At 44.3% G+C, this 72,089-nt stretch overlaps 1 protein-coding gene across 1 annotated transcript; it reads right to left on the bottom strand.

Annotated features, from left to right (window-relative positions):
* Positions 1-16,486: 16,486 nt before the first annotated feature.
* SMS (spermine synthase) lies at positions 16,487-68,147 on the bottom strand. Its single transcript, XM_029241142.1, has 11 exons — positions 67,766-68,147; positions 51,011-51,131; positions 47,182-47,272; positions 46,563-46,627; positions 41,299-41,474; positions 39,733-39,887; positions 38,986-39,075; positions 25,957-26,071; positions 25,024-25,103; positions 18,445-18,560; positions 16,487-17,000 (listed from the first exon to the last, which is right to left on the bottom strand). Exons 1-11 carry the CDS (start codon positions 68,145-68,147, stop codon positions 16,961-16,963), a joined length of 1,431 nt encoding a protein of 476 aa, XP_029096975.1. The 3' UTR covers positions 16,487-16,960.
* Between the last annotated feature and the right edge of the window lie 3,942 nt (positions 68,148-72,089).

The raw sequence follows: 72,089 nt of genomic DNA, 5'->3' as shown, positions 1-72,089 counted from the left end.
GCTATGCTTTGAGAAACTGTACAACACTGCATTTAATTCCAAGGTTATTTTTCAGAGGCAAAATTGAAAAGACACCAGATCCTGGAAATGCTTAGGAGGGAATCATTCTGAATGGCATTGCTATAAGTGGTCAACACAATATGGCAGCTGATGCCTTTCATCTCCTCTTTTAAATGTGTTTCAACACTGTGAGCGGCCTCCGATCACTTTTGGGAATAGACGGGTTATAAAGTATGAATAAAGACAGATAAGGACTTCCCCGGTGGTGCAGTGGTTAAGAATCCGCCTGCCATTGCAGGGGACATGGGTTAGAGCCCTGGTCCAGGAAGATCCCACATGCCGCGGAGCAACTAAGCCCGTGCACCACAACTACTGAGCCTGTGCTCTAGAGCCCGTGAGCCACAACTACTGAAGCCTGTGTGCTTAGAGGCTGTGCTCCACAACAAGAGAAGCCACCGCAGTGAGAAGCCCGCGCACTACAATGAAGAGTAGCCCCCGCTCGCCGCAACTTGAGAAAGCCCGAGTGCAGGAACGAAGACCAAAGGCAGCCATAAATAAATAAAATTAAAAAAAAAAAAAGACAGATAACCACGTGGATTTTGTTGCTTAGCTAAGCACAATTTCGTGATCATCACCAACCAAGTCATGTTTCTTTTTTAAGGTGGTGCATGGGGCCTGGCTTAACACGTTTACTAGCATTTGAATTGTTCCCAAGATACAGCTTCTTTTTGGTAGATTTCATATGCTGAAGTGTTCTGTCCACCAACTTAATAATCTCAGGCATAACTATGACATTTGATCAAATGTTTTATTCAGAGCATCTTCGGTAATCTGTTATAATGCAATTATTTAGCCTATAACCGATCCCACGTAACTTAGCTGTTCATTTAAATGTTTAATGTTTAAAAATAAATTGTATAGTGGGCCATGATAAAAAAGTTTCATCTAGACTGTGCTCAACATATTTTTCTTTTCTGTAATATTCTAGAAAGAAATACAATCCATTGGCATTCTGTGGCCATCTGCATATCTTTCAAAAGTACATTTCTGGCATAGCCCCACCAACTATCACTTTCTCAGAAGTGTTGGACACAGAAACAGGACCATGAATAAATGAGTAACTTAATGTAGGACAACAAACGCACTTCAAATCACTGGGGAATGAATGGACAATTTAATCAAGGGTATTGGGATAAGTAGTGATCACAATGGAAAAAAATACCCTCACAATTCATAGCACACCAAAACCACAAAACAAAAACAAAAAACCTTCCTCACATGCTACCAAAAAATGGGGTGGGGAATGCCAGCTAAATGAAAGACCTAATTATGAAAAGCAAAAGTTTAAAATACTGGGGAAAAAAAGAAATATATATATATATATATATATATATATATATGATAAAATCAGACTAGGTAGGGAAAGGTTTCTTAAAAAAACACAATAAACAGAAACCATAAAGGAAACAGACTGACAAATTTTGACCACATTCAAATAAAAACTCATGTGCATCAGAAAATACCATTAAGAAACGAAAAGACCAAGCATAGCCAAAGCTAGTCTCCTGATGATTATAAAATGTAATTAAAACAAAGGGCATCTTAAAAAGATTTGACAAGGGAAGATTGGGAGTAGATACTTGTAACAATATAAGCAACACAGGATTATCATCCTGAAGATGTAAACACAATAGATCAATAAGAAAGTGAAAACCCAATAGCCAATGGGCAGAAGATAGGCATTTTTCCAAAGAAGAATATTGGCTGGCCAATTAACTTATAAAAATGTGCCCAACCTCACTCAAAATCAGGTGATGAAAATTTAAACCACAATAAGTTACCATTTCACACCTCCAGACTGGCAAAAACTTAAAGTCTAACAATGCCAAGTGTTGGCAATGGAGCAACTTCAATTCTCATGCCCTGATCATAAGTGTGTAAATTGTTACCCCAGTTTGGAAAGCAATTTGGCAACATCTAATAAAGTTGAAGCCTGGAGAAGCAAACGTGGGAACGTTCCATCACCTGATTTCTTTTAAAAGCAGCAGTAGCTTAACATAGCAGGCAGTTTGGTTGCATTGGTATAAACTCTGATTTTGAATTTACAAATGAAATTTTCAAAAATTTCATTTTTGAAAGCTGATACTTGCTGGTAAATAATAAAAACTAACATTTGAGCACTTAGTCTGTGCCAGGCACCACTCTAAGCATGGATTCTTTCATTTGATCCTCATAATGATCCAGAAGAAGGTTGCTATAGATTGAGTATTTACGTGTCCCCCAAGTTCGTATGTCGGAATCCTAACCCCCAATGAGATGGTATTAGGAGGCGAGGCCCTTGGGAGGTGACTAGGTCACGAGGGTAAAGCCCTCATGAATAGGATTAGTGCCCTTATAAAAGAGACTCCAGACAACTCCCTTGCCCCATCTGCCATGTGAGGGCACAGAACAAAGACAGCCATCAATAAGGAAGAGGGTCTTCATGACATGCCAAATCTGCTAGCACAACATCTTGGATTTCCCACATTCTAGAAGTGTGAGAAATAAATTTCTGTTATTTATAAGCCACCCAGTCTATGGTATTATTATAGCAGCACAAACGGAATAAGACAAAGGGGCCATTATTATCCCTATTTTACAGATGCACAGAGGGCCAAGGCCCCAGAGCCAGGATATGGGAGAGCCAGGATATGAATCCAGTGGTCTGGGCCCACTTTCACATCCTGCATCCCATGAGTAAATAGTATTGTCAGGAGTCGACATGGCTTGTCCTGAATGTGATGAGTAAATTGTAACATCACTAAGTATGTGTAAAGCACTACTGACTTTACGTCTGGAAAATTAGGATGATTTCTCAAGTCAGTCTTGATACTACTACAAAAGCAAGGAGTGGAGAGAAGGAAGAATGCTTGTAACTCTTGACTTCCATGTCCAAGAAGCAAATACAATTCAGTCTTCTGTTTCAGGCTTCCGGATTACCAGGAGAATATGTTCTCCAAATGGCACCCTTCCTAAGTTTCCAGAACAACGTTCCTTCCAGGAAGGCACAGACTTTGACATCTCATACCAGTGTAGGATGTCTGTGAAATTCACAGTATTATTTTATTTATGAGGTACCTGTTAGTGCTTTTGGTTATTTGCTTCAAAGGCTTTAGTATCTCTTTGCTAATAGGGGGTCTTCTCTTGACTGCTTCACTCAAAGTGCCATACAGGGCTATAAGATTCAGTCTCCACACATTTGTCAGGGTCAAGGTGGATAATCTGTGCTATCTCTCAATAAGACATTTTCTTCTTTCCTTAAACACCATGAATTCTGAACAGGAGACATAAAGCACTCCTTGGGTTTTACATTAAATTCCGAAGTCAAATGTGGTAGATTAAATTATTGTTCTCAATTCCTCACTCTCCTGTCATCTATATCCTGGCCACAGCTTCTTGGTTGACAGAGCATACTTCCTTGCCTCTCAGTCTTGGGCTTGGCCATGCAATGTGCTTTGACCAATGGGACAGTGACAGACACGGCACAGAGAGAGGCTGAAAATATGCCTGCATCATGGTGCTTGCCCTCCTGCACTCCCATCTTTCACCAGAAGAACATGTCCCAGGTAGCCACTGGTCCAAGGAGGAGAGACATGTGGAGCAGACCTCAACCCAACTTAACAGCTTAGAGCAGAGCCCAACAGAGCCCAGCCTGGATCAGCTGAACCCCAGCCAACCACAGATGGGTGAGAGAGAAATCAACACTTGCTGCTATAAGCTGTTGAAATCTCAAGTTTGCTTGTTATGCAGTATTACTGCAATAATAGCTGACTAGTACATAAACCCTCCTCCTTCCACCATCTATTTTGAAGACCATCTGTATTACTTTCCCGGGGGCTAATGTAACAAAGTACCACGAACTGGGTGACATAAACAACAGAAATGTATTGCCTCACAGTTCTAGAGGCCAGAAGTCAGAAATCAAGGTGTCGCATTGGTGCAGCCACTACGGAAAATGGTATGGAGGTTCCTCAAAAAACTAAAAATAGAGCTGCCATATGATCCAGCATTCCCACTCCTGGGCATATACCCAGACAAAACTATAATTCGAAAAGACACATGCACCCCTATGTTCATAGCAGCACTATTTATAATAGCTAAGACATGGAATCAACCTAAATGTCCATCGACAGATGAACAGATAAAAGGATGTGGAATATATACATACGGAATACTACTCATCCATAAAAAATGCCATTTGCAGCAACGTAGATGGACCTAGACATTATCATACTAAGTGAAGTAAGTCAGAAAGAGAAAAATACCATATGATATCACTTATATGTGGAATCTAAAATATGACACAAATCAACATATCTACAAAACAGAAACAGACTCACAGACATAAAGATCAGATTTGTGGTTGCCAAGGGGGAGGAGGATGGAGGAGGGAAGGAACGGGAATTTTGGGTTAGCAAATGCAAACTGTTATATATAGGATGGATAAACAACAAGGTCCTACTATATAGCAAAGACGATCTTTGGTACCCTATGGTAAACCATAATGGAAAGAATATTAAAAAAAAGAATATATTTATGTATAACTGAGTCACTGCTGTACAGCAGAAATTAGCACAACATTGTAAATCAACTATACTTCAATGAAATTTACAAAAATAGAAATCAAGGTGTCGGAAATAACAAATGTTGGTGAGGATGTGGAGAAAAGGGAACCCTTGTACAGTGTTGGTGGGAATGTAAATTTGTGCAGCCACTGTGGAAAACAGTATACAGGTTCCTCAAAAAACTGAAAATAGAATTACCATATGACCCAGCAATTCCACTCCTGGGTATATATCCGAAAAAAATAAAAACACTAATTCAAAAAGATACATGTACCCCAATATTCATAGCAGCATTATTTACAATTGCCAAGATATGGAAGCAACCTGTGTCCATAAACAGATAAATCAAAAAGAAGATGTGGTGTATATATGTACACAATGGAATATTACTGAGCCATAAGAAAGAAGGAAATTTTGCCATTTGCAGCAACATGGATGGACTTGGGAGGGCTTTATGTTAAGTGAAATAAGTCAGAGAGACAAATACTGTATGATATCACTTATATCTGGAATCTAAAAAATAAAACAAACTAGTGGATATAATAAAAAAGAAACAAACAACAAATGAATGTATATAACAAGACAGAAACTGAGTCATAGATATGGAGAACAAACTAGTGGTTACCAGTGGGCAGAGGGAAGAGGGAGGGGCAAGATAGGGGGAGGGGAGTAAGAGGTACAAACTGTTAGGTATAAAATAAGATATAAGGATATATTGTACAACATGGTGAATATAGCCAATATATTATAATAACTATAAATGGAGTACAACCTTTAAAAATTATGAATCACTATATTGTACACCTGTAACATATAAGATTGTACAGCAACCATACTTCAATAAAAAAAAGAAGAAAGAAAAGAAATCAAGGTGTTGGCAGCCCTCAGAAGGAATCGGTTCCATGCTTTTCTCCTTAGGCATTCCTTGGCTTGTAGAATGGTATTCTGCCTGTGTTTTCACATCATACGTGTTTCCTGGTCCAAATTTCCCCTTTTTATAAGGATACCAGTCATTGGATAAGGGCCCACCCTAATGATCTCATCTTAACTCGATCATCTTCAAAGACCCTATTTATTTCCAAATAAGGTCACATTCACAGGTACTGGAGGTTAGGACTTCAACATCTTTTGGGGGGACACAACTCTGCCCATAACACCATCCCAGATAACTTTCTGGTGGGGGAGAAATAAGACTGGAAGGGCCTGATGGCCTTTTGGTTAATGGAAAATCTAAGAGTTTATCTTTTTATAGAGCTGTAGAAGAGAAAAAGAGTACAGCTGACCCTTGAACAATACCTTTCAACTGCACGGGCCCACTTGTATTTAGAGTTTTTCAGTGGTAAATACTACAATACTACACCGGAGTTGGTTGAATCTGAGGATGCAGAACTGCAGATACCGAGGGCTGACTGTAAGTCATACTTGGATTTTCAACTGTGTGCGGGGTCAGCGCCCCTAGCCCCCGCTTTATCAAGGGTCAAGTGTATTAGGTTTTGCCGTCTTCTTGTAAATGGTTGGTGCTTTATAAAGCACTTGCAGTAAATCACCTCCATCCGTACTCATCCCTTACCTGAAACACGTGTGCTTTCCTTATAGCCTTCACCTTAGTCTACACTTCCTCCTTCATGCTTCTATTTCCAGCAGCCCTCACAGCGCCCTGTTGCTTTTGGGCTGGTGTTTTCTGCTCATTTTTCTTTGCTGCTTAAGAGGGTGCCCACATGTTCTTTCCTCTACACATTGCCCTGAATATATCCCAAACATTGTGTTCTAGGACTCCCTCCACGGAGGCTGCGGCAAAAGTGGCCAAGAAGTGCTCCTGAAAGCTGTTCTAGTACAACGTCAGGACTGAATCGCGTAACCTCCAATCCTTCCCCTTATTCTTCGTTGTATTTTGAATAAACTTGGAAAAGACCCAAGAACGAATTAAAATTTGTTCTGGTTTTACCCTCCACAGAAATAAACAAATTTACCTAAACCCATGAAATCAAAGCATAATCCAGGCTTCAGTAACTTGTATGTTTAGCTGAATAAAAAGTATAATCCCTCATCCTTGTGTTTAGAAACTTCTAGCTGTCAGGGCAATGTCTGCACACTGAACAGGGTCTCCACATCCTTTCAAACTGCAGGGAGAACTTGAAAATCTGCACTGATCATTGCTTCAAAGTCTCCACTAATTGGCCTCCATCCACCACCAGTTTTGTAATTTTTCAAATGCTGAGGGTGTAGATGCCCTTTGGTGAGTACTGGGAGGTTAAACTTGAGCCCCAGATTAATGGTTTATCCAATTGCCTTTTTAACACTGTCCATGAGAACATTCCTAACCCTTGGAAGTCAAACAGGAACTCATTTTAGCAATTACCGTGGCAACATCTATTGCTTTGGAGGCCACCTGTAACTGCTGGTATTTAAAATATTTTGTTTCAGCAGTGGTAACAATGCTGGTATTTAAAATATTTTGATTCAGCAGTGATTCATGCAACAGCTTTCTGAGTTTTTCTGCAAGGCCACCTACCTGATTTTCCACTTACCGGTGCACCAGGTCAGTACCACTCAGCTGATGACTGTGAGAAATGCAGGCTCCCAGGCCCTGCCCCAGACCTCCAGAACCAGACTGTGTTTTAAGGAGATCTCGGGTATCCATTTGCAGTCAAGTTTGTGAAGTACTGCCCTCATTTTTCTATTCCTGTTTCTAAATAGCAGGGCAACTACAGTTCCAGCTGAAACTTTTTAAGTCCTCAATCAGTTTTCTCGTAAAACTAATTGAATAGTTTTTGTTTTTGTTTTTTGGCCATGCAGCTTGCGGGATCTTAGTTCCCTGACCAGGGATCAAACCCGTGCCCCCTGTAATGGAAGCACGGAGTCCTAACCACAGGACCTCCAGGGATTTCCCTGAATAGCTTTCTTAAAAAAAAAATAAATTTATTTATTTTTGGCTGCGTTGGGTCTTTGTTGCTGCGCACGGGCTTTCTCTAGTTGCGTTGAGCGGGGGCCACTCTTCGCTGCGGTGCGCGGGCTTCTCAACACGGTGGCTTCTCTTGTTGTGGAGCATGGGCTCTAGGTACGTGGGCTTCAGCAGTTGTGGCACTCAGGCTCAGTAGTTGTGGCTCACGGGCTCTAGAGCGCAGGCTCTGTAGTTGTGATGCACGGGTTTAGCTGCTCCACGGCACGTGGGATCTTCCCGGACCAGGGCTCAAACCCATGTCCCCTGCGTTGGCAGGCGGATTCTTAACCACTGGGCCACCAGGGAAGTCCCTGAATAGCTTTTTAATGTGACCCTATTTTCAAATTTAAAATTTTAAAAAACGGGCTTTTTGCCTTAAGTAAAAAGAAGAGTTCAGTCCTACTCTCGCTCTCCATTCTTCTCTTCTGCCACATACGTAGGGAAAGAAAAAAAAAATCAAAGCCCTCACGCCCTGCAGTTTATTAGCAGAAGCTCAGGAAGAAACATCTAACGGCAAAGAAACAGTGGGGTATTTGAAGCAAGATCTTTGCCGGGGGCCTTCTGTCTCTAAGCCAAGTGGGAGCCCCAAGAACCCGAGTGCGGACCCAGAGCCCAGTGGTGCGCCCTCCTCTGAGTCTTGCTGGTATCTGCATTTAGCTCCACCGCAGCAGACATCCCGGGCAGAGAACTGCTCCCCTCGGTCTTCGTGATCTCCTGCGGGAGCCCTCACAGGTACATATTCTTCTTTGTGTAGCAGTCAGAAAGGCTGAAAAGACATAATTTAGCCACTAGAACTTCTGCTGCCTCACGAACATCACATTTTACCGTCTCCTGTGCTAGATCTTAAAAGCAGCACATGCTTATTTGGGTGCTAGACAGGCCCCTTAAGCCTGGTTCCTCTTAGGTTTCTGATTCTGCGTCCAAAAATTTGCTGTCACATCCCTCAGGCAGACAGGAGACCAACTGTGTCAACAGAATTCCTTCTTTTTTTTCTTAATGTTTAACGTTTTACTTGGAAATAATTTCAAACTTAGAGGAAAGTTACAATTAGAACTCATCGAGTTAATACAGATACAATACTTTATCAAAACTACCATTCGTATACCAATTTGTCAATTGATGCAATTTTACAGGATTTTTCCTCCAATACGGGATCCAGTGTCGGGTCAAATAATGCATTTATTTGCCTTGTCTCTTTAGCCTCCTTTAATCTGGAAACCTTTTCTCTTTTTTTTTTTTTTTTTTGCGGTACGCGGGCCTCTCAGTTTTGGCCTCTCCCGTTGCAGAGGACAGGCTCCGGACGCGCAGGCTCAGCGGCCATGGCTCACGGGCCCAGCCGCTCCACGGCACGTGGGATCTTCCCGGACTGGGGCACGAACCTGTGTCCCCTGCATCGGCAGGCGGACTCTCAACCACTGTGCCACCAGGGAAGCCCCCTTTTCTCTTTTTTGACAGTGATACTTTTAAAGAATACAGGCCTTTTGAAAATAGAACATTTCTCATTTGGGATCTAACGTTTCCTAGAGATTAGACTCAGGTACCTGTTGCCAGACCAGAGACCGATGCTTGTGCTGATGAAGCCTCCTTGTGGACTCTCCTTGGGTTGGTTCGTTACCCTCTTTTCCCTAATTTGACTAACCTGTGTTGTGTGCTAATTGTGTACAATAAACCAAGTGATTCGTGAATTGAAAAAAAAAAGATCAGCTTCAGGTAATGCATTCTTAGCCTAATGCTGCATAGGTGATGACAGACCCTTCTCACAACACTGGAAGCATAGGATGTCCACCTGCCCCTTGTTGATTTTGATCACCCAGCCAAAGTGTTCGGTTTCTCCACGAGAAAGTTATTTTCTCTAGCAATGCGTGGTAAGCTGAATAATCACCCCCTGTGGATGTCAACATCCTAAACCAAGAAACTTATATGTTACCTTATATCGCAAAAGGGACTTTGCAGCTGTAGTTGAGCTTCAACTGGGGAAGAGTATCGTGGATCATGCGGATGGGCCCAATGTAATCCCAGTAGGGCCTTACGACAGGGATGAAGCAGGAGTCGGAAAGAGGAGGTAATGTGACAACGGAAGCAGAGATTTGAAGGTGCTGTGCTGCTGACTTTGAGACTGAAGGACCCAGAAGCCAGAGAACGCAGGTGGCCTCTAGAAACTAGAAAAGGCAGGAAACAGATTCTCCCCTAGAGCCTCCAGAGGGAACCAGCCCTGCCAGTGCCCGGATCTGAGCCCTGTAAGACTCATTTCAGACTTCTGACCTGAAACATTTGTGTTATTTCAAGGAACTAAGTTCTCAGTAGTTTGTTCAAGTGGTGATAGGAAACTGATACACAACGCATAAGCAATCTGTGGGAGACACCTTAAAGCCACATAAATATGCTCCTTGTCAAAATTTTCCCGCAGATTTGACATCAGGGGATGATTCTTGCCTAATTCAGTCTTCATTATGATTACACAATGCTGTTTCAGCTCCAGCACTCCCTCCCCCTTCACTAGCTGACACCCAGCTTTCTATAGTGTCTCATCTGTATTTGTGTCCTCCACTTACTTGTATATTTTCCATATACCCTCATGACTTCCAGTTTTCTTCTGATGGTTTATAATTTATCATTCTGCTTAATTATTATAAGGCACAAACACTTCTGGATTTATCCAGTGGGAGCCAAGGGTCAGGCTCAAACTAAGCGCAAGTGGCCAGGATCAGGGTCTCGTGGCCTTGCTGCCTGGTTTCCACCGAAACCCGAGCAACAGTCCACTGTAGGCTGACCCAGACCAAAGTGGAGGCCTGGAGTAAGAATTTCATCCAATGGGTAGGGAGCCACCAAGGGCAGAGACATTCAAGGGTGATAAACGGTGGAGCTCAAACAAACAGGAAAGGAAGACTCACAGCAATGGCTGACACCCAAACGGCCACAGATCCTACACGCCGTTCCGGTTTTCTGGTCTGAGTGCTTGCTCTACACCTTTCTGAGTTTCTACTCCTCTTCAGTCTTTGGGGGCACCAAGAAGGAACCCAAAATACACAAGCCCTGGTGAAAGGACCCTTCACCAACACAGCGCTTTCACCCGCACTGAGACTGCACCTTTATCATCACGGGCTGCTTTTCTTCTTGAACATGCCCAACCCTGTGTCAACTTCTTCACACCAGCCTTTTCTTGTACATTCCACTTGGAAAAAGCAATTCTAAGAGTTCCCTTTTACTCTGCACCTTAACTTCATGCACAAAACATTAGACAAGCTGAGCAAGAGATAGCCGGTGACGGCATTGGAGTTTATATTCTAGCCGTCTGTCAACTGCCCCCACCATGCTTCAGTTAAATGCCTCCAGCCCTTACCTGGCAGAGTCAGAAACCACACTCAGGCGTGTTCTTTCCCACCAGGACTCACCTCCTGTTCAGACATTAAACATTTAAATGTATGCAGACAATAGATAAGGGATGAAGACTGTTGAATAAGACTGAGGAGAAAAAACGGAATCACTGAGCATGAAGGGACCACGCAATGAATGCAAAGGATATGTTGACAGAAGCTCCCCCTTAGCCCTGGGAGGAAGAACAGAGGGGTAATTTCATGCATCAAATTTAACTCAGACAACTGAAAGCAGGCAAAGGCAGAGTTGTCTAGAAAGTAGAGGACACGGAATGTCGTCCAAGGAGCATTTCCATCTCTCTGAAACGAACTTAGAGCTGTCAGAATCACTTACTGAGAACCTAAGTCACCAACATAATCATCAACTGATATGTAAGACTATTTTAGCCCTAAAACAAGAAAAAAGGATTGCCTAATAGGCAGAACCAGGAATGATCTCTAACAAGTCAACTCCAGTGTCAAAGCCCGTATTTACAGAGAACTGCCCCTTGCCCATCTTTAAAATCTTGGGCTTCCATCTCTAGGCCCCATGGGGTGGGGAAACCCCCCCAGTCCTCTCTCTGGATATTGGAGGGCTATCAAAACAGATCTGGCTTGTTAAGCTTACTTTACCCGGGAGAACCCCTGACTCATTTATTCTGTTACGTTCCCTGCAAAGTTGCCCAAAGAGGGACCCATTCATCTGAAAAGAATCACTCATTGAAATGACCACCATTTGACTGGTCATTGCCCCGAGATGTGGTCTGAGTTAATGAACCGTCACTGGGACCCCTAGATACAGGAGATAAGCATACCTGTCCAGTCACATTTATCACCTGATTTCCGAGGGAAATCACATCCAAGAGTATTCAAATAGCCTTCCAAAAGCACTGGGCTGTTTCTTCCCATGTTCTTCTTCTCATTTTTGAAATAATGAGTAAAGCAGAAATCAGTGGAATGACTGCACTAGGTAATTGAGATTTTAAATGGTTCTGGCCGAGGAGAACTGATCTGCCGGTATTGATTTGACGTTGTGACAGCAGGGTGAAGGGACCCAGCTACCCTTCCCCACCACCTAAATACAATGAAACAGTGGAAGCAAAAACTGTGGGTCAGGGGTTCTTAACCTGGCATCTATGGACGGAATTCTTTGTGGCTCTGAACTTGGATGGGAAAACCTTTCTATCTTTATTTTCACTAACGTCTAACTGAAATCTAGCATGTCCTTTAAGCACGAGCATAGGTCACAATCCATGTTAGCATGGACAGTACCTATGACTTTGTCAACAACAGAAGTCAGATGCGTTCTTAGCACCTTTCAGTTGCTGCAGATTTTCTACTTATGCTCATTATGCTTCAAAATTACAATATTTGACCCACAACTAGATCCAGCTATGTAACAAGTTATTAAAGCACAAATATTAAATCAGACGTCTTTGAAAAACATTGTAACCTGTCTCCTTGTAATCATATCTACTTTATGTATTAGAAAACATGCTTCTGAGGAGGGGCTCACAGGTTTCACCAGGTACCCAGAGTTCACGGTACCAAAAAGGTTGAGAAAGAACCCCTGGTGTGAGCTTTCCGACAGCAAATTCAGAAGGCTGGAACCTAAATTCAGACTGCTACTAGCCACAGGACCCTTGGGCATATTTCAAATTTTGACTGTTGGCCTACTCAGTGATAATCATAATTCACAAAGCTATTTTTTTTTGTCGTTTTTGCGGTACGCGGGCCTCTCACTGCTGTGGCCTCTCCCGCTGCAGAGCACAGGCTCCGGACGCGCAGGCTCAGCGGCCATGGCTCACGGACCCAGCCGCTCCGTGGCACGTGGGATCTTCCCGGACCAGGGCACGAACCCGTGTCCCCTGCATTGGCAGGCAGACTCTCAACCACTGCGCCACCAGGGAAGCCCCCACAAAGGTATTTTAAAAGCAAGCGAGGGCTTCCCTGGTGGCGCAGTGGTTGAGAATCTGCCTGCCGATGCAGGGGACACGGGTTTGAGCCCTGGTCTGGAAAGATCCCACATGCCACAGGGCAACTGGGCCCATGAGCCACACTACTGAGCCTGCACATCTGGAGCCTGTGCTCCGCAACAGGAGAGGCCGCGACGGTGAGAGGCCCGCGCACCGCAATGAAGAGTGGCCCCGGCTTGCCGCAACCAGAGAAAGCCCTCGCGCAGAAACGAAGACCCAACGCAGCCAAATAAATAAATAAATAAATAAAGCAAGAGAATGTAAAGGAAAGTTGTGTATTAACCCAAAGCACAGCACCGTAAAAGATTATGTGGTACAAAGACACTCAGCAACAGGGTGATACAGAAGGTTGTTAAGTGTTATTTCAAGGCCACGTAGCAGTTCAAATCAAATAATGCTGCCAAGCTGGCCTCGAGAATAGTGCTACTCACAGTGCTGTTCCAAGACTGGGTAAGGAGCGTGCCCTGCGGTGGAGACCAACATAATGCTTCGTTCACTGACGAAGTCTTGCTGGGAACAAAACACTTCAGCTGAAGCAAACAAAACAATGTGCTTAGAACACAAAGAGCTGGTTGAAGCACCACACTTTGAATAATACTGCTCTAGAGTCTTGGGTACAGGCCAACGATACATCACACACACACAAAACCTTCACTCTCACCCTCACCCACACACACCCACACCCACCCACACCCACACCCTTCACCCTCCACCCTATCCCAGAAGTCATGGGAACAGAATAAAACTGATCAATCTACTGAGACAAATGTAAACTCTTACGTCAGCAGTAGTTAAGCAAGAAGGTGTCTAGTCAATTGCACAGGAAGGAGCGGCACATTTTCCCTTTGCTTAGTAGCAACACTGTCAACCCAGCCTTCCTCCAGCCCAGGTGGATCACCATTAATCAAATCTTGAAAATATCCAATCACATTTTCAGGAGAGGGCAGCATTACTTTTTTAATAAACAAGTTCTTGACATCTGTTGATGTGTTGACTAGAATTTAAACTACAGCCACATTTGTCTTGTCTTTAATTCAAAAGCAACTATGTATTACAGTATATTCTACTTTAGAATATAAAGGAGACTACAACAGTAAATAACACTACACCCATTTTAAAGTAATGTAACAGTGCTTGGATCTTACAACATTTCCTTAAAATGCAGCAAAAGTAGAGGTTGTTTTTAGCTATCGAGTTCAGTTTGCACGCTTTTCTTTTAACAGTTACAAAGATGTTCAAAGAAACCAGGCATCCTTTCTCTACTAGAAACGAATGATTGTGCTCGGAGTTCACCATTATCACCCAGAATAAAAAATTTCTTTCCATTCCCTTCTTCCTCCCATACCACATCCCTTAGTCTCTCCTGAATGTGTCTTCTGTGGCCTGGCCCAACCCGATCCACCTCATTGCTAACTCTCAGCTCTTGGCAGGACCCACCTGTGTGTCATGAAATTCATCAGCAGATGTAGCCTCAGCCTCAAGCTAGTCTTCAAGTACAAAGTGATGCCACATATTAACAATACCATAGTTAGACAGCAGATACACTTGCTTTCTTTTCTAAAATGGAAAAAAAAAGAAAACCCTGGGACTTCCCTCGTGGTGCAGTGGTAAAGAATCCGCCTTCCAATGCAGGCGACACATGTTCGATCCCTGGTCCGGGAAGATTCCACATGCCTCGGAGCAACTAAGCCCGTGCGCCACAACTACTGAGCCTGTCCTCTAGAGACCGCGAGCCACGACTACTGAAGCCTGTGCGCCTAGAGCCCGTGCTCTACGACAGAAGCCACCGCAATGAGAAGCCCGTGCACCGCAACGAAGAGTAGCCCCCGCTCGCCGCAACTCGAGAAAGCCCATGCGCAGCAACAAAGACCCAACGTAGCCATAAATAAAAATTAATTTAAAAAAGAAAACCCTCTAATTCTATTTACCCCAAACTGTGTTCTAAAAATAGTAGTATCATCATTTTTAATCTTACACAGTACACAGAGACTTTGAAAGCATAGAGCCGGAGGGCGGGGCTTGAGTAGGATTCTTAGTGTCTATCTACCAATGCTGTTTTTAACCTCTATCACAAGAAAAATATTTGCTGAAAGCCAATCTAGTTCCCACGTGAGTCTAACTCCTTTATTATTTTTCCCCCATGCCAATCAAACAAAAAAGAAAAAGTGGACATATATTCATTTTTAAACAATATCTGTTTCATACCATGAACCTATCTCAGGAGGAAGAATGTTCTCGGTTGACACTTATTCTGTCTCAAAACACACACTGGATGTTTCATTTTTAATGCTTTGCCTACTGCAAATTCATTGCAAATGAACTCCACTGATAAAGCATAAAACCTTTTAAAAAAACAACGGGGGGGGCTTCCCTGGTGGCACAGTGGTTGAGAGTCCACCTGCCGATGCAGGGGACACGGGTTCGTGCCCCGGTCCGGGAAGATCCCACATGCCACGGAGCGGCTGGGCCCGTGAACCATGGCCACTGGGCCTGCGCGTCCGGAGCCTGTGCTCTGCAACGGGAGAGGCCACAACAGTGAGAGGCTCGCGTACCGCAAAAAAAAAAAAAGAAAACAGGGGGACTTCCCTGGTGGTGCAGTGGTTAAGAATCCGCCTGCCAATGCATGCGACACGGGTTCGATCCCTGGTCCAGGAAGATCCCACATGCCGCGGAGTAACTAAGGCCTTGCACCACAACTTCTGAGCCTGTGCTCTAGAGCCCGTGAGCCACAACTTCTGAGCCTGTGCTCTAGAGCCCGCGAGCCACAACTACTGAAGCCCATGTGCCCTAGAGCCCACACACCGCACTACTGAAGCCCACGTGCTCTAGGGCCCGCGTGCCACAACTACTGAGCCCGTGTGCCCCAACTACTGAAGCCCGCACGCCTAGAGGCCGTGCTCTGCAACAACAGAAGCCACTGCAATGAGAAGCCCGTGTGCCGCAACGAAGAGTACCCCCGCTTGCCGCAACTAGAGAAAGCCCGTAGGCAGCAACAGAGAGCCAACACAGCCAAAAATAAATTTTAAAAATAAAAAAATTAAAAAATAAAAGTTTGAAAAAAAAAAGCAAAACAGGATAACCCAGTGATGTCCAACAGTCCAGGTCAATATAACCTCACCTTTGATGTGGATTGTGACCCACAAGTACACTACCAAGCTGTTACACGTACTTCCTTAGGTGAGTTTAAGCTGCTCTTGCGGCTGTGGGCCTCTCCACAACTGTCATCTATCTATGCATCAAAAAACTCAGAAAACTTCACAGCAGCATTCCAAAATGGTCTTTATTTTCACATCTAATACACCAATAAGAGTTGGAATAGAAAGAAGCTTCTGACTTTCAACTTTACAGTAAGGCCAAATCTTTTCCTATCCTTAGGTCAATTTTATAACGAAGAACTGGTGAATGTAATAGGTTGTGTGTCATTTACCACGGTGGTAAATGAAGTCATTACTGCTGTTCAAAAAAGGCCCTAAGGCCATCCTATTAGAAAGAGATAAATGGCACCGAGTGATATAACAGAACTAAAAAAAGACCAAGGAGACATCTTTGTTCTGTGAGATCAGAAGCGAGAAAGAGAAGACCTGGCTGAAATAAAACAACAGACACATGAAATTTCTCATTTGTAATTTTAATCGAAAGCATTGCTATTCATTTTTTAAAGTCTTTCCTTATAAGCACCAAATTTTAATACCTATGTCAATTTGGGGGGAAAAGAAACTCCCGTCAAGAGCTTCCCTCCAGAATAAAACAATGATGTTCATTCTTCCAAACAATCAAATTCGAAGTCTACCAAAACAGAAACAAAAGAAGCCCACACAGAAAAACAAAAACAAAAACAAAAATCACATTCTAGAGGTTCAGTGCATTTAGCAGCCTTCACTGTGCTGTCTAATCATCCTTCAAAAAAATAACACCCTAGTTCACCAAAATATACATTTTCCATTTGATTTTTAAATTAAAAAATAATTAAAAAAAGGAAACTTGAAGGAATTCACAACTAATTGCCTGACTCCTTTCGATGTCATGTACAGCATATGAAGGTCAGGAAGGCTATTTGCAGCACACATGATTAGGGGAAACTGATTTTCAAGGTTTAGCTTTCTTCCAAACAGTGTAAAATACCCACCTGCACAAGGAGTCAAGGAATAAGAACAGGTAATTCAAGGAAAAACAGGCATCACTTCAAATTTGTTTACTGGCCTACAAACTGGAAGACGGATGAAAGCTTCAGAGCTTACAGCACTGTGGTAATCAGAATGAAGGCCTCTTAAACAAGGGCACTTTGCAGCCAGGATGCCCACCACCTGTGACGTCGCGGGGTGGGGAGGGAGGGCAGCAGGTGAGCAAAGAAAAGATTAAAGGGACACAAATATCCTCTCAGGTAACACTTCTGCTTCCAAGGACTCTAAAATGTTTTGGGGAATTAACAAGAGAGGAGAGACAAAGACAAGAGGGAGGTGAGAAGTGGGGTGGGGGGGATGGGAGGAAGAGAGAAAGGAGGGAGGTGGGAGAAGAGGGAGCTAGGAAGAGAAGGGGGAGAAAGGTGGAAGGATGGAGAGGAAAGAGGAACCAGAGGGGAGCCAGAGGGCGAAAGCCTTTCCTCCAGGTGTCATCAACTGCTTTCTAAAGTCTTTCAATGTATAAAGAAGAGCTGGAAAAAAAAAGAGAAGAGCTGGCTATAACGAATGCTCTGGCTATAACGAATGCTCTGGAGAGGAACCCTGATGAACATGCTCACCTGTTCGCCAGGGAGAGGTGTCAAAGCTCTCCACGGGCCAGAAGGAACCTGGCAGCCGCTCCTCCCTGGGAGACTGTCATGGTCACAGAGCTCAGGCTAGCAGGCAGCCATGAAACCTGCTCTCACAGGAAGCTAGACCCTGCCACCTCCGGTATGGTAGCTTTGGTCTACAGACCACAGTCCGGTTTTTAGGAGGAAGAAATGCACTATAAATTTCCAATGACAATGCTTTCATTTGGCATTTCTCTGGGTTCTTTTCTTATTTCCCTGGACTAACTTTACTAAGTGGAACTAATGGAGAACATCAACATTAACTTTATGATGCCCACTATTATTTTTAGCTCTATCTCTACTGCAAATCAGAATCAAGTGAAGTGTAGAAACTAATATTAAAGTCGGGTAATTTTAACATAAAAGGACAATGAGCTTCTTCAGTCAGCCTGCTCCAGCTGGGACGGTGTCTAGACTGGGGCTTCTGAAGCTTTAAAGTGCACATCAATCTCCTGGCAGGCTGGTCAAGACAGGTCACCGGGCCCCACCCTCCAGTGTTTCTGACTGGGCAGCAGGCTGGGGCAGGGCTCGAGAAACTAGTTCCCAGGGGATGCCACAGGTCTGGGGACTGCCTGTGAGAACCAGTGGTGCCAGACCATTAAAACCACCTGAGAAGCTGTGTCAGGCCACACCCCAGCATCTGAGGGGCTGGGGGTGGGGGTGGGGGAGAACCAGGGCCTTACATGTACTATACAACTAATTCTGTTTCTTTAAAATGTTAAGCAGGCATGATATTTACATAGAGGTTCTGATTTGGCAACACAATGTGGTCAAAGGATACAATTCCAAGTATGAAGGGACACAGACAATCTCCTTCGAGAATTCCACAGGACAATACAGGTGCCCCAGCTGTTCTTCATAGAGTGACAGGGCTTCAGTCAAATTGACACAGTTTCCCTAAATCAAAGAGAGAAAAGCAAACAATAGGATTCTTAAGTCCTACTGAACGTCCCACTCATTTGAAGGTCTCTAATAAATGAGCAATTCTAGCTTTAGATAAAAGTTCAGCTCTGAAAATAAGGTTTCTGTACTTTCACAAATTGCACTGAGTTCTATTTATAGATCCATTAGCTCATTATCCTTCTACCTCATTTACCAAGCCATTTCAAATTATTCGAGTATGAAGCAACAGAAACCAGTGAGACCAATTTCTCATTAGTGACACAGTCATTGTATCAACACCATGCAATTAGCAAAGATTCATACACATAACCCATTCAAAATAGTCACCACTGTGTTGAGAATGAAGTATCAAAAAGATAATGTTCTTGGCTTCCAGAAACTACAACCCTCTTAAGAGTCTAAGATGTCGACACAGAACTATATTCACACCTCTGTGCTTTCCCCCAAAATCTGTGATTTATTTTATTTATTTCAATAAGAGAACAAAAGTCTATTCAGGATGTATACACTAAGGATATTCCCCAGTTCTACTCTTTATCAAACATTTTCTCTTGACTTCATTGTTCTAATTTTTCTCCCTTTTTTGCCACCCCTTTTCTGTCTCCCGAGCAGGTAGGAGGGCTCAATGAAATATAGTGGAAGTCTGCTGGGAAAGATTTATTTTTTGAAATGTGTTCTTTTTTTAAACTCTTGAAGTATAGCTGATTTACAATATTGTGTTAGTTTCAGCTGTACAGCAAAGTGATTCAGTTATATATACTATATATATTATTATATATTATATATATAGATATAGATATCTATATATATATATCTTTTCAGGTTATTTTCCATTATAGGTTATTACAAGATATTGCATATAGTTCCCTCTGCTATACAGTAGGTCCTTGTTTATCTATTTTATATATAGTAGTTTGTATCTATTAATCCCAAACTCCTAATTTATCCCTCCTCCTCCCTTTTCCCCTTTGGTAACTATAAGTTTGTTTTCTATGTCTGTGAGTCTGTTTCTGTTTTGTATATAGATTCATTTGTATGTTTCTTTTGTGGTACGCAGGCCTCTCACTGTTGTGGCCTCTCCCATTGCGGAGCACAGGCTTCAGACGCGCAGGCTCAGTGGCCATGGCTCATGGGCCCAGCCGCTCCGTGGCATGTGGGATCCTCCCAGATGGGGGCACGAACTTGTGTCCCCTGCATTGGCAGGCGGACTCTCAACCACTGCGCCACCAGGGAAGCCCTGTATTAATTTTTAGATTCCACATATAACTGATATTTGATTCTGGACAATCAAGGATAAATACAGTGACCCAGCTCCTTCAACTTTCTTCCAGCCTCCAACTTAGATAGGATATGTGGAGCTGCAGCAGCCACTCTAGGACCATTAAAAAAAAAAAAAGGTGAAGAGAATCAGAAATGCTGGCCAAGACACAGGAGAGCTGCTGAATGCATACAGTATCTGCATAATTCTACAGCAGTGATTCTCAATCTTTAATGTATGTATGAATCATAGGGGGCCTTATTAAAATGAAGATTTTCATTCAGTAGATCTGGGGTAGGGTTTATCATTTGAGCACAATTTTCCCCCAAGGGCTTTTCATAATGGATTTAGAAAACAAGATGGATATTTAATACCAACTTTTTCCTCTTAACCTCTAAAATTCTTATATATTTATTTATTTATTTTATTTGGTTGCGCAGGTCTTGGTTGCGGCAGGCGTGCTCCTTAGTTGTGGCACATGTACTCCTTAGTTGTGGCCAGCAGGCTCCTTATTTGCAGGTCACCAGCACCTTAGTTGCAGCACATGTACTCCTCAGTTGTGGCTGGTGGGCTCCTTAGTTGTGGCTTGAGGGCTCCTTAGTTGCAGTTTGCTGGCTCCTTAGTTGCAGCTCACAGGCTCCTTAGTTGCAGCATGCGAACTCTTAGTTGCGGCATGCATGTGCGATCTAGTTCCCTGACCAGGGATCAAACCTGGGCCCCCTGCATTGGGAGCGTGGAGTTTTAACCACTGTGCCACCAGGGAAGTCCCAACCTCTGAAGTTCTTAACATTTGGAAGACAACTGAATATATGTGCTGATCACATTCCTTCATAAGAACTTTGCTATCAATTTGCCTCAAAATAGCCAAGTATAATGTAAGATGAAAATTATTCACATATAATAAAGCAGCCTGCGATATAAGCGTTCCTGAGGATGGCTTTCAAAACCAAAGAACTAGTCAGTCACGGGCAAGTGGGTAGACAGAACTATTCCAAGGGCTGGCCTGGGCGGTTTTAACGTAGCACATTCGCTCAGCACATCGTCATCCTTCAGTGCCAGCCTGTTTAGTAACCCATCATCTAGGGTCCTGCAGTGGGAACTGGCCAAAGTGCCCTTGGCCAGCATATAATTTGGTTTCAACATCAAGTTCACCATGAGAGTACATAAACACCACATGTGTAATTTAAGATTCACAAATAGAAAACACTGCCCGGTTGTTTTTAGAACACCTCACTACCGGGGAAGCTATAGAATGGAAATGCCACCAAGGTTCACAGTTCAAGGTTTTCCTTGCCATCTTAAAAATGACACCACACTCTCTCTTTACAGAGGGTATATGGGAAGTCCTCCTTACAAAGAATGTGGTAAAGAAATAGGATAGTTTCAATTTATGCTTCCCCAAAATTGTCAAAAAGCAGTTTAAAAAAGAAAAAAAAAACCCAGATACCTACCCAAAAAAAGTAATGTGATACATTTCACTTTTCTATGTATTTAAATGGAACTACACTGTTCTTTTCTTACGACACATGGAGGATGCATAATAACAATCTAATAGCAAAGAATTAAGAAGTTTCTCCTTGCCTCATGTTAGCTGTGGGTGACACTTGCTTTATTACTTTATAGATTTTAGTTCTGTTTGTATCTTTTACACAGCTTGTGTGATTTCTATAATATAAAAAAGTCTGGACTTCCCTGGTGGTCCCGTGGCTAAGACTCTGCGCTCCCAAAGCAGGGTGCCCGGGTTCGATCCCTGGTCAGGGAACTTGATCCCACATGCGTGCTGCAACTAAGAGTTCGCATGCCGCAACTGAAAAGATCCCACATGCCGCAACTAAAAAAAAAAGTCTGGAAGAATACCTCCTTAAGGACACCATTTTTATCTAGTTCAAAAGCAAGCAAAAACAATATGATGATTTAGCAGATCACACATGTGTAAAACATCTATAAAGAAAGCACAAGAGTAACTGAAACAAAAAAATCACACTAAATAAAAATGGGTTACTTCCAGAAGGCGGGAGGGGATTAGGGAGGAATGCAGACGAGTCAAGCGTACTGGTAACATCCATGACTGCGGGGGGACGGGGAAGTTAATATCTTTGTATCATAACTAATATGAATATCACACACATATTTTTGTACTTTGAAATAACCTACAGTTTTTTTTATAATGGGGGGTGGGGGGAACCTGCCTCCTAGTCCCACAAAAGCAATTCTTCCCTGGATTCAAATTCCCCTAGCCTGCCAGCGGTGGATCGATGAATCCTCACACATTCCAGGACGCCTTCTCCAGTTCTGTGGCCCACAGACAAGGCTGTCTTCAACCAGCCACAGTGACACTAGTGACATCATGAACTTGCCATTGTGATGCAAGCAGTTTTAGGCAGGAACATTTAGCTTTTGTCAGTCACCAAGTTAACAAGCCAAACAACATTTTTGTCCCATCTTTAACCATACTCCATTTCTAAGCTACAGGCTCAGGGAAGGGGGATGGGTGTGAATTAAAGGTATCTCCTGAGCATACCACGTGGTAGTTTTTGAAAGTATTACACTGTGGGAATGACACCAGTACATACTGAGTCAAACCACACTGCAGCTCTTGACTCCTGCTTCTTCAAAGGCCTACGCCCCCTTGTTTCATATGACACATTCAACCACCCAACATACTGTGGGATTCCTGGGTATCATAAAAAGAGATCGCCTTGAGTTTCCAACTATAATGAATGCGGGGGTGGGAAGGATGTCCTAATACATCTTTTGGACGATGCTTAGAAACCAGCACAGCCTTAAGTATTTAAGGTGATTTTTAGTAAAAGTTGGCTGGCGAAGGCCAGGTTAATCAAAGCCTGAATCATTAGTATTTAGGAATGGGTGGGGATGATCTGTCAAGTAAGCCTTTCTATTAGTTGTCCATACTGAGAAAGCGGTTCCCCAAGGAAGCAGTGTACCAGGTAAATACAACAAAAGAAAACACTCGTGCTTTCTTCCTAACGGTACCTATTCTCTACTATAAACTGACTGGTTTGCAGTAGATCCAAATTGTTTTCAGTCACTTTTGATTAAAGATGTCAGAGCCTCACATTCTCCCCAACTTAAGCTCCATGAGACTTCTATTTGCAGAAACATAAAAAGAACCAAATTCTATCAATATATGCTCTGCTTAAGAAATATCCACTTATGAAAAGCCCAACTCACTGAATTCGGGTTGTTTTTATAAGAATAAGACCACTTGGTTTGAGCAGGTTTCATTGTAGAGTTCCTGTAAAGCAGGGGTCAGAACCCTTTACAGGGTTCCTGTAAAGGGCCAGACAGAAAATATTTTAGGCTTTGCAGATCATATAGTTTTCACCAAAAGTGCTCCAAGCTGCCGCTGTAGCAAAAGCAGCCATGGACGCTCTGTAATGAATGGGCATGACTGTGTGCCAAGAAAACTGCAAAAACTAGCAGTAGATGAGATCTGGCCCGTGGTTTACAGACCCCTGGACTCATGGCTTTTAAAAAGTCAATTCTACAATGTGTTTTAAAAATCATTCTTAAGGATCAGGGTAAAAAAAAGTCCATTCGTCGACAGTTGTCTGTTCCCTTGAAGCTTGCCAACACTTTCACCAAGTGCAAGGTCCAGGATTAATTGCCCATGCAGGGGGAGGAGGAAGAAAACAGGATGGGATGGAAACTAATTCAAGGTGTCTCTTAAGTTGCCAAGCTGTTTTCGGCACTATGAATCTCAGATCCCGTAAACTGTCTGGGGTCTGCTTAAAAATGCCTCCTTGGGAGAATAAAGTTAAGACCTTTCTAGTAGTTCTTGACATTTAACTATAACAATGCTTTAAAAAAGTTGGGGGGGAGGTGGAATTCTCCTGAAAATGCTGAAGAATTAATTACAGGGACCCGAGTACAATACTGTTTATCTTCTGCTTGTGAATCAAGGGATTTCTGTACCAAGTAAAAAGACGGATCATCAATTAGCTGCTTTTGCTGTCATTTTCGAAAAGTTAAGGACTTTAGTAGGTTATATATATATGTATTTTTTACATATCAAGAAATACTAACTTCAAACCTTTTAAAATTAAGAATCCCCTAGAAAATGAGGAAAATACAATTTGCTTCCACCTGGTGGCAGCAGCTCATACTACAGCCAGAGCAGTTTATGAAATTATGTAGATGGCTTTTCCACTAAGAATCTCCTAGAGGATGAGGGGAAAAAACCACGGTCTGTGTCTCCATCTAGTGGCAGTAACTCATACTACAGCCAAAGCAGTTTATGAAATTATGCTGATGGCTTTTCCACTAAGAATTTCCTAGAGCAGCGGTCCCCAACCTTTTTGGCACCAGGGACCAGTTTTGTGGAAGACAGTTTTTCCACGGAAGGTGGGGGGATGGTTCAGGTGGTAATGCGAGCCATGGGGAGCGGCAGATGAAGCTTCGCTGGCTCACTCGCCGCTCCCCTCCTGCTGTGCGGCCCGATTCCTAACAGGCCACAGGCCGGTACTGGCCCATGGCCCGGGAGTTGGGGACCCCTGCCCTAGAGTTTGGGGGTGGGGGGTGGAATCACAGTCTGTGTCTCCATCTGGTGACAACAGCTTATACTACATCCAAAGCCCAAGTTTAATAAATCAGAAGGTTGTGGTAACAGGACACAACAGAACTCATTAATTCCCTAAAAATGACAGGTCAGATATTTACAAACTTAACTGCTTGAGAACATAATCCAATTATACTGGTCTGTCCTTGAAATTTTTTTCAGTACAATACGGTTTTATTTATCCACTTCTCTATTACATCTTCAACTACTTCCTTCCATATTGACAATGTTGGGGATGATAGAATTAAAATATTGCATAATTGCTCAATTGCTTTATGCCACATTACAAATATAACAACCTCAATAACAATACTAACACCATCACCACCAACATGATTACTGAAAATATACAAAAGATTTTTGCATATACTTGTCCCAGTCTCCCCCACTCACCACTATTTTTAATAGTTGTACTATCCCTACATTGTCAGAGCATACAGCCATTACATACTATACGCACTCCCTTTTAACCTTCATTTAGTCTTAATTTTACAAGTAACTAAATAGTTAGTGCTACCATTAGTCTTTATGTTAATGTCTCCTTAAGTATTTTGGCTGTGTGAAGCACAAAACATAAAATTTGAGAGTTTTGGGAAAAAAACACTTAAGTAAGTCTATACCTGTGTAAAATATTTCCCATCCTGTTTCAATACTTTCATTGAGAGGTCAAGAATCAGTCTGAGAAACTCCCATGTGGAATCTGGATGTAAAAAAAAAAATTAAGTTTTATAAATATGAGTTTACGTGCATCAGAAACAACATCTAAAGTCAAACATTCACATTAATATTCAACAATACAAAAAATAAGAAATAGCCATGATCTTCTTAAGACGCAATATTCGAGGGCTTATTCGTGAATGACAGCATACTGTCACATATTTTGTGTCTTGGACACACGTGCACATACACGCATACACAAGCAAGATCAAAAGCAAATGTGCATGTACGTAGCAGTGTTCTCACCATACCCATAAAGATTTGACACAAAGGCAGTGGTTGAAATCTGAAAGACAACAGCTTTAAGTAACGGGGAAAGCAGCAACATCTCAAGAGAGAAACTGCAAGGGTGAGGGTCAGCGAGGGTCATCAGGTGGTGACCCGAGTCTGGAAACTCAGCAGGAAGACAAGGTAATAGAAGAAACATGAACACTGAAATCCTAAGCTAGCAGTAATTTCGAGTGGTGGTCTGAGAAGGGGAACTGTCTCTGGTGTGGCTTAGAAAGGTCACCATATTGTCCCAGTACAGGTTAAAAAAATCACAGTATGTAAAAATAAGTTATCCAACAAGCTAGTGTCTCAATGGTATAACTATGAGTCATTTTATTTCATGCTTATTTCAAACAACTGAATTAATTTTTCTCATTTAATGGCAAAACAGGATTTGACCAAAGCCAAATCTAGCCATCCTTCCACCTCTGGCCTCAGTTTAACTACCTTTAATAAATGAAGGAACTTTTCTAGACAATCTCTTAAGATCCTTTCATTCTCACATGGTGCCAAGAAAAACGTTTCCATGAACATTATCTTGGTTAAAAAGAAAAAACAGAATCTACCTTCTTCCGGAGATGTGGAGATTGGAACAGCTGTCAAATCATTAATCACATAATCAAACTCTCTCCCTTCTTTGGCGTACCTCTTCAGTACTGGAATACAGTCTTCTATTAGAACCTTCCAGAGAGAACAGGAACAGATGCGGGTGAGCCAACACATATGGAAGTAGTTAAACACTTGTAAAAGGAAAGGGGAGACGGCATGCGGGGGCTGAGGGCCACAGCACCCTGCCGCACAAGCAAAAATGACTTCCACCCATACCTGCTAAGAGCTAAAATTCAGGACCTACTGCATGCTCTACAACTCCTTGCAGGTACTATTATCATCCCCATTTTACAAATAGAGACACGAGACACAAACGAGAGAGGTCACAAAGCCTGCTCAAAGGCACCCAATAAGAAACGGAGCCAAGAAGCACACCTAGATCTGAAAACCAAGTTCACACTTTTAACTCTAATCTATACTGCCTCTCCTACTACATGTATTTTCTTCTACTTTTAGTTTTTCTTTTATACTAAGCACTGAATGACTTTGTTGTCTATTGATTTATTTTTTGCATCTTACCTCTAATACCTCAAGTACTGATGGTAATAAAGCCATGTGATAAATGCCAGCTCTCACAATCACAGAGTTATTAACAAGCAGAGTATAGCAGGTAGAAGCTGGAATTCTCATACAGGCCCTTTACAGTAAATACAGGAAATAAGTTTGGGGTTTGCCGTATCTTTGGAGTACTGAAGCTATGAGCTAGGGACCCACCTAGCTGTAGGCAAATTCCTGAACAAGAAAGGAGTTATTCTCCTTGTCTTTTCATTTTTCTACTTAACAAAAAATATGTTCGTGTATAAAAAAAAAAATCATATGTAACAAGTCAGAAATCGAGCTTGCCACAATTCCCTAAGATAAACTATTCCAGATCTTTTCCTATAAATGTTCTTACACATATCCTCAAAACCACAATTCTTGAAGAAACTGGATCTTCCTGTCCGGTTGTTACAGAACTCGTTTCATTTAATGCATCAAGTGCAACCATGCAAAGATCTAGAAGGCACTAACACCTCAGCCACCTCCAACTACATACCAGTCTTGTTTGATATGTTCAGTTTTCCCTTGTGCACAAAGTCTTGTGCACATTCACCCGCACATAAACACAAATGCTTGTTCTCATTTGTATAACTAGGATCACACACATCGTTCTGAACTTGGCAACTTTCACCTAACACCATTCCAGGTGATGATTTTTTTAAAAAATATTAACATACCACTAAAAATGCTATATATTCTTACCATCGTCAAGTCTTGGTCTCTACAAACACAGCCATAACAAACCTCCTTGTATAGATGACGGTTGCCTGGATGCCCAAACATTGGGTTGCCAGAACAAAAGGCATGTGTACTTTACTTTTTAATTCTGAAGGCAATTCTTGTTCCATAAAGCACCTGTGTCCTTGCAGCCTTCCCAGTACTGGATGTTGTCCCCGTTGTTTTATTTTGTCGAGTCCCTTGCTAACTTTTCACAAGAACTTCACGCCACCAATAGGGGTAAGCAGCTTGTCATAAGTTTGCAGGCTATTTGACTTTCGTCTTCTGAAAAGTACCAATGAAAGCGAGTCCCCCTAAAGCCGAATTCCTCTGCCAACTTTATGATTAACCTCTCTATCCAAAACTTTATTCCCTTTCTTGTCCCACACTTGTTCCCCTCAAGCCTGAGGAGTATCAAAGAAGTTGGGGGCGGGGGTGTTGAAACTGATCAGGGCCCAGCGGGCCCTCCCAGGTACAAAACCTTTCTGTATCCCTACACCTAACAATCTGATACATAACTCTGGGATCTTCGACAGGAACTAAGGCCCCCACCCACGTGGAGGCTGGTAACTTCAGGCTGAGCACAAGTACTTACAACCAGAAGACTGATGACTGAGAATCCAGTTAACACCACCGAGGTACCTCACCACCAACCAATCAGAAGAAAACTACACACCCTGCAGCTCTCCCCTCAAATTTGCCTTAAAAAACTCTTCCCTGAAAACCCATTAGAGCTTGACCTGCCTGTTCCTGCTTGGCCCTTGCAATAAACCTTTCTTTGCTCCAAACGCTGAAGTTTCAGTTTGTTCGGCCTCACTGTGTATCAGGCACACGAATTAGGTTTCACCAGTTTTGATGAGCCAACCAAGAGACTGTGCCCGAGACAGGTCGACCCTGTCCGAGGGCAGCCTTCTTCCCTGAGTCCCCAACAGCCACCAGAGCTCATTTCACTCAGAGGAACTTGGAGGGACGCTCCCTGGCGATGCCGGATGCCAGCCCTTTCGGCACAGGACTGGTTAGAACCAAGAAACATTCTGACCTACGGCCCACCTTAGGTATCGGTTTGGGCTGAGTCTCTCCAGCATGCGTGAGCTAGGAATTCTACCGGCTCCGTCTAGGTTCATTCCCTTTCAGGAAGTGAGCCACTCTGGGTTCATTGTGAGTCAATCTGATTCTCTTTTGGGAGTCAGACGAATCTGTTTGGAGGCCTCCATCTGGGAGTGGGAAAGCAATTTTGAAATATACCTTATCTGATCTCTTGTCTATGCGACCGTATTTGTTTTTTGTATCTGTGTATCAGTCAGTACTTGCGTTGGCTGGTTGAGATATCTCTGGTAATGGAGCTCATACTGACACCATGGTTATTCTTCCCTATTGCACTGGCTTCGCCTACAGCAAAGAAATCTTCCCTTCTAGTTACAAAAAACATGTTCATGTAAAAAAAAAAATCACATGTAACAAGTCAGAAATCGAGCTTGACACAATTCCCTAAGATAAAGGGACTGGGGGACTAGGCTTGGTCATTTGGCTTCACCTCTGATAGGGCATTGGTTGGCTCTCTCCCTTTCTGGGGCTAGGGAACTGTGACCCTGAGATTGTTCTGCATTGCATTGGTTTGCTCTTTGCTTGGTATTTGACACCACCAGCCATGAATAACTATGGATGAGCACAGCTCTGGTCCATCTTGCAGTCCCCTAGAGTACATTTTTCAGAACTGGGAGATCAGCTTTGCTCCCATGAATGAAAGAAAATGATATTTCATCATAACACTGCCTGGCCTCAGTACGCCTTGGGATCTGGACAACAATGGCCCTCTAAATTATAACAGCATCTTTCAACTAGAACTGTTTTATAAAAGGGAAGTGAAATGGGGTGAAATTCCTTATGTATAGGCTTTTATGCTATGTTGTATCTAAGTGAGCCTTTTGGAACTGGTTTGGCTTTTATTTTGGGTGTGAGCATGAGTGTCTTGGTACACGAGTCCCAATCCTGTTCTCTCTTCCTGGTTTTAACCCTCTTTAAGGGAGTCTTGGTAACTTGAACGCTGATTCAAGTTCATCTGGAAGGGAAGCATGTGAATGTGCGTGAGTGATATGTATTACTGTCATTGATTTAAACCGAATTGGCTACTTACAAACTGAAGGAAATCTCACCCTGAAAATGGCTAAGATGGGGCTCTTCTGGCATTCCAAAACTAGTTTGTGTGTGCACAGTTAGTAGAGGTTAGCTAATACCTTCGAGATGAAAATGATCTACCTGGGCTCTCAGAAACTTTAATCATCTGTGATCCCTGAGAGGGGGGGGGGGGGGGGGGGGAGGGGGACAGGGAAGGGGGCTTTTTAAACGCAAACAGGAAAACTTTTACATCTGTGTCTATATAGACATATGTATGTCTATGTGTACATTATAAATATGTGTCTATCTCCAAATGGCATTGACAAGATTGGTTTGTGGACGAGTTCCATTTAACTGACCTAAAAAAAATTATGTGCTTATTTAAATTCTCAGAAATATAAAAAACTAGTTAAATTTCAGGTTCATGTGATCTGAGAAACATTATTAAATTGATATTTGGTATTAAATCTAGCTTAAGCATGTTGGTTTAATATACACATGTCTTTAGAGTCATCAGTATTAAGTATAATACTTTTATTGCATCTAGGGTTACTGAAAGTCAGCTCATATTGTTATAAAATTTGTCAACAAGAAAAACAACTTGATGAGACATTTGAGTAAATTACATGTAAATTAGGTAAGTTTTCTAGGAGAAACCTTCTTTTCAAATGTTTAAAAAATAAGGGAAGGGCTTCCCTGGTAGCGCAGTGGTTGGGAGCCCGCCTGCCGATACAGGGAACACAGATTCGTGCCCCAGTCCGGGAAGATCCCACATGCCGCGGAGCGGCTGGTCCCGGGAGCCACGGCCGCTGAGCCTGCGCTCCGCAACGGGAGAGGCCACAACAGTGAGAGGCCCGCGTACCGCAAAAAAAAAAAAAAAAAAGGCTGATGACACATGCGCCCTTTTTGGCCAACTGCATCATTGTCGAAGTTCTGCCGCTTTTCATGTGCTTTAAAGGCGAGTCCAATCTACCTCTTGAAAACTGTTTCCTGCAATTCTGCATTGCTTTCAAATCCTCTTCGTTGCCTTGCATCAATATATTTTTGGACGGTAGTTATCATTTATAACTCTGCAGGTTTGTGAATTGCAGTGCCCCTGAGCTCCATTTTTCAACTCGCTTATTTAGGAGCTGGCCGCAAAACCGCAGGATTGCTACAGGCCCTATTCTGGTTCGGGGGGTGGGGGGGGCAGGCTGATCCTTTGGTTAATTCTTCTTCCTGATTGGAAATTAGAGTGACATGTGCCTGTCCAAACAGCTAGAGCTAGTCTCTCATTGGTTCCCCCACTTCCTGTTCATCCTCCGGACAAATTGCAAACTGTATGAAACAGGAGGTTAAAGGTGCTGATTCTCCAAGTGGGGAGATTGTTAGTAAAGCGGCTGGAATGGCAAACCCGCGCACCAGGAGATGAAAAATGAGGTGCGTTTTAGAAACCTTTCCCAATCACATGGTGTACCATCGTCTGGGTTTCCCATGCATGTTGTAGCTATAGGAAGATTTCCTTGAACCTGGAGATTTGGGACCCTTGGAATGGGTACCACGCAGTATTACTTTAAAGGGTCTGCATTTGCTCACCCAACCTCACCAATCCTCTCAGCCCCAAGATTGCCCAGCCTTATGTCTCATCCAGCTGTGGGTCTAGATGTGGTCAATCCAGGTTGCATCACAGCCCCTGAACGAATTTTGTAAAAATTTCTCTTTCACTGTCTTTTTTTTTTGTAATTTATTTTTATAATGGGGTATCTGATTTTCACTGCTGTGTTTATGCCGCTTTACACCCACTTGATTCACTTACAAAGAGATATCAATAAACGTTTTTTTAAGATTCTTAAAAAAAAAAAGAATAGGTTGATGCAAGACTGGAGTTTGGTTTTTTGGTTTTCTCTCTCTGCTGGCAAAACAAAGTTTTCTTACAATGCTAAGCTGCTTTCAATAACAGATTGTGAGTTTTTTTGCCTTTCTGAGGGATCTGACTGTAACTTTCTATATTTGCCTTTGAGATCTTTTATTGTCACTTTGGTTAGGTGAATGGGTATTGTTTCACAATGACCTATGATCTTATTTGACCAGGTGTTTTGAAACTTTTTAATATTTTTGACAAACGTCCCAAATATCAAATTCTAACTGAAGTTCTTTTGACCTCCAGCTAACTTTAGGATGCTTCAGAAGAACCCTAAGGCATCTCAGAGATTAAATGAACTAGGATACTTCAATATGTTAAATTACATGGGAAGCATTGTCAAATGAATGTTAAGCCTTATCAGGTTATACGGTATGGGCAAATGTTTTTATATTCTTAAAATTATATGAAACACAACATTATAAATCAAATATACTCCAGTAAATTTTTTTAAATTATATGGAATTTCTCAAAGTCTGGTGTGTCCTGATAAAATGTTACTCATAATTCTAGTTATTATAACCAAGTTTTTTGTCAATTACATTGGGATCAGGTGTTTAACTGTACCTTTTAAGTCTTGTCACTCAGTTACTGTTTTACTGTTTTTCCAAAAGTGCTTCATCTTCAAGAAGATTCATAAAAAGGACTTTTTGACATGTCCAAGTCTCATAAATTTCAGATCATATCGATGAACTGGGTAAGCAATTACAGAATCCTAACAGAAAAACCTGGCGTCTTCATAAACACTGTTAACAAAAAGGATTACTGAGTGAACTGGTGAATACGCTTATAATTTTTATGGGTTTTGTCTAAAATACTACTGGTTTTGATCTGTGTTTTCCAGATATAAGGAAACACTTCCCCTCAAGCTAATTATGACTTACAGCAATGAAACAATGATTTTTTTTTCTACCTGAGCCCTCCAAAAATTGGCAACTCAGATTTCCCAGCAACCTTATCAAGGTGAACAAGAAAGGTCACTACCTGACAAGCGCAGGAGTCTCAAGATGTTTTGGAGACCTCTAAAAGAGAGGAATTCACCCAGATCTACAGACATGGCAGGCAGAATCTGTGGCAAGCCCTTGGTATAGCTTTCCTGGCCCTGAGGGGCCTTTTAAAAATTCAGTCTGGGATTCCTTATGAAAAGTTCCAGCACAGCCAATTTAAAGGATCAATTACATGTATGTAAATAATCAGACCAGGTTTGTGAAAGTCTGATTTCCATAATTTGGCTAAAATATTTGGTAAAAAATGAGGGTAATTTTGGAGAAAGATTGTTTCAATAGATATTAAATTCTAGTTCTGTTGGGGTCTGTATTTATTGCCTAAGACTTACTTCCCAGATAGCTCCTTGTTATATAAAGTTTAACCGAATTATTAAAGACACTGAGCTTGTTTCTGAAGCTTATAACAGCAACCTATCTTGAGATGAAGATCAGATGTCCCATGACCTGTGTGTGACAAGGCCCTATCAAAATTGAAAGCTACTGTGTTAACCATATTGTTGCCCCCAATGTTCAGGATAGAAAGAAAATTTTCTAGTGAAGTTGTCAGGGTATAACTACTCATACATGACATATATAATTGCTAGCTTTAAGTCTACTGCTAAAAGCACATACACACTGCTTGTGTTACAATTCGGTATAATTAACTAAATGTGTAGCCTATGAAATGTTTCCCCATTAGCATACGTCTGAGCCTGTTGACAGTATCTGATTAGTTTTCCCCCAAAGTAGATACCTAGGCAAATTTATATAAACAAAAAGGAGGCCTAGCACAGAGGAACATGAGGGACCCAGGGGGGGGCAGCAACCACCCTGACATCGAGGGACAAGTACTTTGGTCTACTGAAAGATTTGCAATCAAAAGGGGAAATGATAGAAAAATCTTCACATATGGAAGTATGGGGGAGTCATTCTGGCTTATACACGGTTTAACTTAAACTTTACTGACCAGAGCGGCCTGGTCATATGGTACATATGCTTTGGCCATTGAGGAGGGGAATGAATTTGTCAAGTCAAAATGGAAGACATGTGGTTCAGACATCCAAGGTCGAACTAGGTGGCCTTTGAGGACATGATTTTAGACACATCTGTCTTGTTGAGAACTTGAATTTTCTGAACTGTATCAGACTCTGGGATACCACCAGCCTTTCTCAAAGTAGTGCTGGCTGGCAGCTGCAACCTTATCTCAAGGTCTCCTCTTGTAACTATTTAATTTTTTAGACAACAAAACTGCTTTAGATCATACATTAGCAGAAAAAGGAGACATTGTAATGGCCAATAGCTCCTTTCATGTATGTTAATATCATATCAAAAGTTATAACCTACTTAGGGGGAGACTTGTAACCAGTTAATGTAATTTTATCTAAGTGCCAGGTCCAGATTGGTTTTCAGGCTCATTCTCCTGAATTTCTCAGGGAATGATATCTACTTTCCAAAGTCTGTGTGGGTTGTCACTACTACTCCTAACTAGATCTGGCACACCAAAACAGTGGACTAAAGAACTGAGATCTTTTTGTTTTAAAGATTTTTTTTAATGTGGACCATTTTTAAAGTCTTTATTGAATTTGTTACAATATTGCTTCTGTTTTATGTTTTGGTTTTTTGGCCATGAGGCATGTGGGATCCTAGCTCCCAGACCAGGGATCAAACCTGTACCCCCTGCATTGGAAGGCAAAGCCTTAACCACTGGACCACCAGGGAAGTCCCAGGAACTGAGATCTTAATCATACAAGACTCTGATTCAAGACTTGGAACTTGGGAGTATTTCCAACTCAGTGTCCACTCCCCAAGATGAGGCAGGACTATGCCCCATTTTAGCAGGAAGTAGCCAGACAGGTCATCACCCCATTCCCTCAAAGATTTGGAGAAGGTTGAAACAGGGGTGGGGTATTAAAACTGAGTCATCCATCTCCCCAGCCCCCAAAAGTGGACTCCCTCGGCAGAGTTTATGATTAACCTCTTTATCCAAAAGTTTATTCCCTTTCTTATCCCACACCTGTTCCCATCAAGACTGAGGAGTATCAAAGAAAAGGGGAATTTAAAGTGAGTGGGGCGCCGCAGGCCCCTCCCAGGTACAAGTCTTTCTGTGTCCCTATAGATAACAATCTGATACATAACTGAGTTCTTAACCAGGAACGAAATCCCCCACCCAGGCAGAGGACAGTAACTTCAGGCTGTGCACAAGCACATGGACCCAGCCTGGCTGAAACAAGATGGCTGATGATTGAGATTTCTTTAACACCACCCTGTTACCATCAACCAGAGGAAGGTCACACACCCTGCACCTTCCCCCAAATTTTGCCTGTAAAACCACTTCCCTAGACACCACCAGGGAGTTCGGGTCTTTATAACATGAGCTGCCTGTTCTTTGCTTGCCCTTTGCAATAAACTTTGCTCCAAATTCCATTTCAGTTTGTTTGGCCTCACTGTGCACTGGGCACACGAACTTGGGGTCTACAACACCAGTTCATATCCTTTACACCTTTAGTTAATATTTTAAAATATTAGTAGGGGCTCTTTGTATTATTAAAGGGATTAACTCCCTATCATGTTTGTTGCCGTTATTTTCAGACTTTTGGCTTGGTTTATATAGTATGATGTTACTAGTTACTGGTTTCTTGTCTTTCCTTATGAGGTTTCCCAACTCCAAGGTTAGATACTCTAAATTTCTCTAAATGTATTAGTTTTAGTATCTGGAGCTTAAGTCACCTGAAATTATTTTTTCTATGGCTTCTAGGGTTAATTTTGTTCTCATGCAGATGGACAGCCCATTATGTTGACATTTACTAAATCAACTAAACCTTTTCCCAAACTGAAAACACCTTAGTCCATATATTAGCTTTGTGTCTACACAAACACCAAGGTGTGGTCAAGTCTCTGTGCCATACTTCTATATTTGTCATCATCATACTTCCTCTATTTGCTTACTGTACTTCACAGTAAATTAATAAGAGGACAAATCTCCCTTCACTGTGATCTTTTTTTAATTTTTTCTTGGCTAGTCTTAGATAATTACGGTTTCAAGAGAACTTCAAAATCATTTCGTCTAATTCTAAAAACCCCCTTGGGGATTATGGTACTTTTTCATCTAAGAAATAACTTGTCTCTCCACATATTCACACTTCAGTTGCTTGTCTTTCAGTAAGATCTTAACATAATTCTATCAGTCTCAAAATCATTCTTGTTAAATTTATTCCTAGTATCAACTGGTCATTATTTTGAAAAGGATTTCTGGCCCACACTCAATTTCCATTCAAACTTTTGCATTTAGAATAAGGAAAAAAGTTTTAGTCTGCCTTTATCCTATCGCTACACCAAATTCTCATGAGTTCAACTTGTTTTCTAGATGAGTTTTCTATATTTTGTGAGCATTCATATCCTCTGCAAGTAATGTGGTTCTGTCTATGTTTATACTGTTTTCATTTTCCTACCTTACTGCATTAAGGAGTCAAAAACAAGGTTAAACAGAGCATCCTCTTCTACTTCCTAGTTTTAGTGGAAACCGCTTATGTATTTTGCCATTTAATACAGTATCTTTACATTTCTGATCGTTTCTATTATGTTTAATAGAAGGTAGTTTTCCTTGTCTTGTAATTTTCTTACCAAGTTTTTATTAAGACTGCTAAATATTCTCAAATGGTTTGTCACCTGTTAATACCAAATTATTTTATTATTTTTATAATGGATTGTGTTGACAATAGATTTATGGATTGTGTTGGTAAGAGATTTAAGATTCATATCTCTTTGGGATTCCCTGGTGGCGCAGTGGTTGAGTCCGCCTGCCGATGCAGGGGACGCGGGTTCGTGCCCCGGTCCGGGAGGATCCCACATGCCACGGAGCGGCTAGTCCCGTGAGCCATGGCTGCTGAGCCTGCGCTCCGCAACGGGAGAGGCCACAACAGTGAGAGGCCCGCGTACCGCAAAAAAAAAAAAAAAAAAAAAAAAAAAGATTCATATCTTTATACTTAACTAAATTTTTTTTGGACATAACTGAGAATTCTTTAAACTGCTAGATTTACTGCTTATAAATCTATTTTCTAAAAAAGGATAACATTAATTATGTTTTATAAATGATAAACAGTTGCAAGCACCTGGTATTTTTTTAATGGTAGTATTTTAATGGTAAGGGGCTTGCCTAATGCTGTCCCACAGACCAGGAACCCCCACCCCTTTAGAGCTCCAGGAAAACTCTCAGCCTCAGAAGAATTTTTCAGACTCCCCCTGGTGGCTTTTCTGTTCCTGAAAGGGACTCCACAGTACTGAAGGTTTAGGTTTGCGGTTCTTGTTACATTTTTTTCTTAATCCATAAGTCAACCTAAGGAGCCGCCAGGGAGACATGAATTTGAAACATTCCTCTAAAGTTACCCTATAAATTGCCCTTTAAACTCTCTAAACTTACTGTCTTCATCTACAAAATAGAAACAGTTGCCACTTGATACAGATGTGAGGATTAACACTTTAGGTAGAGGGTCTGGCTAACAATGCAAACATTTGCAAACAATGGTAACTTTTAGCTCATTGTGAAAAGTCTGTCATGCTCTGAAGAACCTAAATTCCCCCTCTTCTTTTTCATGTGTATAGCATTATATTTTGACTTCCGTGTATACTATAGTATGCTCACTGCCAAAAGCATAGTTTCCATCCATTACCATACAGTTTGATCCCCTTTAGCCATTTCACCCTCCCCTACCCCTTCCCCTCTGAGAAGCACTACTCTGTTCTCTGTATCTATGTATTTTTATTTCGTTTGGTTTGTTCCTTTATTTAAATTTTTTTTATATTCCACATGAGTGAAATCAGTATTTTTACAGTATTTCTCTTTCTCCATCTGACTTTATGCTAAGTGGAAATAATACCCTCAAGGTTCATCCACGTTGTCACAAATGTCAAGATTTCTTTCTTTTTTTATGGCTGAGTAGGATTCTATTGTGTATATATACACCACATCTTCTTTATCCGTTCATCTGTTGATGGACAGTTAGGGTGCTTCCATATCTTGGCTATTGTAGATAATGCTGCAATAAACATGGAGGTGCACGTATCTTTTCGAATTAGTGTTACCCTTTTCTTCAAATAAACACCCAGGATTGGAACTGCTGCATCCTCTCTCCCTTTTTAAACTTTCCAACAGTGTAAGTGAAATACGTACTTTCTTTTCCTTTTGCCCATAAAACTATCACAACTGCATTTTAACATTGATATAATTTCTCTCTGTTTAAAAAATTAACACATGTGGGCTTCCCTGGTGGCGCAGTGGTTGAGAGTCCGCCTGCCGATGCAGGGGATGCGGGTTTATGCCCCGGTCCGGGAAGATCCCACATGCCGCGGAGCGGCTGGGCCCGTGAGCCATGGCCACTGAGCCTGCGTGTCTGGAGCCTTTGCTCCGCAACGGGAGAGGCCACAACAGTGAGAGGCCCGCATACCGCAAAAAAAAAAAAAAAAAAAAGAAAGAAAAAAAGAAAAAATTAACACATGTACCATGAAATCAAATTTGTATACACACGTATTAGAGAACATGGGTAGGTGTAGGTAATTTACATAACAAATGAAAGCATTCATCTATATGTTTATAAAACTAGAGGTACACATTTAAGATTCTGGTCAAATAAAAATATGCATTTGCTTAGTTATCTTGCTCTACCTAATAATGTGGTATGGGCACCTAACATATGAATCCTCAAAATACAATACAAAATGTATCCTATAAACTATAATGATCAGTCAACTTACAAGCACAGTAGAATTTAGGAACTTATTTTCTTAGCAAGAAGCAATTATTCCTACATCAAACATCATCTACACCCTCTAATAAATACCTGAATTCCTTCTCAAAGACCCAGACACAGAGACTCAGGCTAAGGAGACAAAAGTCAAAAGTGGTGGTTGCCAGGTCATAAAAAAGGTACATGGCATCTTTCATACAAGAATGAATTAATGTTATTAAATTCAAAGAATCTGGAGTTAGCCATTTCTTTCTTTCTTTCTTTTTTTAAAACTATATGTACACACCTTCCCTGAATACAAATGTATATAGAACTCATATAAAGAGAATAAAGGATAGCAGAACAGGCTACCTCAAAATACGGTGCTTTGGCATATTGAACATTTTGAGCTGTAGGCACTTGAAAAACAGCAAATGTAGGGAGAGGCTTTCTCTGAACTCCACTTTATCTGCCTAAAGACACATCCTCCAAAAGGAATTCAACTGCCATAGATCCCCTCCCCAGGAATTCAACCAGGGAAGATGGCCTCTTATCACAGCAGATAAGGCTGACACCACACCCAGACAAATTCTGTCACAAACTATCATACCTCTTTTTCTACTCTTCTAAGGGCCCTGTTCATTTTTCCTAAGTCATTTATTCTCCCTTAAGACTCCTACATCCCTCTGACCCTATTAGGATCATATTTAAGCCTAAATTCTAAAGCTACCTCTGAGTTGCTCATTTTTCTGTGCATCTCCCATAAATACATGAGTTTAAAACATTTAATAACTTGTTTTTCCTCTTGTTAGTCTTTTATTACAGGGGTCTCAGGCAAGTACTAGAAGGGTAGAGGGAAAATTTTTCCTCCCCTACAAGATGACCTATCATCTTGATTATTTATCTTCTTAACCAATTATACTTAAAGCTGTTTTCAGAAGGCACAGTTCTGATCAACATATTATCAGTTGACATGATAAAAAAACATTATCTGATAAATATAATTACCTGATAGCAGTCTCCTTTAAGATTGTCTAGGACATCACCACATGTTTTTCGCATGTATTTCTTACATCCGTCAATCACCATTTGGTCAATGTTCGAAACAGGTTAAGGAGAAATTTCCCCTGGATTTGGATGTATCAAAGAATTCTGAGATATACTTTTTAAAAAGGTTAAGATGAACATAACATTTTTTAACACTAATTTGCGTATCATAAGTTTAAAAAATGATAAATGAGACAATGACTTCATTTGTTGTGCACCAAGGACACTCAAAAGGAACTCAATTTTCTTCTAATGAAGAAGCCATTTCAGCAACTGCTGAACAGTAGACACAGTACAAAGGTTACTTGCTCTTTAATTCTCAACTCTGCTTCTTTGTTGGTAGCCATATAAAAAGGTACTGGTGGGCTTCCCTGGTGGCGCAGTGGTCGAGAGTCCGCCTGCCGATGCACGGGACACGGGTTCTTGCCCCGGTCTGGGAAGATCCCACATGCCGCGGAGCAGCTGGGCCCGTGAGCCACGGCCGCTGAGCCTGTGCTCCACAACGGGAGAGGCCACAACAGTGAGAGGCCCGCGTACAGAAAAAAAAAAAAAAAAAAAAAAAGGTACTGGTACTAAGTGGAAATGTTTGTTCAAGGTAGTCTTTATAACACATTTACCTCGTAACATTAACTTGAGTCTTAAGACAAAAAACGAGGAAGAAAACAAACAAAGCCCACTTAACTTGATCTCTTATACCACAAAGGATATCTCTACCATAGTGACCATCTTTGGTTTCAGTTTGACTATTTCACATAATATGCCCCCATCTCCGCCTCCTAGAATCAGTACATCTTTGCCAGTGTAATCTTCTTTGCCGCTGCCCATGATGGCCCGGGTATATGCCAGATCACTTTCCGCCAAATCTAGGGAGAAGAAACATCCAAAATGGTGACTATAACCAAAGCCATACACCACCTGACTTATACCAGAAAGTGCTAGAATCTAGAAAATTCAGAAATTTTCATTTTCAATCTTTAAAAACAGCAGTATACAGAGGTGTTGTTTTTTTGGTTTTTTGGATTGTGGACTTTCATCAACCCTACTCATCTTAACACCCAACATAAAATGTTACCTACATAGATTATATACATACATACTTTAGTCAGTAGGAAGAAAATTCAGTCTTTAGACTGTTCTGATATGATAATTAAAAAGCAATTGCATGTTTCCAGATGAAATATGAAGATATGAGAGAGGGCTTCCCTGGTGGCGCAGTGGTTGAGAGTCTGCCTGCTGATGCATGGGACACGGGTTCGTGCCCCGGTCCGGGAAGATCCCACATGCCGCACAGCGGCTGGGCCCATGAGCCATGGCCGCTGAGCCTGCGCGTCCGGAGCCTGTGCTCGGCAGCGGGAGAGGCCACAACTGTGAGAGGCCCGCGTACCGCAAAAAAAAAAGAATATGAGAGGTATGTATGTCCATGCCTCTCTCTCACTTTGTCACAGACATATATATACACTACCAAACGTAAGGTAGATAGCTAGTGGGAAGCAGCCGCATAGCACAGGGAGATCAGCTCGGTGCTTTGTGACCGCCTGGAGGGGTGGGATAGGGAGGGTGGGAGGGAGGGAGACGCAAGAGGGAAGAGATATGGGAACATATGTATATTTATAACTGATTCCCTTTGTTATAAAGCAGAAACTAACACACCATTGTAAAGCAATTATACTCCAATAAAGATGTAAAAAAAAAAAAAGAATATGAGAGGGAGAAAAGTAGACCGGAGTTCAGGGGAAACAAGACTGGCCAGGAGTTGATAATTGTTGGCACTCAATGGTGAGTATATGTGGGTTCATCTTACTGTTTTGTCTACTTTGGTTTGGAATTTCCCATCTAAAAGACTTCTTAAAAAATAAGCAACATAAAATAGATAACCAACAAGGACCTACTGTATAGCACAGGGAACTCTACTCAATATCTTGTAATAACCTATAATGGGAGAGAATATAAATAACAATAATATATATTTATATACATATGTATAACTGAATCACTTTACTGTACACCTGAAACTAACAACACTGTAAATCAACTATACTTCAATAAAAAATTTTTTTTAAAAAGGCAATTACATTTTCTTTTGAAATACAATCTAAATACTAATCACTAAGAAAACTAAGGAAAAAAGAGTAACAAGACAAAATTTTCATGGAAACAACCCAGCAGGGCCATGGACAAATCTGGACAAATCCACAACGGTGGTATCTGTCAGGAAAACACAATCTAATACATCGTCACTTTGTCATGCGATTGGGGTAGGGATGGAATACTTACTAACATCCCCACTGAGGATGAGAATATTCCCAAATTGTTTTGAGTGTAAAATTTTAATGTTCTGGTAAGGCGAGTCTTCATCATACACCACTTCATCTATGTCGTACTCAACCAGGCGGCCGTCTGCAGTGGGCCAGTATCTGTCAATGGCCCCTCCTCGAACTATGGGTGGTAATCTGGAGAAAAAGGAAAACAGGAATGAGCCTTAAAAGAAAGGCTGCTTAGGTGAGGCTGCCTTAAAAGAGGACCTGGGAACAAGCACGTGCAGGAGCCACATGACCCCAGGCACGCTCCTAAATAGTACACAACCAATCTAAAACTTGTGCTTTGAGGTTTATACAAACATGGCCACTACCGAATTTCAACACTGTTGTACATTAAGAATTTACTTTTTAAAAAACCTTTCTGGCATACTTTAAATTTTCCCTAAAAAAGGTTGAAGGAGAAAATGGCCATCGCAGACATCATCCTTCACCCCCAAATACTCCAGCAGGAACCTGTTAAGACTGCCCACATAGCTACTTTGTCACTACCACATCCACTGAAGTCCACATGGATGGAATACCAGTACCTAGTAAGGAATCCATGTTCAAGTATCCCCAACTGCCAATTATCTCCTTCAGAACTATTCTACTTTTGAATGAAGAATCATATACTGTATTTTGCTGTTTCCCTTTTTTACCCTCATTTAATCGAAAATAGTCCGTTGCAGGAATAGACACAGACAGAGAATGGACTTGAGGACACGGACGAAGTGAGAGATTGGCATGGACATATATACACTACCCAACGTAAAATAGATAGCTAGTGGGAAGCAGCCTCATAGCACAGGGAGATCAGCTCGGTGCTTTGTGACCACCGAGAGGGGTGGGATAGGGAGGGTGGGAGCGAGACGCAAGAGGGAAGAGATATGGGGATATATGTATATGTATAACTGATTCACTTTGTTATAAAGCAGAACTAACACAGCACTGTAAAGCAATTATACTCCAATAAAGATGTTAAAAAAGAAAAGAAAAAAAAAAAGAAAAGAAAATAGTCTGTTGGCGTCGTCACCCCTTCCCCGTGTTTCATGACATTGACATCACAGCAAAGTCCAGACCAGGTGTTCTGCAGGAAATCCCTCAAGTGGGTTTGCCTGAAGATCTCTTCAATAGAGTCAAGTTGGCATATTATGCAAGCATCACATCAGGGGCACGAGATGTGTTTCTGTCCTATTATTGGTGATGCAAAGAGTGACCACATGGTTAAAGCAGATGCCCACGAGATCCCTACACTTGCAAAGGTACCGTTTTTCCCTTTGAAATTACTAAGCAGGGTGTGGAGCGGTCCTGTGAAACTGGGTCAAGGTCCTGATCTCTCAACAAACCTTCACCAGTGGCTTTGGCATGTAGAACATTCTTGCCTGAACCAATTATTACGAGAAGAGCTGCAAACTGATGATTTTCTCATTCAGTTCTTTCTGTTAATACTGAGCATTTTAGATAGGGTGAATGTACTAGAAACTAACAGCAGAGGACACTACATGACAAGGAAAACCAGACCTGGAAAGGGGGCTTGGCAAATTAAGTGGAACACAAACAAGATGAGAACTCACTGCATACATAACACAACCATGGGCAAGTCCTGTGTTCTCAAGTACAGTGGGGTTTACAGTAAACACGCCACAGGTACCTAAAATGCTGGGCTGGGCTACCTCTGACTCGCTTTGATAAGTCTTTGCTCTTCCGCTCACCTGTTTCCAAGAATACAGTCTGAACCTGTTACAGGTTAATGAGGCTTTCTATGAGGAAATACTAACATCTGCAAAAAGCACTGAATTTACAAAGCAAATTCCCACAAACTGTCATTCAATCCTAACTCCTCCTAATTTAACCACTTTTTCATCTTCTAGGAGAACAAACTCAGCTGTTGGAATTAGGCAGATCAGAGGTTTTTCTTGTAAAACGTGGCACCCCAAACAGGACAAACCCCGAGAGTAGGCAAACAGGACTTGGGGTAAGCCTCTTCCACCTCTGGCTGATCGGTGGTGGGTGGCATGAGGTGGGAGCATGAGCTACCTGTGACACTGGATGAAAGTAACAAATAGCAACTCAAGGGCTTTCAGGGCAGGAAACCCATCCCTCGGGGTTGACAGTCAGCCAGCTACAGGCAATTACTGAACTATGCACAAACCCAATGAAAACAATGTCCATTCTCAACTGAGTCAGTGGTGCCTTGGGTGCAGGTAAGAGCTCTTTCCTCCACAGCAACACAGTGGTTTTTAAAGAGATGCAAAGAAGCAAGGATCTTTTTCTGTTTCTTTTTAACATCTTTATTGGAGTATAATTGCTTTACAATGATGTGTTAGTTTCTGCTTTATAACAAAGTGAATCAGTTATACATATACACATGTTCCCATATCTCTTCCCTCTTGCATCTCCCTCCCTCCCACCCTCCCTATCCCACCCCTCTAAGTGGTCACAAAGCACCGAGGTGATGCAAGGATCTTTAAGGATGGGGAAGCCATCACCTTGATCATACCGAGCAGGACCCTGTGGGGCTCCTGGGCACAAAAGCCTTTCTGTGTCCCCCATTTCTTGATTACAAGAAACGGGGCTTCATTCAGCCTCCAAGACCTTCCCTGAGTGCCGATGGGCAGTTCAAACAGATGCTAATTAGGGAAGGGAGGGGATGTGCAGAAGAGGGAGGAACAGTCAAAGGAAACAATAGTGCCGCCTTGGGGCAGGGTCCTGGTTCCCCTCAAGGGACACACATAACAATATCTTTGAGCTGTTTTGCAGATACTGAAGCCCCCACCAGGTGGGAGAAGTTAACTGCATGCTGCCCACCAGCACGTAGACCCCAGACCAGTTGCAACCAGAAGGCTGATGATGCTGACGCCCACTTACCTCCCCACCAGCCAATCAGAAGAACGTCCACGAGTGGATCACGCTCTCCTTGAACCATTACTATAAAACTCCTCACTACCCCCTCCAGGTCGGGACACGCAGTTCTGAGGGCATTAGTCCACTGTGGCCCCCTTTGCCTGGCAAAGCAATAAACCTATTCTTTTCTACTTCACCCAAAACTCTGTCTACAAGATTTAATTCAGTGTTGGGGTACAGAGGCCGGATTTGGCTTCACTAACATGAAGCGCATCTCCCTGAAATGGGCTTTGGGAGATATTCTGGAGCCCTACATAACTCTCTTTTCAACCTTCACTACAGAAAATTGAAAATAGATGGTAGAGAGAAAGACAGAATATGTCCCGGGCCTCAGGTACACCGTGTAAATTGCAAGAATTTTTCTTTTCAACAAAACATTACTGATGTAAGCTTGTTTTTCCTGTTTCTTTTCTTTTGAATAGCAGGATATGAAAATAAAGTTTCTAATGAATCCCATGGCTTCTTAATTCAGATTTAAATCACTGGCCACAGGGGAGTAATCATTTCAGATGTTACTGAGTCATTTGTTAATGATTCAGTCTCTAACAATGTCATTCCCCAGACAGAAAAGTGGCACCATTCTTGTCCTTTTGAGGCCAAAAACAAAGGGCCTACAACAAAGTATTCCCAACAACTTCCTGCCCCCTCCACCCTGATTTTATGAAAAGATGTAAAAACAGTGACAAGGAAAAACAAGGCCTGTGCTGTTTTGAACTGAAGATCGGAAGTATAACTGCATTCTCACTTCAAAAACTCCCATACCAAAACCACAAAGGAACCAGACTTCTCATGAGTGGGGAAGCCCATAAATGCATTCCATCTATTTGCTCACTCCTAGAAGTAATCCCAATAAAAACCAGACCAATTAAAAAAAAAAAAATCAGGCATTTTGATGTTGGCCAATTCATTATCACCGAGTTAAAGACACAGTGGGAACCCGTTCAATTCAGATGGACCAGGAAAGATTAGGAAAATTCTGCAAGCAGGAAAAGAGGGAAATTCCAGAAAAGATTGTAGGTGTGGACAAGTTCTTTAAGGATGGGGAAGGGCCCGAGGACACGTAAGCTGAACTTGGGTGGGGTAAACAAGTCTGGGTGCTCCAACAGATTTCAATCAAGTGGCCAAGTTCTACACTGTGTCCTGCTCTCTTCACATGCAGTTTCCTGCTTTGTGTCCATGTTGGAGGTTAAACAATTTTCCAGTTATCTTACATCTGTCCTGGGGCTTTCCTCTAGGCTGATCAAATTTAGCAGGATGAGCCATTATGTACTTAAACGTCCTTAAACAGCCAATAAGGACTCCCTCTTGTGGAAAGTGCCCTGAAATGGAGAAGTCTGTATTCTGGATGGTCACTTCCATCAGTGATGCCCCGACCTTACTGAAGTCTCTCTGTGTCTCTGCATGTACGTGTTTGCCTTTATGAGCAAGGGACAAGCCCACTTTTGAGGGCCTGATAAGGAGCCACCCAGGCAGGTAAAGGCAGAACCGCTCAGAATTACCTGCTGTGCAGCCATGATTAATTCCCAGGACCTGCCAGACTCTATCCCTCGCAACAAATGTCAAAACTATTACTTCTATCAAAGCTCTTTTAACATCTGACACCACTGACAAATACTTCTGTTCTGTCCAACAGAACATTTCTGGCACCACAGAAATGTTCTTTATCTGCGTTGTCCAATATGGCAGTCACTAGCCATTAGCTAGAGACATGAGGCGAGACTGAGGAACTGAACTGTTTTTTTATTAACTTAGTTTTAAATAGCCACATGTGGCATATAGTGGCTGCACTCCTCAAGAAAGGTTAATGGTCTTCGTTTTCTTCTGAAAAGAACCCACCAGGGGCTGCTCAAGGTGGGTGGCCTCTGAAACTCTTAGTACCTTGCAGTATCAATGTCATCTTACCCGAAAGCACTGAGGCAAATTTTCTATCATCCCATGCTGTCATAAATCTCTTAAAACTGCTTAATTCTACTCTGGGGCCCAGAACTCTGAGGAAAGACAAGACAATCTTTTCTCTTTACTGGACAGGGTCGAGGAGTTTTCTAGCTCCCCTTCGAGGTGCCAGCCCCACCTGATTCTCTGCGTTACACAGTTCCAGCCCCTTGGAATCACTGTACACTCCCTTCTGCCTTTGTTCCACTTTGTCTAGCATCTCTTTCTCTCATATACAGTTAGTCTTCTGTTGTAAGGGCCCACTACCTCAGTCTACCAAGTGGCCAGAAGCAGAAGTCGACTTTGATCTCTTCTACATCTTAGACACTGCTCAGGGATAACACCACCATTCTGATTATTTTATCGATGAACCAAATATAAAAGAACATTCAGGAGTGGACTTACCGCTTCACCCGCTCAGTACTGTCCTGACTCAATTCTTTCATTCTTTCTTCTACTTTGTTCAAAAGCTGCAATGAAAAGCAAAGAAATGGGCTTATTGAATAAGCTGAGTGGAACAGGAGGTTGAGACCGTGTTGGCAGAGCTGTGATACTGGCAGATGCCCAGATATACCTGTCCTCCCTAACCCCTACAGCAGCCTGCAGGCCTGGCACAATTCCACACGCCACTAGCGCAACACAGTGTCAACCTCGCTTCAGCCTAAAGTACCAACAAAATAATGGCAAAGGGAAAGCCTCAAGAATATTGCAGCTGTAACATCCTAGATAAAGGTTTACATTCCCTCCAGTGCAAAAGTAAAATCATAACTCAGTACTCAAGCAGTCAAGGGAAAGATGACAGCCAGGTTCCTAAAAACTACTGAGGAACAACTATTTTTCTTCTAAAATCACTTATTTGAAGGGAGGCAAGTTTAAAATTAAGTGAATATTTAAGATAAAATAGAAATTTTATTGAAAAAAAAAATAAGTGAAAGTCAGCAAATAGGTGAAAATAATTTTATCATTAAACTGAGCAGTTTTTGTGATCCTCAAATACTTGAGTAAATAAAAGTGGAAAACTGACACTGTCAACTTCTTTGCCTTGCGCATCACCGTCGTAACTCTGAAGGTCCAGCAACACCAATCCATGCGGGTAAATTCTCAAATTGGCAAAGCTACAGAGGAAAGCATAATTTTAAGGTTAGGAATTGTATCATGGCACTCAAAAGAAAAAAGACACCAACCCAGTTAAAAGGCAAAACCACCGCTCTTTTTTCCCTATATTCCATAATTGTCCCTGTTGCTTTCTCATTAGAGCCTCTTCATGGGGGCAGGGAAGCCAATCATTTAGGGAAGATTTTAGAGAGAGCCATCAAGTGCTAAGGTTTTCAAAACAGGTTCTTGGGTCCAGAAAGTGATTCAGCAGCAAGTCCTATGCATCTGATTTTTAAGAAGCTTCCTCAGCAGTGATTGACTCCTCCTTAAAAGGAAGCAAGGGTGGTGAAGAGCAAACTGGGTTCTCCCAATTACCCTCAGAGTTCAAAACAGAGCTGTGGTATTTCTTTTGTTTGTTTGAATAAATTTATTTATTTATTTATTTATGGCTGCATTGGGTCTTCGTTGCTGCGCGCGGGCTTTCTCTAGTTGCGGCGAGTGGGGGCTACTCTTCGTTGCGGTGCGCAAGCTTCTCATTACAGTGGCTTCTCTTGTTGCGGAGCACGGGCTCTAGGCGCGCGGGCTTCAGTAGCTGTGGCATGCGGGCTCAGTAGTTGTGGCTCGTGGGCTCTAGAGCGCAGGCTCAGTAGCTGTGGCACACAGGCTTAGTTGCTCTGCGGCATGTGGGACCTTTCCGGACCAGGGCTCGAACCCGTGTCCCCTGCACTGGCAGGCAGATTCTTCACCACTGTGCCACCAGGGAAGTCCCCAGAGCCGTGTTTTTCTGACTGCAAGCAGGTGGTGGCTAAATTCACTGAGCTCGGGGCCTGCAAGCCAGATCCAGCCCGCGGCATGTTTTGTAAAGCCTGCAGATTAAATATGTTTTTTTACATTTTTAAAGAGTTGCTTAAGAAAAAAGAGGGAGTATGTGACAGGGACCTTATGTAGCTCCTCACAGGAAAAGCTTTAACCTCTAATTTAGTGTATCTGACCAGCTTTTTTATGGAATAAAAATAAAGAGTGTATCACACATGTGTAAGAATTATCTGAAGAAACTTTTTTTTCAATTAGACATGTATATTTGTATATATGCAGACGTGTATGCGCACATCTGATATAAAATCACTTCTTACTATAAGGTGTGGTTAAAGAAACGTTTGAATGACACTAAATAAGATGAAGAGTTCTGTTTGGAGAATACGGGCAGTGTGCTTAGATTAAAAAATAAATACAACTGTGGGAGTTCCCTGGTGGTCAGTGGTTAAGAATCCGCCTTCCAATGCAGGGGACATAGGTTCAATCCCTGTTCGGGGAACTAAGATCCCACACGCTGCGAAGCAACTAAGCTCACGCGCTCTAGAGCCTGTGCAGCACAACTAGAGAGCCTGTGCTGCAACAGAAGATCCCGCGTGCCGCAATGAAGATCCTGCGTGCCACAGCTAAGACCCGATGCAGCCAAATAAATAAATATTAAAAAAAAAAATACAACTAGTTAATTTTCACCTTCAGCCCTTAAATGGCCTCAAAATCAAGTTCAGGCCCAGGACACCACAAACTCATCTGCACCTGCACGAGCTGACCATCCCCACCCACCACCACCACCAGTCACACAAAGGAGAGGGGCCAGGGGTAAAGGAAGGAGAGAGAAATGCCACCTCTTAACCAGCTAGGTGGTTCTAGCAAAGAATCCCCCGCCAGAGAACCTAGGAACACAGAGAATGCCGAAAGGTAGAGTCAAATCTCACCAGATTAAAACCGGAAATAAAGAAAGAGGAAAAGTTGCAAGGGGGAGAAAATGGAGACCAAGAAAAAAGGTGACTGAGGACCAGGACCACACACAAAGGGGCCATTAACCAGAAGTGAGGCCAAAAGCCCAGCTGGGAGCTGCAGTCCCTACCCTGAGCCAACAGGTGCCTGGGCATGGAAGACAGGAGTGAGGTTTCACGACAGGCCACATGGGGATGGGTCCCAGCTAACCAAGTGAGAGAAGAGGAAGACCAATGTGGAAAACAAGTTTTTAAACTAAGCATATTAGGGAATTCCCTAGTAGACTAGTGCTTAGGACTCCGTGCTTCCACTGCAAGGGGCCAGGTTCCATCCCTGGTTGGGGAACTAAGATCCTGAAAGCTATGCGGCACGGCCAAAAAACAAAAAAGTAAACTAATAAGTATGTTAATTTTTCTCTTTTTTTTGCTTTCAGAACCAACTTCCAACAGCTCTTATTACTCAAAAACTCCCTTCCAGGAAGACTCCTAAGCCTTCTAGAAAACTGGGATTGGTGTCTAGGGCAGAAGATTCAAGAACTGAGGTAAAGAGGTTGGTCGTGGCAAGCTGCAAAGGCCCTTAGGAGGTGGTAAAGATGCAAGGCTTCACCTGGAGTGGAGGAGGAACCTACCAAGTTGGGAGAGAGGCAAGGCCTGATTGCTGTGTCCCCGAAGGACGGACCACAGCTAGGACAGTGAGACATGGGGGCAGGGAGGATGGAGAAGAGAGGCTGGAGGGCGCAAGGCCAGCTGCAGACCTCTGCTTCTATGGAACTCACCATTAACTGGGCCAGAGCCCGAGGACAGAGGCAGTAGAAGGTTTGGGCCACCCTTGAGAAGAGATCATTTTAGATATGTTGGAGGTATCTGCTACAGGCATATATGGACGTTTGCTACATAGTCAGAAACAACAATCACCACCACAGGTGTGAACCATGTACCCTTATAAAGAAAATAATGGAAGCGGGGCTGAGCTCAAAAGTACAAGTTTCCCTCACCTCACAGCACTGTCTTCTGGGCCTCTGTAAGATTTGGGGGGGGGGTGTCTTCTTTTAATTAGAAAAACAAGGGAGAGAGTATGGGACATTAATGAAGCCACGTGGAATTCTAGAACTTAGAGAACAGAATGAAAGCCATCAAAAATACCCAGGAGTTCACATTTTAAAATTAATAGTGCAAATTACTAAGAATCTTAACGGTTTTACACACGAGACAGTCTAGAAGATACAAACCAAGACTTAGGGAAATGCAAAGAGCTCAATGCACCAGTGTCTTCTGTTATCAGTCATTTCCTTTCCCAGTCTTAGGCTGACTTTCATTTACATATTGATCAGGTAAAAAGTCTAGACCATCTATAAAGTCTTAAGGAGAAAAAACAAACAAAAACAACTCCTGGATCCCTTCAGCTTCCTGTCAAGCTACTTGCAGACTTTCTCATCCTGAATTTGACTACAGTCTGCGTTAGCAGATAACCACGTATTACAGTGCTCCTCACAGTGGGGTCAGCTGACCGGCAGCACTGACATCCCCTGGGAGCTTGTCAGAAATGCTGTTTGGGGTACTGCCCCAGACTGTGCAGCAGAAACTCTTGCAGTGGAGCACGGCCATCTGGATCACTGCCTGCCGGTTCACACTGCTTATGCTGCTCAAGGGTTCTGGGTCTTGGCCACACAGAATCACCGAGGAGTGTTTGGAGAAACAGCGATGCCCAGTGGCCTCAACCTCTGGGGCGAGTGCCTGGGCATGGGATTTTGTGAAGGCACTCCCAGGCGATTCTACTGTGCAGCTAGAGCTGAGAAGCACTGAATTCTAGCCCCTCCTCAAAGATGCCAACGGAGGAAAGAAAAAAACCAGGACACCACCCCACCACCACCCTTTACACACACATCCACACACACACACACATCCACACACACACACAACACACACACACACACACACACACACACTGCTGAAGTGCTCAGACCTGAATAGGAGCACTCAAGGCCGCCTCACCTGCCATTTTTGTTTACGTAGGTCGCTAAATAGCCATGGTCCTGCCAGGTATGCACCGACTCCATCATCCCCTGCTCCTGGAAAATGGACTGGAGGCCTTTCAGAATGGTCTCACCATCAGCTGGAGAACAGGGGGAGAAGGCAACATGGTCAGAATGAAACATTCAGAAGCAAAGCTAGCGAGGCACAGTTTGATGAATGAACTTTTAAGAAAACCTGAACAGAGCTGCCAGCGTCGCTTATCCCCTTTGTCATGAGCTACAACGTTCGGAACCCTATAAGGAGAGGCTTCAGATTACCAGGGAACAAAATATGAATGGCAACACCAACCACAAAACAGCTGTGCCAAAAATGCAGACAGATGTTCAGGAAACTAGAAATAGTCTAACAAAATATTCAGGCTAGCCAGAAACCAGAAATACAAACACAATAAAAGACATTCCACTTTAGGTTAAGTAAGTTAATGAGAATACAGAGTACTAGAAAAAGAATTCCATCCACTGTTGATGGGTATCATAAACAACTTCAAAACTTTTGGCTTTGTGTTCCAGGTTTTCTACAATAAGGATGGCTTGCTTTTATTATTGGAAAAAAATAAATGGCGCCACTCAGTAACCTATCTCTAACTGGTAGAAACTGAACAACAATTCAATATGGTACAAGCTGCTAGGCATTGTGACCCCATCTCCCATCCCACTCCCTGCTACCAAAGTGGAGCTCAGGTCAAGGACTGAGGTCAAGGTTATAGAAATTGCGTTAACCTCTGTAGGTTCACTTGAAGCCACAATCTTCAAGAACATCCATCATTATGATATTTAGATAAAAACAAAATGCAATTTATTCTTATCTAGTTGTATCTGCAAAAGTACTCACTCCTTGAGAAGGGTAAGATAAAGAAGCAAGATGAGACAAAAGGAATTACTCCGTATTGTCTCAGGAGCCCGCCACAGGCTGGTGCTTTTTCCACACAAAGGAAAAGAGCAGGGGCTGCAAAGCGTCAAAACAAAGCATCCCTGTGACCTGAACCGAGGGCAAAAGAAAAAAAAAACAAGATCCACAGCTGACCACAGTGTGGTTGCACAAGAAAATTACACTAGAATTCCTTCCAGAAACTAAGGAGTGCCAAAACAGACTGGAAGGATTTCCTCAATCTACGCAAGAGTCTATCTCCAATGACATTTGGAACTATGCTCCCAACACCTTCCAGCGCACAATAAGAACGAAGGCCACAAACTGGGCAGCACATGTCTCATTCTGGCCTATGCAGACATTTTAAAAGATGTAAATTGCCACTTACAAAGCAGATGATTTCATCCACTCCAACTGCCGTGGGTGGAATAGTGGCCCCCAAAAGATACGTCCACACCCTAACCCCCAGAACTTGGGAGTGCAACCTGATTTGGAAAGGGGTTTTTGCAGATGTAGTTAATTTAAGGATCTAGCGATGGAGCATCCTGGAGCATCCAGGTGGGTCCTAATTCCAGTTAAGTCCTTATTAGAGACTGAAGCCTGGAAGACCCAGGGAGGAGGAGGGGGGGGAGGGGTGGGGGAAGACAAAGGTAGAGACTGGTGTGATAATGGCCACAAGCCAAGAACACGTGGAGCCACCAGAAGCTGGAAGAGGCAAGCAAGGACTCTCCCCTAGAGCCCTTAGAGGGAGTGAGTGTGGCCCTGATGATACTCTGCTTTCAGACTCTAGCCTCCAAAACTGGAAGAGAACGCGTTTCTGTAGTTTTAAGTCACCCAGTTTGTAGTACTGTTACAACAGCCCTGGCCGACTAATATACCCACCAAAAGTCCTATTTTAACTCTGCTTAACAAACAAAAGCAAATGGAGTAGCAAAAATGGCAGTGAAGGAGTGATTTTTTTAATCTTCTCAATCTCCAAACACAGAGCAATTAGGCTAGCACAACCGAACCTCACAGACAACATTTAGAACAAAACTAAATGACAGACTGCATCCCCAAACAGCACACCAGGAGTACGTAGAGACAAGCAGCCCTGGCCCAGAGACCTGGTGGGGTACCAGCAAGTGTGAGAGAAGTGAGCAGAGCGAAGGGACTGCAAACCCCCATAAAAATACCAACAGCGGTTCACCCACAAAGGAGGGGGCTCCTCCTTTCAGAAGGCAGTGAGCGCCCAGCAGGTCGCGGAGACCTGGGCAGGGTGGAAGAGCCACGACCTGTGCCCGGCCAAAATGAACCGAGGTCCCTTCAGGAAAAAGCCCCGCATCGGGAAGGGACCACTGGAGCAGCGGCCACACCACGGCCCCACCCGAGCACAAGCACCGCCCAGCATGAGCAGTGGCCTCCGGTCTCATTCGAGTCTCCCTCGTTCCCAGCAAAACTGTGCCTTTGGGAAACTCATTTGGCAAAGACTAATCTAGCTGGCTTTGCAAAATTCTGGAACTGGTTTCAGGAAATTAAAACGGGGAGGCCTGAATTATATCCCCCAGAACTGTGGTTTTAAGACTGAATTCAGCCCCTGAAAAAAATTTCAATTTCAAACTTGATACAAAGAACTGACCTCGTTCCATTTGTGTTTGTCAACGAAGCCTGGTGGGGTCGGGCCACCGTGGAAGTGACTGAGCTGCGGGGCGGTGGAGACAAGTGCGCCCAGCAGTACTTGAACTGTGACTAGGAAAGCCACTATGCAATTATTCAATCCCTCCCTGGCCAGAACAGATGTTTTCTGTTTTGAAAGTGTATAAAACAAATCATCACTCCCGGTAAACGGCCTCAAGACCGTGTTCAGCTGGCACATCACAAAACAGGACACAAACTCCCCATGCTGGTGAAGAGGGCTGTGCAGGCAGGGTCATCCTGCGGATCACTGGCCAGGCTGTGCACCGACTGAGGGCCCTGGGGCTGAGCTGGAGCAAACTCTGTCCCCTGGGCAGGAAAAGGGGGTGTCTTTGTCTGATACACGCAAAGCCCTTGACTGCTGGCCAAGCCCAGCGTGGCAACCATCCCCTTTTTCTAACTGGCACAATTAGCAGAAAGGCACTGAGTGGGCTAATGGAGGCCCTCCAGCCAGGTTTCAAACTCAAGGAAAACAGATTACAAAAGAGATCCAGTTTAGCGTTCCCTTATTTCTATACTGTGGGCCTACCCCCCCAGCTCAGTAGAAATAGCCCGGGTCTGAATGATCCTTCTGGCTGTTGCCACCGCCCAGTCCCTGTGGCCAGAGTGTGCCGGCCCTGCCAGGGACATGGGGACCATGCCGTTTTGCCCACTGTTCACCTCACTTCATATTCACCTTCCTCCTGACCTGGGGGCTCCCCTGTCACCCAAGCTGCTCCCAGCCCTTGGAGAGGACTCCAGAAAGCAGAGCTGGAGCTGAAACAACTACCTAGCATCTCTTTTCCAGAACCAAGGTTTTAAGATGAAAACTGGAAACCAAAGAAATGAGATCCACTAGCCTTAACAAGGTAGCTTCCTTGGTCATCTTGATCTCAAGTGCTCAATAAATGTTTTGTGGCTAAATGAAAATTTCATCTAGCTAAATTAATCATCCTTATTCCTGTATCTCTGCAGAGCTTCTGGAACACCTAGACCAGTGGATTTCAATCCTAGCTGTGCATTATAACCGCCTGGGGAGTTACAAAACTTCTGATGCCACATCCTAGACCAATTAAAGAAAAATCTGGGGGTGGAACCCAGGCAACACTTTTTTAAAGCTCCCTGGGAAATTCAATGTGCAGCCACGTGTGAGAACCACTGATCTAAACAACTAGATAAAAAAAGAAAAATAAACCCCCACTAACCCAAGCTAACTACACTACAGTCACCAGAAGGTTATAGAAAATATTCAACACAACAGGAGGCCTGAAAAAAGTCCAAACTCCCTGCTAGCTATAGCCACAGGTAACCCGTGACAGGCCCCCAGAAAATGCTCTGCAATCAATTATCCAATTTCAACCTTTATGCCTGTCTAGTAAGGAGCACGTAACATGACCAAACAAAATGTGCTTGCTCTATCAGGGTTCCTCAACTTGGGTTGAAAATACAGTGTAAGTGACTTTCCTGTCCCTCACAGGACTTTTGATAATCCCAGCCATACCCACTAAATACAAGAAGAGCCCCCCTTTGTTAAAAAAAAAGACCCCACACCCCAATTTCCCAGGGGCAGAAGGGAGGTGGGTAATGCAATCCCTTGAGAACTACTAGATGCTCTACACGTGAGCGAGTAGGAGCCTGGGGTCAAAGCGCACCCAAATTTGGGAACACAAAACAGCAACGTCATAAGTGCCTACGAATCAGAAAATATGAAAATAGATTCAATGCTAAAAGAGATATAAGTACACCGCTTTCAAGTAGACATGGTAATCCAAACTAGGCTAATAAAATGTTGCTTGGCACAAGTTCTTAGAAAACTCTGCCCAGGCAAGAATGATGTGCAACTAGTAAAGCACTCAGAGCCTTCCAAAGTGCTCAGAAACACAGAGACCTGTCCCAGGGCAAATGTGTCCTTTGTCCAATGGGCAACTCAGTGTCCTCGTTTCCAGACCACTGCCCACTTTGTGTGTGTTTATTCAACAATAACTTAAGAAGAATCAACTTGGAGGTCTACTGGAGGTCTAGTCCAAATTAAATATACTGCTATCAAAAGAAGACAAGGGAAGACAAGGTTTCATCTCCCTGCCTCATTTTGTCCCAGGGATCCATTCATAGGCCTCTCTTGGAGAATGAACCTCATTCCTCTGACCCTGGCCATCAGCTCCAGACAGCCGAATCCCAAATCTGTACATCCAGCTACAACCTGCCTCTCACCCAAATGCTCACCACACTGTCCCAATCTCAAGTCTGGAATAAAATCCAGACTTCCCCACTCCTTCCCACCAATGGTTAATACCCCTGCCACTTAAGATCTCCCTTAACGGTCCCCTGAAGCTTCTCCCACAAGTCCCCCACCACAGCCTCTCTGCACCACTCAAACTCACTGGCCTCACAGACCTCATTTCATCAAACATCAAATGGAGGCACCACTTCACAGGGTTCCTATAAGGAAGCCAGCACCAATGTTCGAGCCCTCCATCCCTCACAGTCAGGCACTGCCATTTAATCATTATCCATAAGGTGGGCAACCCTGTGGACATAAGTAGATTAGCTGCACCCCCCAACATTACTAGCCCAAGTAGAAAAGAGAGTCCTCCCCAATAAAAACCTATGACACCAGGTGCCCTGCTTCAGTTAGATTCCCTCTTCTCCAGCTTCAAGAGGCTAAAATACTGTAACCTCCTTAACTAAGTGAATTCCATTAGAGAGGCTGCCCTCAGGAAATAAGCAATTCTCACACTTCCAGAAAAACTCCTGGACTCTCCACCCCATGACCATGACTTGTGCCTCTAAGTCTTTTCCAACTTCAAACACTTCAACTAAGAAAACTCTGGACATAAATTATGAGGGCTTTAAGCTACACAATGCCAAGTCTCTGCCGCTGCAGGGTCATCACCCTGCACCAGCTGTGGGCCAGAGCCACACTAGTCCCCCCTCTGCAAAATTAGGTGGCTGCATTCCTCTCTGCTCTCTCACATTTAAGCAGCACCCGGCTTATAAAATTAGAAGATGAATTTCTATTCTTGCTAAACGTTATCTTTATATGCGCTGGAAATGCCACACTTCACCATCAAGGACCACCCCCCCTCCCCGAATTTTACTGTCTCCTAGGTCTCTCTCTCCCACAAAGCTCGGGCAATTTAAGCTCCAACAGGTGGTTAATTATTCCCATGGTTGCACCATACCCAAGTGGTGAGGCCCAAAACCTAGCCTCCTTCCATCCCACCTCCCACTCCCCAGACCCTGGAATTTCCAGAGCCCCCTGATGTGCCTCCTCCATGCACACTTCCCATTTACCATCCAGGTCAGACGCCCCACCCCCGCTCCCACCTCCCCCTCTCAGAGATCTGCACTCTCTCAGTGGGAAGGTGGCCCAAAGCTGTTGGCAGATCCGTTTGCAGCTCCCTGCAAGGGGAAACATAAATGCAGGTATCCTTTCCCCAAAACCCCAGACTCTCATGTCAGAGAACCTATGAGCCAGGCTTGGGTTGTACAGTTTACCAGCTTTCTGGTCTTCTCGACAGACCCCTAAACCTAAAAGAGGAAGATAAGGAAAATGGACTCCAAATACAGTTTGAAATCATTCAACTATCTGCTTTAAAAATCCTCTCAAGATATTCTCATCTTCACAGTGGTGTGTTCACAGGACAGTATGCATTGGTCAAAGCTCACAACTGTACACTAGGGACTTCCCTGGTGGCGCAGGGGTTAAGAATCCGCCTGCCAGTGCAGGGGACACGGGTTCAAGCCCTGGTCCGGGAAGATCCCACATACCTCAGAGCAACCAAGCCCGTGCGCCACAACTACTGAGCCTGCGCTCTAGAGCCTGTGAGCCACAACTACTGAGCCCACGGCCACAACTACTGAGCCTGCGCTCTAGAGCCCGCAAGCCACAACTACTGAAGCACGCGCACCTAGAGCCTGTGCTCCGCAACAGGAAAAGCCACCGCAATGAGAATCCCGCGCACCGCAACAAAGAGTAGCCCCCGCTCGCTGCAACTAGAGAAAGCCCGCGCGCGCAGCAACGAAGACCCAACACAGCCCAAAATAAATAAATAAATAGATTAATAAATATGTGAAAAAAAACGTACAACCAGCATCCTACTTAATGGTAATAGACTGAATGCTATCAGTAAGGAGGCAAGGATGTCTCAATAAGGCCTAGAGGTCAAGATGTGCCCAAGGTTACACATTTAAGGCTTGTAAGTGGTAGAGCTAAGAGCTAGGATCCAAACTCAAGCAGCGGGATCCAAAGATCCAGTGCTTTTAATCATGACACTGTGTTGCCCCCTGCTTAGTTAAATACGGGACAATAAGCCATTTGTCCCAGACACCAAAATATCAACAGGTTATCTACTTGTGATAAGGTGAGAGATCTGGGTTTCCCCCTTTCTATTTCCCTACACCCTGCAGGTAGTCTAAAATGAGCACATAACTTAAACAAAAATATGTAAAAAGACAAATGCATAAACCATTATTTGAACAGCTTCTGGAGTTTCTTCAAGCAAAGCCATATCCTTCATTAAAAGAAAAAAATATGCATGGGAACTCTTAACAAACAAAAAATGTTTTTTTTTTTAAGACCTATCATATTCCAAAGGGAATAAAGTGATAGTAAGCTCTTTTTCTCTGCAACCTAGACAAACCCCACTTAGGAACACTTGGACTGACAGGCCCATGATCCCCTTCCTCACAACCCCAGACCAACTGGGCCACTTAGCTGCAGCATTAGACAGTTCAAAAATTCAGTGTTAAACCATTTATAAAACCTACACCACTACTGTTTCCCCAAGTGTGAGCCATGGCACCGGTTCTAAGAAAAAGGGTCCCATAAGTAAGTCATAGGATGTAACGTACAGCATGGGTGACTACAGTTAATACCGTACTGCATATGTGAAAGTTACTAAGAGTAGGTGTTAAAAGTTCTCATCACAGGAAAAAATAATTTTCAACCTATGTATGGTGACAGATGTTAACTAGACTTATTGTGATCATTTCACAACATATACAAGTATCGAATTACGATGTTGTAATTAGTTGTAACCTGCAACTAATACAATGTTATGTGTCAGTAACACCTCAATAAAAAAAAGAGAAAGGACCCCATGTTGAACCCAGTTTGAGAAATCTTCTAGTATTTGCTAGAAATTCAGAATGCCCATTATCCTATCGGTCTTGCTTGACCACTGTGATCTGCAGTCCTTCAGAAGAGATAATTTGGTGCTAAATGTAACAGTATCCTAGAAATTGCTCAGGATTCTCACAGGAGAAATTTCCATTCCAGAGAAAACAGTCATGCCACACAAACCCATGGAAGTGTTATCTTAAAAATCAAAACGTCTTCATAAAATTCTGCTTTAGTAACTTAGAGAGGTCAAGTAAAGTAGACCAACCTTCAAATCACATGCCAACCCTTTATTTTCTGCCTCTTCTTTTGCCAGCAGAACTTTCCTTATCTTTCAGTAAGTGAAATTCACACCTCTTTATAACAGATCATCTTTACCCACTGGCACAATTTCAAAGTACTCAGCGCTAAGTACTGCAATTAGTGTTAAGGGTTTTATGTATCATTTGACACTCTTCCCAACATTTTATTGGACATCCCACCCAACAACACAGTGTATGGGATACTGGTATCACTGGTGCCTTCACGCAAAGGGCGAAATTAAGGTACATGAGAAACTACCCAGAGGGTCAAGTCAGCTCAGGAACCCAGAACACGCTCCTGGCTCTTACCAGCTCCTTTTGACTTTGCCGCTTAGCCCATGAATGCCTCTGATCAAAAGTGCGGCCACTAGCTCAGGAGCTCACTCCAGAACACAGGTGACATCACCAGTCTAAGGAACTGCAGGCCCACCACAACTCTGGGCTCCAGAGCTGCCTTTTTCCTGGGGTCTGGAAAAATGCCCAGTCGTAAGGGTTTAAAAGAGCATTTGTGCAATGGTTTACATACTTGGCTGGCAGAACTCAACTGAGGAGGTTTCCTGACTTTTCAAAAGAACTGAGCCTGTATTTAAACTACCATGAAATGGTGGTTGGAGCCACAGCACACACCAGCAGGCTTAGGTTGCAACTGCAGTGAAATGGTGGATTAAAACGCGCAGAGCATGCGTGACTCCAAAAACTAAACTCAATAATAGCTTTCTTGAACACGTTTTGAAACAGAGGCCGACCACAATCCAGTAACTTTCGAGCTAATCCTTACGTGCCAAGGGTTAGTATAACCACGGTGGTCTCAATTCAAATTATAAAGCCCGTAATTCCAAATCTTACCCAGGGTCCCAAATCCAACACCAAAAGCTCTAACTTTTCAAAGCTATGAGAGACCACAGTACTTCAGTCTACCTCCCAAGAAGGTAGGGAAGGCCTGTGAATGCTGATTCAAATACGGCCAATTTCATTATACAATTAAGAGGATTCAAAGAATCCAGGACTTCCCCGGTGGTCCAGTGGTTAAGACTCAGCGCTTCCACTGCAGGGGGCACAGGTTTGATTCCCTGGTGGGGGAACTAAGATCCCACATACCGGGCAGGGAGGCCAAAAAAAGAAAAAAAGAAGAGGGGCTTCCCTGGTGGCACAGTGGTTGAGAGTCCGCCTGCCGATGCAGGGGACACGGGTTCGTGCCCCGGTCCGGGAGGATCCCACGTACCGCAGGGCGGCTGGGCCCGTGAGCCATGGCAGCTGAGCCTGCGCGTCCAGAGCCTGTGCTCCGCAACGGGAGAGGCCACAACAGTGAGCAGGCCTGCGTACCGCCACAAAAAAAAAAAAAAAAAAAAAAGATACAAACATTCCAAATTGGTAACTCCTCCACTGCAAGACAAAACTAGCTTTCCCCCACAAAAACAAAACAGACAAAAAACCCACAAATCATCCACCAGTTGCTTATTAAATTGGAAAACACTCTTTTTAAGAAACATCACCTGCAGAGCTTCAGGTTACTTGAAAAAATACCTCACTTGTTAGCTGGGGTGATTGTTCCTAAATGCCTGGATTATGGAATCAATTTCTTAAACAGCTGTTATCCCTTCCAAAGCATTTAAAACAATAGAGAACTATCAAGTAGGAAATAGATGAGGCTTTTTGATACAAAGCACAGACTAACTTTACCCTATACCACCTCTACAGGTTTAAAGACATAGGTATAACTGCGGAACTATACTCTAAAAAACCATTAAGGTTTACACAATTTTTTTTTTTTACACAATTTTTTAATGGCAAGCTCACAAAATGAATTCCCAGCAATGTGCAATTATTCAGCCTGGGGTCAAATACAGCATGATCAGTGCAATTAAGAATCTTGCAGAGTTGGGGAAAAGGGAGGTTTTTTTTTAAATCCCAACAAAGCAAAGGAGCATGCCAAATGTAGTCAGACCCTAACAAGGGACCTCCCCCCAAGCAGTCCAGAAAACATTTTCAAAGACAATGAAGGTATGAGAGAATACCTACGTCACACAAAAATATACCTTCCCCAGAGCTGTTAGAAAATTCTGAGTCCAGGTTCTACCTCGAAGCACAAGGAGTGTGAGACTCAAGTGTGTGTTGGGTGAGGATGGAGAATCGGGTAGAAATGGACCTTCATGGACCTTGGAAGTGCTGATAAGGAGTTTCAACTTCATCTGTAGAGTAATGAGGACTCACAGGAGGGCTTTTAAATGGGAAAAGGGACAGGGATCTGTTGCATTTCTGTTGACTGAGCCCTTCCCAAACAAGGGAGGGAGACAAGTAGGGAGACTGTGGCCAAGGACTGTAGCCAGGAAAAGGGTGAGCAAGGAATCTGAGAGGGTAGCAGGTAGAATCCACAGGACTTACTGACGTGGATGGGTGCCTCGAAGGTTTCTGATACACGGGGGTTTTTTTGTTTTTAATGAGGATCCTATTATAGTGGTTCTCATATAATCAGTATCAGAATTGCTAGGAGGAAAGCTGGTTAAAAATGTAAATTCCAGGTACTACCCTCCCCTCAAAGACTGTGATTCACGTCAGTCTAGAGTGGGGCCCACGCATGCATTTTCCCATTCATCAGCCGCCCAAGGTTTCATCGTTAAAGCGGGTGTGGATGTTCTCTATCACAGTGGTGGATAAAGTGTGATGGGACAATGATAATGCTGAGGGGGTAGGGAGAAAGCTTTTTCTACTCTTGAACAAAAGAACCAAAAAGCTAGATGCAATGAAAACTGGTTTAGGTTTTATGCTTATAGTTATAGCTATTTAAAATACACGAAGATGGGCTTCCCTGGTGGCTCAGTGGTTGGGAATCTGCCTGCCAATGCAGGGGACACGGGTTCAAACCCTGGTCCAGGAAGATCCCACATGCCGCGGAGCAGCTGGGCCCGTGCGCCACAACTACTGAGCCTGCGCTCTGGAGCCCACGAGCCACAACTACTGAGCCCACGAGCCACAACTACTGAAGCCGGCATGCCTGGAGCCCATGCTCCACAGTAAAATAGGCCACCTCAATGAGAGGCCTGCGCACCTCAACGAAGAGTGGCCCCTGCTCGCCACTGCTGGAAAGGGCCCGCGCGCAGCAACGAAGACCTAACACAGCCAAAATAAATAAATTAAATAAATTTAAAATACACGAAGACAGTGGGAGGGAGACAGAAGAGGGAGGGGATATGGGAATATATGTATACATACAGCTGATTCACTTTGTTATACAGCAGAAACACACCATTGTAAAGCAATTATACTCCAATAAAGATGTTAAATTAATTAATTAAGTACATGAAGATGATCTGCTTCCGCCAGAAAGGAGCTCAATAAATACATGGAAGAGCGGGAGCTTGGTGGAGAGGGTCCAAGATGGTTCAGGAAATGGGGGGTGGGGGGTCACCTGAAGCCACAGGCTTTGCTCGGTAGGAAGTGCTAACTGACCCCAGTGCAAACCTCAGGGGAAGGTAAGGCCCATCCTCCTTCCCTGCACCACGGACACTTCCAAAAAGAACCAGGGAAATTTTGCTGATGATTCGTCATCCAGATCACTGCAACAACCTGGTTAGAATTTACACCAGGGACTCTCTACCCCAGCACCACAGATATGTTGGCTTGTCAATGCTGTGCACTGTAGGATGTTTAAAATCACCCCTGGCCTACTAGATGCTGGTAGCACCTCCCAAGGTGAAGAGACAAAAAAGTCTCCATATAGTGATAAATTGGGGGGGAGGGGGGGAACACGCAGCCATTGCCTTAACTTAGAGGCTTCCCGGTTGTGGAATTAACAAAGGACTTGGAATCAAATAGACAGGGTTTTGAATCACAGGTAGCCCACTTAGAAAGAGAAAAACTTCAATGGGCCTATTTACTCATCTTTAAAATGGGGATAAAACCCACCATATGGCTGTTGTGAAGATTACATAAAATAATGTGTTATGCGCTTAGGGCAATGCCTAGCCCAGGAGGCAATTAGTAAACACTGGCTTTTTTGTTTTCAAAAAGATGTTTTGAAGAAGCGGGGACATTTGCTTACAGCTTTGGCCTGAGTGGAAACCTCCTCCCAAAAGGAACAATATAGAGAAATGACAGTCCCGGTTCTCTCTCCAGCTCCTGGGGGCCCTGAACCTGGGGTCTATGGACTCCCAAGGGCCAGGGGACACAATTCAGGGGCTCTGTGAACATGGATGGCAAAAAGCATACATCCTTATTTTCACTAATTGAAACTTAGCATTTTTTTCAATTATGCTTGTAAAACCACACATTATCAACTACCTGGCCACTGTCACAACAGAAGCACAGCTTTTCCTGATCAAATGACAGCTGAAGTACGGATTTCCTCGGCTCTACTCCGAAATTACAGAAATTTGGAAATTATGAGGCCTGCAGCTAGACTGTATTTTGTGTTATGAAAGAAGCACATATTACTATTTACTATGTCACATATTAGGGGTTTTATTTTGAGAATGTTATTTTAAATAAATGGGTTATTTTATGCATTTAAAATTCTTATTCTGAGAAGCGCTCCACAGGTTTCCCCAATGAGGGCCAAAGGCACACAACTTAAGAACCCCTACCCTCAACATTTTTCGGCTAAGCCCATAATTCCCAAGCAGGCTTATGGTTTTTTTGTTATTTTGTTTTGGGTTTGTTTTTTTTTTTTTTTTTTTTTTTTTTGGCCGCGCTGCGCATATGTGGGATCTCAGTTCCCCGACCAGGGACTGAACCTGGGCCATGGCAGTGAAAGCCCAGAATCCTAACCACTAGGCCACCAGGGAACTCCCATGTCCTTAATTTACTAAATAAATTTCTGTTATAAAACTAATTTGTTAATTTGAATGACATAAGTCACTTTGTTTCCCTACATAAACTATAGTGATCCAAAGGACAGACACAACAGCATCAGTCACATTTCCTCACTCAGGACCCATCCTCTTAATTCTAAAGGTAAATGTGTGCCTCGTTTTCCCCTAGTGGACTTGAACTAGCTTTCCACCTTTACCATAACATCAGTCAGGTCCATTTAACCAGTACTTCTCAATCATCTATGATGTATCAGAACTGTGTCCAGGATAAAAACCCTGGAGGTCACCCTTCAAAGACACTCCCAGCCCGGGGAAGAAATGGACATGGAAAGCAAGACTGCAACCCTACCCTTCCAGGATGGGCAGAGGTCGTGCGTACCTCACTCGGTCTACGCAGAACACTCGCTGGCTGCCTAGCATAAACAAACCACGTGTCCTCCACCTGCCCAAAGATGCTTAAGCTATACTAGTGTGGGACATGTTTATTCTTGTTAGCCTCAGGCTGAGAAGTCACAAAATGTTTTCTAGGCTCAAGAGTCTTCACAGTCCAATACTTCACTTACCAGAGGATCAAAGGTGAGATTTTTTTTCAGCAGAAATTAAAATTTCCTGAGTTACCTCATCAGCCAGAACTAAACAGGCACCGCCAGGCCCAACCTATAATTGCCCTCAGTGGCCCCGTGGCTGCTGGGTACTAGCTGGCTTGCACTGGTAACCAAGTTATACAGAATCATAACATAACATAACTAAGTGGTTCAAGTTTAATTCCATTAAAATCACATCGTGGAACTGGGGCATGAGGAAGGATTACTGACAAATGAGAAAAAGAACATGATTCCAGGCTCCACAGGCATTTGACTCACCCTTGAGTCACATCCAATACTCACGCGCCAAGAGTAATGCCTTTTGACTCATTATTATCAATTAAAATAAATGTTTTTGAAGACCTCACAGGTGGTAGACTTCTCACCAAGTGCCCCTTAATGAAAACCAAAAACAGATCCTAGTTTAGCCAGATCCCCTTACTCTACAAGGGTGGATACCTACAGACAGCAAGGGCGACATGCCTCCCCCCAAAATCAAGTGATGGGGGAATACAATAAGAATCAGGGTCCTCTTACTCCCAAAACAGTTCTGTAGGGACTCAAGATCTAACACAGATGCATACATACATGTCCCCTCAGGATCTCTTTCTAGAATGTTCACCTTGTCATCAAAACTTTCTCATCTTTGAAAACAAAAAACTTTCTCATCTTGAAGATCAACAATCTGGGAATTAAGAGTAACTGGCTGGGGGACTTCCCCGTTGGCGCAGTGGTTAAGAATCCGCCTGCCAATGGGCTTCCCTGGTGGCGCAGTGGTTGAGAGTACGCCTGCCGATGCAGGGGACACGGGTTCGTGCCCCGGTCCGGGAAGATCCCACATGCTGCAGAGCAACAGAGCCGGTGTGCTACAACTGCTGAGCCTGCGCTCTAGAGCCTGTGACCCACAACTACTGAAGCCCAGGCGCCTAGAGCCCGTGCTCCGCAACACGAGAAGCCACCACAATGAGAAGCCCGCGCACCGCAACGAAGAGTAGCCCCCGCTCACCGCAACTAGAGAAAGCCTGCTCGCAGCAATGAAGACCCAACACAGCCAAAAATAAAATAAATTTATTTAAAAAGAAAAAAAAGGATCCGCCTGCCAATGCAGGGGACATGCGTTCGATCCCTGGTCCGGGAGGATCCCACATGCCACCGTGCGCCACAACTACTGAAGCCCGCGCGCCTAGAGCCCGTGCTCCGCAACAAGAGAAGCCACCGCAATGAGAAGCCACCGCAATGAGAAGCCCGCGCACCGCAACAAAGAGTAGCCCCCGCTCACCGCAACTAGAGAAAGCCTGCGCGCAGCAACGAAAACCCAACGCAGACAAAAAAAAGAGTGACTGGGAATTCTCAATTATTTTTTACTTTCTCTTCACACGACTAAATTATTTGGATGCCACTTCCACACCTCGGCAACTTCGAACCCGCCAGCTTCTCCCGCTCCCTTCCAAACTGCACGTCCATGGTTCTCTCTCCCTCTCTAGCCGGTGCCTGCCCAAAATGTTCAAGTTCTCTCACTTTTTCTTCATACAATTAAGGGAAGGTTTTCCCCGCTTCTACAATAGAACACAGAAGTCCATTGGGAGCACCCATTTCAACAGACAACACCTGAATTTAGCTGCAAGCTGTTTAAGGCTTCAGGCAAGGACACTCAGGCTAAGGGAAGGGCAGGAATCTTCCGGCCTCATCGTTACCCTGCTTAGAGCCTGGAAAACTCACACTCAATAAGTACAGGTGAGCGCTCACACAAGACTGCCACCAGAAACTCAACTCAGCAGCTTAGTGGCTTTGAACCACTATTTCTTCCTCAAGCCTCACCCTCCCAGTGAAACTGGCAGGCTAATTACTCAAGAAAACCTTTTACAGCTCCAATCACCATTTCATCTCCTGATTCTCCCCAGCCGCCTCCCTTCCCTCCAGCCTCACCTAAGAAAGGAGGGAAGTAAGAAATGCTTTTTCTCCTAGTCACTTCCCCACCACCCAAATACGCTGATAATACTTCACAACCCTGTAGCGTTTTCCAGCAACTCCATTAACATTAAAAGCCCTGGGGGATGGGGGTGCCCAACGAAGTGCGCCCTATCCTTCCCCCTTTTTACCACAGGGAAGAAGCAGCTCAGACAGGTTGAGAAATAAAGCCAAAGTCACAAGCAGAGCCAATCAATACAGGACAGAAAACTAGGTCTTGTCCAAATCCCTAAGGTCTTTTTTTCTTCCCCCTCATCTTATGCCTTCGGAAATCCTTTAAACTGGGGGAGAACATGCAAAGTGAGTACTCAGAAGTTTAAAAAAAGGGGCAGGGGAGAAAGAAAGTGTGAAAGTAATGTTTTCAATGGTAACAGAAAAGGTGGCTCCAGCCAATTGGAGGAAGACGGTGAAAAAGCAAGACCTGGGTGAGACGCTCCAAGTGGGACAAACCGGAAGCGCAGATTCAAGTCTGCGGCACTCACAGGTTTAAAAGCCACCAGAGGGACTTCCCTGGCGGTCCAGGGGTTAAGACTCCGCACTCCCAATGCAGGGAGCACGGGTTCGATCCCTGGTCGGGAAACTAAGATCCCGCATGCCGCTGGGCCCGGCAAAAAAAAAAAAATCCACCGGAAAAAATACCAGCAGTCCTCCCCCTCCCCCTCCCCCCCCCTTAGACGCACCCAGGAAAAAAGGATGCAAAATACCCTTCCTCTCCACAATTTCCGCAGTCGGTCCGGACTTTCCCAGCCCTCTGTTCTGGTCGGCTCGCAGTCTTCCGAGCCTCCCCGATTCGGAGACTTACAGTTCCCGCGCTGGGACTTCACCCCCCACCCAATAATAATATAATCATCGTTTCCTTTTCCCGTGCCCCGTCCCTTTCCGGGGGATCTGTCTCCTACGCGGTCGCCTGAGAATTCTGCGAGCGCGGCGCGGTCCTGCCCCAGGCCCGGCTCGCACGAGGGGAGCCCCCCACCCCCGGGGGAATTTACCCGCCTCGGGGAACGGGGAAAGGTCCCGCGGGCGGGCCCCTCGCACGCCCCCCGCCCCACCCGGACTCTTCCTCCCGCGCCCAGGGCGCGAGGGGACCCCCGGCGGGGGCGGCCGAACCCGCGAAGGGCGCGGGTGGGCGACCCGGGCCCCGGAGGGCGGCCCGGTCGGGGTCGAAGAGGGAGCCAGCGCGGCCCCCCCGGGCCCCGCGCTGCCGCCGGGACAGAGCGCGGCGGGAGCAAGAGCGCGGCCTCCACGCGGGCGCCGGTGCAAGCAACAGCCCGGGAGACGACAGCGCCGGGGCTGGGGCCGCGCGACCATCCGCATTGTTCGGCCCGCGGCGCGCGCCCCGCCCGGCCCCGCCGGCCCCAACCCGCCCGGCGGCGGGAGCGACGGGGCAGGTGGCGGGCGCGCGCCCTCACCTTTGGTGCCGAGCATGAAGTCAAGGGTGCTGTGCCGTGCTGCTGCCATAGTGAGGCGAGGCCCTGGGCCATGCCTGGGGGAGGCGGCCGGGGAGACTGGGGGGCCGCGCGGCGTGTCAGGCTGCGGCCGGCGGGGAGTGCGCCGCGCCGGGGAGGCTGAGGGTAGGAGGTAGGAGGGACCGCGGGGAGCCACCCGGGGAGCGGGGGCGGGGTCGGGCCCGCCTCCGGGAGGGAGGAAGCGAGGACGCCCGCAGCCCCGAACTCCGAGCGCAGCGTGTGAGGCCGCGCTAAGGCAACTGTGGAAACGTGGGCGCCGTGCTCCCCGGCGTGCGTCACCAATGGCCGCGCCCCGCGCCGAGGATCTGGCGGGCGCTCCCGCCATCCGTTAGGTCACCTTAGGTTTAAACCACGCAGCACGACTTCCGGGGGGCCCACCCCCTGCGCTTCCCCCAGACCGGCCCCCCGAGCCCAGGCCCCTCTGATTTCCTGGCCAAGCCAAGAAAATAAAATGCTGGGAACCACCCTGGAGTCTAAAAGTACTGCCGCCTTTTCCTTAACTCTTCAAATGCTACAGTTTAATCTATTAGAATTGTCATTTACATTATCTATAGCCAGGGCCGGCTCTGCGTTTCGGCACAGAACAGAAAGCTCTTGGGTATTCAAGTTAGTTGCCTACGTTTTTGCGAAAAATGGGAATGGGGAAGAAGCAAGTGAGAGGAAAACGTTGTTAATGTTGACTTGAGAAATTACAGCTTCTAGAGTTGCTCGTCCAGCACTGATGTCTACATTCGTGGCAGTGAACCTTTTCGCTGTGAGCTTGTCTTTGACTTCGGGGTTGTAGCTAGTGATCAACAAGATGCGACAAAGGAGAGAACATCAGTGTCTGGCCACTAAAGCCCTCTTTATGACACTGACAGTATCACTGGGCAAATGCCTCCATCATCCCATCAGTCCTCTGTGCCTCTCTAGGCGCTCCCAGGCTCCTCAGGAATTGCTGTAATGGCTGGACAAAGTCTAGATCAGTGAACTCTTGTACCTCCACAAGCGCAGGAGGAACCTAGATATTAAGCTTAATCTCTCCTGCAAACAGTCCCTAGTGGCTGTTTTGCTGAGTCCTTCACCTTTCCACAGGAACTGGGCAGTGTCTTCACAAGTGTCCGTTAATAGACCATCCTGTTAAGAACCGGGGCCCCTTTTCAGCCCCCACATTAATTTTCTCCAGCCCAGGCCACCTGTTTGTTGCCCTGCATGTTTTCCTTTCTTCTGTGGATCCCAGGGTCCTCAATTTCCATAGCTCTTCTGCTATCTCAGCCTTCAGTCTCTATTCTTCAGACTGCAGCTCTTGCTTGCTTCCTGGGATGCTCTCCAGTTCTGGTCATTCCTCCGGAGTCAGGTCCCCGGGAACCCGGTTGTCCTTGTCTGCCACACTGCAGGGGCAGCAAGGCTCCACAGGCCTCCTCAGGCTCAGAACAGCCCTGTACTTGCTTTAACTTTCTGCTCTCGCTGTCTTGAAATTGTGAATGATTTTTGAACAAGGGGCCCCGTGTTTCCATTTTGTACTGGGCCTGCAAATTATGTAGCCGGTCCTGCTCAGCAGCTTGTGTCCTCCAGGGCAGGTGGCAGTGGCCAGCGATAGTGCCCCGCCTTACTTCTGCAGGTGCAAAATAGACGGAGATAAAAGTCCCTGAGATACTCTGCCATTAACTAATCAGAAAGCCACAACAAAACCCTAACGCTTCATAATGTTAGCACAGCATCAGAGATAAATGGGCCTTGAAATGGAGCCGGCATTGTTGGGTAATTTTAAGCATGTTCACAGTGCCTGTATTACCTACCAATGACACAATCCTGGTGAGACTGTTACAGGTAGTACATGGACAGGAATCAAGGGCTTGAGGCCTTTGTAAATACCTCCAACTGGGCTGTGAGTACCTATTTGGATTCTGGAACGTGTTCTCTTTGCCTGGGTTTTATAATCTAGGCCCCTGACTTCAAGGCCTGTTAGAGGACGAATAATCACTTTGTTTGTGGGAATTGCTTGTGTTAGAGTTGACCAGTGTATCCTGTGCAACTGTTATCACATCAGAGAATTCAGCAACTTATCCTGCAACAAAAAAGCAGGAGAGACTTACCCAACGCCAGCCTGCATTTCCTCATCAACAAAATCTTGGCAATGGTGAAAATGTAGATATCATGGATTAATGTCCTCTTGCCTGCCCTCGTCTGCTCTTGGCCCAAAGGAGGCCTGAGACAGAGAAAAGCAGTACCTGGCATCCAGCAGGAGCTGGCCAGGTGCCCTTCTGTTGAACATAAACAATTCCCCACAACCCTGACATCAGACAAGGCCACTCTGTGACCAGGATAGGACGGAACAAAAACAAGACCACTCCGTAATCATGTCAAAACACGGACAAAGCAGGAACTTGTCCAAACCACCAAAGTCACCCACCCAACGTCCCTGGGTCCTGGCTCCTAGAAGAGACTGCTGCTTCTTCACCAATCCCAGCCTTTGTCTGGTCTTCCCCGCTTCTCGGGCAAGAAGACTAAGACGCCTGATCAGGACTCACCCCCGCTTCCTGACAGCATCCAATCCAGAGCGACACCTGGCTTCCTTAAACGCTCCCCAAAGCACCAGACACAGGCCCCACTGCTACGTGTGGTCCTTCCTGACCCCCTCTCGCTGTGATGCCCCGCGGGTCCCCATGGCATACGGCTGTTCCATTGCAGGTGCTCCTGAGGACGGGGGGAGTGGCTGGAGGGCGGTGAAAATAAGCTGAAGTCAATACTTAGAGCGAAAAAGTGACCTCTTAGCAAAATCCTACTTGATGTTAGATATTACACTTATCCAAAACTCACATTCACATGGACCCATCTGCTTATTGGCAGTCAGGCCAACTTACACGTCTGCAACAGTTTTTAAAAACTCAGAGAGGGGCTTCCCTGGTGGCGCAGTGGTTGAGAGTCCGCCTGCCGACGCAGGGGACACGGGTTCGGGCCCCGGTTCGGGAAGATCCCACATGCTGCAGAGCGGCTGGGCCTGTGAGCCATGGCCGCTGAGCCTGCGCTTCCGGAGCCTGTGCTCTGCAACGGGAGAGGCCACAACAGTGAGAGGCCTGCGTATCGCAAAAAACAAACAAAGAAACAAAAAACCTCAGATAAAGAGCCACACTGTCCTGCACAGTTAGCAACAATAACTACCTCCTGGGAAGAAGAGAATGGAAAACAGAAGAGATTTCTGTTAAAAAGGAGAAGACAGTGGCCATGACAGGGAAGTTGGGGTGCTATCTGGAAACTTCCCCAGCTGAAAGAATGCACAGGCCATTCTATGGGGCTGCAGTCCAAACCTCTCTTGTGAAGAGAGGTGGGGGGGAGGCAGGGGCGAGCGCTACCCAGTAGCCGTTTGTTCTAGTTTTGTTTTTTGCTTTTTCACCAGTTCACTTGGGACCCTAGGAGACATTCTGCCTCCCTGCCCCCTGTGTGCAGCTGTGGTGAAATCACTTCCTCTCTTAAAAAAAAAAAAAAAAAAAAAAAAGAACTGGCCTTAGCTGTTTGTTAGGGTTACAATGTCTGACAGATATCTGGATCACTCCCCCACCATTTCTCAGATGAATGTGGGCCTGGCCTAGCTAGTTAAACACGATTTAAATTTCTGATTAAAAAGAGCGTATAACCAAGAGGGGCCTGGAATCTTTGATACAACGATTCTCAACTTTGGCTGCAGACTGGAATAACCTAGGGAGCTTTAAAAGCTATTGCTGCTACCTGGGCCCGGACTCAGGTGCAGCTCAGGCATTGGATTGTTAAACTAAATATATAAAAACCCGGGAGGCCTGCCGGTTTGAACCGCAGCCCCGCGCGCGGAGGTCGATGAGGCTGGCGCCAAGGGCCAGCGATTCGCCGCGGGAGACGGCGCAGGAGCGCGGCATGGAGGGCCTGGCCTAGCTGGGGCTCGTGGCCCTGCGTCATCTGGCTGCGACGCGGGTCCTGCGCACGCTGCGGGGCCGCAGCCCCCGGGCGGTGAGCGCCCAAGGGGCCGGGAGGCGAGCCGGGGACCCCAGGCGGGTGTGGGCATCGTGTCCACAGCCAACGTCCCCAAAGCCGCACTCGGGCCATGATCACTCGGTGAAGCTGCGCTGCGACACCGCGGCCGACTTCTTCCCGCGCTGTGAGGACCTGTGCGTGCTGCAGGACTCAGTGCCTCTGCCCGCCTTGCGCGCTTCCCTGCGGGAGGGCCTGCTGGAGTTAACGGCGACCGCCTCCGCGGGGTAGACTGGGCGCCGGTCCTGAGCACCCTCTGCCCCTGATCTGTATCCAGAGCTTCTTC

The sequence above is a fragment of the Monodon monoceros genome, unplaced genomic scaffold, assembly GCF_005190385.1.
Source record: "Monodon monoceros isolate NGI ecotype Baffin Bay Population unplaced genomic scaffold, NGI_Narwhal_1 Super_Scaffold_22, whole genome shotgun sequence".
In the NCBI taxonomy this organism is placed as follows: Eukaryota; Metazoa; Chordata; class Mammalia; order Artiodactyla; family Monodontidae; genus Monodon; species Monodon monoceros.
Note: the sequence above shows the minus strand (reverse complement) of the source record. Positions and strands in the feature narration are given on the sequence as shown.

Coding starts and splice junctions, on each gene's coding strand:
- SMS (XM_029241142.1), bottom strand. CDS start 68,147: ATGGCGGGAGCGCCCGCCAGATCCTCGGCGCGGGGCGCGGCCATTGGT. Junction 51,132..67,765: donor CTTCATGCTCGGCACCAAAG/GTGAGGGCGCGC, acceptor CCTGTTCTCCAG/CTGATGGTGAGACCATTCTG. Junction 26,072..38,985: donor TTAAAGGAGACTGCTATCAG/GTAATTATATTT, acceptor TCTCTCTGGAAG/GTTCTAATAGAAGACTGTAT.